The following is a 72,089-nucleotide window of genomic DNA, read 5'->3' on the forward strand; positions in this document are numbered from 1 at the left end:
AATAGAAACTTGGCGCAATTTATTTATTTATAACGGCAAAGAATGTATGGCCGTCTGTTCAGAGCCGCAAAAATAAAAAACGAGTGCCATGATCAGCTCTATTGCAGCCTCCAGTATCTTAGGCATCGAGTAGCACGTGTACTGCGTCCACATCTCAGAAGCAGCCCGAGGCGGTGTGGTGGGGGCTGCTCTTGTATCACCGGCATGTTTAATCCTTCGCTTGTCCACTCGCGAATGGGGTTTCAACTACTCTGTTTAGAACATCATGGTCATTTCGATAAAAGAAATTCCTCGCCCCCAAGGAGATATCTTAATTCTGATAGACACGCCAAATGACTTGGAATACAAGTGAAATGAATTGTTTGTGCCTTGAAAGGTGCGAGAACCCCCACTCTTACTAAATCTCCAGAAATGTTTCAATTTAGCCGTTGAGCCTGTGGGTGATAGTATAAGGGCGTACAGTATAACTGACCACGCTTTTCCACCCGAATTTTGGGATAATTAAGCCATTCCGTCCGCCATCTGATTTACTGAGCTGCCTTCCTACGTCTTAGGTTTAGATGCCCTCGTAGTGTTATGTGCCCTTGCACAGCCGTAGCAGCGCAGTCGGATTCTGAAAGTGCAGTACTACTATACATAGAGAAGGAAAGCTGCTACTCGCCACATAGCGGAGATGCTGAGTCGCGATAGGCACAACAAAAAGATTCACACAGTTGCAGCTTTCGGCCGTTAAGGTCTTTGTCATGGGTAGACACACATACACACACGCACACACAAAGGCCTTAACGGCCGAAATTGTGTGGCTCTTTTTGTTGTGCCTATGGCGACTCAGCATCTCCGCTATATGGTGAGTAGCAACTTTCCTTCGCTGGTATTGTTACATTCCAGCCAGGATTTTCCATTGTTTGATACTGCTATATATGTTTTAAGTAATAAAGCGAGAGGAAGATTTTTTTTTTGTACAAATAATTTTTATGTGGGATGCCATTATGGTGCTTCTATTTAAGAAATACCGTAAAATGAATTTGTTCACGTTGATTAAAAGCTATTAAAGATACGAAAGCATGGCCTACCGCATGACTACATCGAAAGGCATCCTACCGACGAAAGTCGATTATGGTGCACAGTCTGTAACTTGAGGGTACAACCGGTGTAGTTCGAATAAAACCGTACATCTACGGTTACACCAAAGTTATTCATTTACTTATTAATATCAACATTTCCTGCAATTGTGAAGTTAATGAAAGATAGTGATTATGACAGGTAGACTCCTCCTAATGACTTAGTGGCAAAAGGCATCTTTTGTTAGCAAATACTTATTAATAACAATTACATGATTCGCACCATAATGATTGTCTTTTCTTATCTGTCTCTTTGCAGATGTCATGATCGATTTCTGCATCTGCACCTCATCCCGCTGTCCCTGAAAGCGGCAGATGATCAACCGCCTCTGCTAGACAGCATAAAAACCTACCTCTCCCTTTTTATTCCGTAGGTTCTGCTTCACTGATACATTCACTTCACGTGTGTGAAATGGCAAAGCCGAAATTAAAGTAACATGCGCTCTTATCAGCAAGTAAGGAATACCTTACAAAGGTAGTTATTTAACAATCTTTATATCTAATTTTGAAACAAAATCTCCGCAAACCGCTGTATTTTGAATCAGTTTTTTTAAGCCATTACTGGTTCCGAGGCTTGCAGCCACATCATTAGGTGGATACAAACATTAAAACATCGTAAACATATGTGAAGAATATAGTATTACCAATCGTCTCAGTTAAGCCATAATGTGCGTAGGGCGGATAATCGGTTGCAACTGCGTGGTTATATTTGTGGTTCCACCTTCAGAAATGTCCACTCACCTGTCGGTGATCTTCTCGTCTTCCGCAGCTCGAACACACGCCCTTCCTGTTGAAAAACGCGTGATGTTTTTCCGCCACGGAAAGCTGTAACGGAAAATAGCCGCACTATATGCCTTTACAGGTTGCATCGAACATTTTGTGATATCATGTTAACTGAGAAATTAAAGGATACACAGCTCTTGAGCGAGAACTTCGATGTACTGTTACTTGCTTGATACAAAAACGCCACCAAGTCGGCGCTACTCTGGTTACGATTTCCATACTCACACACAATCACAGTCACTTACTGTAGCCAGCTTACGGCAACAAACGCAACCAGTAACAAAAAAAGATTACAAAACGTATGGTCTGTGACAGCATGCTCCACTAAGTACACCACAGCTCAATCCATTTGAACGTTCAGTTTTCCGTCCCGACCCGCACAATACGCCACGCGAATTTTAGTTAAGCCTGAAGCCACAGTTTTCACATAAAAATTGGAATTTCACGTCCTCGCCTTTCACACACGCTCGCGTTCACTTTACTGCACTCTACTGTCACGTTTAACTCATAATTCCGCAAAATCATCACGTCTGTTCATTCATAATAAACGCGTTCGAACATAGTAAAAGATGAGCTCTGAACTTAGCTTGTACTTGACAAAGCAAACCTTTAATCCACAAAATACGCGCGAACGTATCGTCTTTTGATTGTCTGATATACATCACAGCCAACACGACATTTGTATTAACAGCGCAAGCTCGCGTCTTTTACCTTTGACCTCTCGCAACCTAAAAGCTTTTATGAACAATTTATTAAACGAACAAATTTATCAAAACGGATTTCTCTTCGAATAACAGAATTACGGCAAAGTATTTCATGTTTTCCCAGTACTATGAACTGATTTGCTGCACTTCACAAATTCCCCCTGAGAGTATGATTCACATTCTCTGTACATCCACAGCCCTCAAGCCAACTTTTACACAGTTAACAGACATGATGAGATTCAGTTGTTGTACTACGTCGCATCCACACCTTCGTTCACATCATCATAGTTAATCAATAGTTAATAGAATACGTAATATTCACAGAAGTGTGGCTTCCAAAATATACTGTTTTATCATGCTAACAGAATCTTCCGTCGGTTCTTGGTAAAACAACATTATAATAAATCAAAAGCACCTGTTTGCTTTTGTTCTACAGTATTAATTTTTATTGTGTTAACCGGTTTTCGGCCTACAAGGCCATGTTCAGAAGTTTACTGAGTATTGTCACCAAATAAGTTACAATGTTTGCCAGCAACATTGGAAGAGAAGTAACACATCTAGCCTGAAGCAGAAAAATATACACTAAGTAACATCTTAGACAGTGTGGTGGTAATGCAATAAAAAACTAAAAAAAAATTGAACAGTAGGTAAATGAAAATGGAGTAGACAGGAAAAACTTTAACACGAAATATGAAGACCATGCCTACACAACAGTTTCTATAAATGAACAAAGTTAATAAAATAAAATAAAATTAGTACTTGACAAGGCTGCATCAGGAGGTATAAAACATGGAGAGTGATACACAAATCAACTAAAAGAAGAAAGAACTATCAGTGTAACTATACAATACATAAAGAACTTAAGCAATATCAATAAGATAAACATAAATAAATAAATGCAGGAAAATGGAGGAGTATGAGGGAACATACAGTAAATGCAATCTTTGAGAGTGTGGTGGCACTGCATTTTAAAAGAAAAAGCTAAACAGTCAACATAAAAATATTCAGTTCACAATGGAGTTTGGCAACAATCTTAGATCTCACCATTACATCAGTACACACACACATTATTTCAGAATTTATAGAAAAACTAGAACTACAGACACAGAAATACCTTCTTGCTCACAACATCCCATAGCTCACAAACAGGCAGCTTTCTACTCAATGGTACACCGTCTCATATCTATTCCCATGTCCAGAGATGATTTTAAAGCATAGTTAGATGCAATAAAATTTATTGCCAGATCCAATGGTTACAGTCTAGTTCTTATTGACCTCGTCTTGCACAGGAAACAAAAACGGAATATTATACCCTTCCTCTATGCCCCACCTGGTTCTCCATCCACAGTCTGAAATAAATGGTGTACACTACCATATCTAGGTGAGGTATCACAGTTTGTAGCCAAAGCACTGAAAGCCTCCAAGTATAGACTTTCCTACTATGTTAAGAACACGACAACTTAGTGTATTTTTAATAGCAAATATAAGATCCAGTTATTAGCCAATAGTAGGATATACAAAACCGCCTGTTCTGATTGTGACAAATTTTACATCGGTCAGTCAGGCAGACACATAGCAACTAGGCTGGCTGAGCGTGAACTCAGAAGGAGGTTGTAGAATTCAGAGTCTGCATTTACTGAGCATGTACTGAGAGAGTCACAACTACCAGCCAGTGTCCCATGTACTTCACTTAGCAGAAAAAGGCCATAAACTCAACCTGCTGGAAGCCCTGAAAATTAACAAACATCTACTCGTATCTCACAGCCCAGATCTAATCCTAAATGACCAGGGACAGCTAAACACTACCCCTCTCCTAAACTTCATATAATCATCTCTGTTGTTCACTACTTCCCACACTCTCTTCCTACATATTCCCATTTTCCTTTATTCATTAAGTTGTTTTCTTTTACTAAAGTTGTCTATGTATTCCATACACACTGTAGTTTCCATTGTTATGGCTTTCTTTGAATAGGTACTTGTGTTACTGTCCACGTTTAACACCTCTTGTAGTTGTCTCATCAGATATTGTTTACATTTTATTTGATTCATATATTTAATGCAAACTGTTATACAGCCACAGTTTTGAATATAATGTTAATATTAAAATGCAGTACCACCACACTCTCAAAGATTGCATTTTCTGTATGTTCCCTCAAACTTCTTCGTTTTCCTGTATTTTTTTATTTCTGTTTATCTTATTGATATCGCTTAAGTTTTTTATGTATTCTGTAGTTACACTGATAATTGCTTCTTCTTTTAATTGGTTTGTGCATCACTCTCCATGTCATATACCTCCTGATGCAGCCTTGTCAAGTACTAATTTTATTTTATTTTATTTTGTTCATTAGTAGAAACTGTGCATACTGTTCCTATTTTGTGTTTAAGTTTTTTCTGTCTACTCCATTTTTATTTATTTATTGTTCAATAACATTTTACTTTTTCATTGCATTACGACCCCACTGTCAAAGATGTTACTTACTGTATATTTTTCTGCTTCGGTCTAGATGTGTTACTTTTCTTGTGTTGTTTGCAAACAATGTAACTTCTTTGGTGACAATACTCAGTAAATGTCTGAAGATGGCCTTGTATGCAGAAAACCGTTCAACACAATAAAAATTAATACTGTAGAACAAAAGCAAACTGGTGTTTTTCATTTATTATATACTGTTTTGGCTACTAACAACTTTATAGCCAGTAAGGTGCTGACACCCTTAGATCACTGCCATAGCTACTTCCAGCTAGCTACTATATCGGATGGTACATCAGTTACGAGATAGCAACAACTCATCACTGCGGAAGCTGCTCCCTCGCATTAATTGCTGTAGGCGCAAGGTAAAGGCGCTACACCTCACAAAGGATAAAAAGTTGGACGAGCGAAAAAATCTGCAACTTCTCATTCATTGGCTATCTGTCATACACACAATATGGTTTAATTAAGAAGGCTGGACCTTGTATGTTCTTTACTATATTGTTTACCACATTTTAATGTCTATATGCGCCAGATGACGTGGCCTATATCTCCAAAGAGCGGTAGGACTTTAGTAAAGTTGCTTCAAAATACAACTGTTTGCGGATTTCTTGCTAGAAAATGTACCACCACAGCAGCATGTGCAACGACCACAGAGTCATTTGTGCTTCATGCCTAAAATCTCCGTTTCACAAATTCATTCAATTTTTGACAGGCACTTTTTGCTCACTGCTCTGGCCGAAATAGGTCAGAACTGTTATCACAGTCAGTTGCCTTCTATTCTGGTTGACATGTGGGTCCTACCCCGTGGGGGGGAGTAAATTAGCATCAGTTTTAAATTGAGCTTGTCGGCACTATTCCGTTTTTAAGAAGGGCTCCTAGTTGCGTCAAGTAGCAGGGCCACACCAGCCTGGCAGGACAGTTTCGTACAACAATGCGATTTCACGTATAAGACAAATCCCAAGTTCTAAGTATTATTATTCCTCCAGAAATAATATTCGGTTTTTGAAGAGTGAAACGCCATTGGATTCGTCTCTATTAGAACTGCGAGACTAGCAGCAGAAGCTACTATTGCTTGATAATGTTCTCTCTGTAATCACTACTGCTATGGAAATAGACAATACGCTACTTAGCGAGGACTTTTTTCCAATAGATTTATCTACAAATAAAATTAGGGTATCTTAAACGGCTTAGCTGAATCACCCTACAACATGAAGGTCAAGAAAAATAAAACAGGGATAATGGATTGACGTCTAACTGATTCAAATGATCCCGAGCGACTTCAGTTATATAACGACAGCTGCCGTTTTACTACAGCAGATGTCCCCTGCAGTCGTTGACGAAAACTCAGGGAATATTAGTAGTAGTAGTAGTAACTTTATTTATCCTTAGATCTCTTTTTACAAGGATATAGGACATGTCAAAGTATTTAGAAATTTAGATCAATTTAAAATAAGCTAATTCGTATACATATATATTTACAGACTTCTATTTAGAGACAATCATTTGATTTACCTCTGGTATATAATACTTTTTTTACAAATAACTTATTAAATAATGTAATGTCACACTGTTCACTCATATCTCGCTACCAGTCGCTCGACACACTATACACACTTTGTTTCACAACACTTTAATCACTACACGCACACACACACACACACACACACACACACACACACACACACACACACACTAGTGATCTCTGGCCATTTTCTGTACCGCAACTTCCCATTTGCATCCCTCCACAATGAGCGAGATGTTGAACTCAGAAAGAAGAGGTTTTAATATTGTGCTATGCATAGCTTGGGGGTAAATATTTGTAAAAAGGAAAAAGAAGGAAAAAACATAAAGTGAAGGCGTTATGTGGCATGTTGAATGTTTTATGATCATAATTATTATTATAATTTATTTGTATAACTTTTTTTATTAAACCCCTACTCTGTTTTATCAAAGTAATCCTTCAATGTATAAAGTGTATTGCACAGCAGGTACTTTTAGCTGCCTTTTTAAATATGTGTATTTTTGCAATTTCTTTAATCTCTTTTGGTAATTGATTGTACAGTTTTATTCCTTGGTAGAATAGTGTTTTACCTCGTCCATGGAAATCTGGAATGATCAACGGCCATAAAAGCTCACATTGGGTGATTTTAAGGAAAATGCATTGGGAAAGGAGACACTAAAATTAGATGTTGACTTTTGTCATTTGGGCAGTAAAACAACTGACGATGGCCGGAGTAGATAATATGCAGGTTGGTAAAACCAAAAAAAGTTTTTCTGAGGAGGAGAAATATATTAACAAATAACATATGTTTTTTAACTATAAAGAAATATTTTGTTAAAATATTGGCTGGAGTGAAGCCTAATATGGGATTGAAACGTACACGAAAGCGGTAATAAGTACACTTTAAGACAGATAAAAAACGACGCAACACGAAGGAAGTATCAGCATGGGACGGAAAGCGGTGGATGTGATCTACATGTACAGACAAGCAAATTATTACAATCTCAGAAAAACTAGATGAGTTACTCAAGAGAAAGACAACAACACATTGAGCAAATCAGCAACGAATTGGTCCATCTCTGGCCCGTAAGCAAGCAGTTCTTCGACTTGGCTCTGATTTACAGAGTTGTTGGACGTCCTCCTGAGGAACATCGCGCCAATTCCGTCAAAATCCCGAGTTGGTAGAAGGGCCCTTCTCATAATCCTCGAAACGTTCTCAAATGGGGAGAGGTCTGGCGACCTTGCTCGCCGAGGTAGGGTTTGGCAAGCACGAAGACAGGCAGTAGAAACAATCGCAGTGTGTATGCGGGCATTATCTTGCTGAAATATATAAACCCAAGATGGCTTGCCATGAAGGGCAACGAAACAGGGCATAAAATACCCTCGACGTACCGCTTTGATGCAAAGATGACGATCCATAGAGGTACTGTTATGAAATGATATGATACCCCAGACCGTCACTCTTGGTCATCAAGCCGTACGACAGTTGACAATCATCTTGGTATCCCACCGCTTTCAGGGGCCTCGTCTTCGCTGATTACTAGGGCTCCTTTCGACGCGGGACTCAGCACTGAAGACAATTTTGCTCCAGGCCGAATACGTGACAGGAGGTATCCCGAACAACGGTTGATTACCAACGTGACTGTCGCCCGTCATACGGCACGACAATCAAGAAGGATGGTCTGGGCTGTCATTTTCTTTCACAGTGGTAGACCTTAGGTTACCATCCGCGGCATATATACTGCACGGAGGTACGTCTATGATGTTCTGCGTCCCGTTTTGTTTACCTTCATTCCAAGCCATCCTGGGTTTTCATTTTAGCAAGATAATGCCGGCCCGCACACTGCGAGAGTTTTCATTGATTGTCTTCGTGATTACCAAACCCTACCTTGCCCATCGGAGACGCCGGATCTCTCCTTCATTGAGAAAATTCGTAGCATTATGGGCTGGCCTGCAACCAGCTCGGGATTCTGACGATCTAACGCGTCAGCTGGACGGAATCTGGCACGATATCTTTCAGTAGGACATCCAACAACTTCGTATCAATGCCAAGCACAAAAATTGCTTGTATACGAGGTATAAGAGACAGAGGTGGACCAACGCATTATTGCCTCGCCCAATTTGAGAAGCTCTTTCTTTTGAATAGATCATGTAATTTCATATGTTATCAGTTAAATTTTTCTTTTGTTAGAGCATGATTCTTTCTCTCAGGGATATTATCTTTTCTTATCACATTTACTTACGTGCATAAGTAAATACGAAACGGGTTCTTGAAGGTCCGCTGTTATTCGTGTACCAACTTTAGATTTTGAACGTGATGACTAAAATATAGTTGCCGTTTACTGAACTGGATGTAATTTTGTTAATTTCTATCTATTGATTGCAAAGCAAGGCACAAGAGAATTTCTATTGTTGCCGTGGCGCGGCCAAGATAAAACTTACTGAACTCAAGGAATCTGTATAATTTAAAAACATGAACTTTAACGTAAATTAATTGTATGTTGCAATTTAGAAAGGTTCTTACAACGAAATCTCTCGCATTTACAGTTACTGTTAACACTTTTAAACTAAATTAATACTTCGGCGCGTAATGGCTGACTGGAGGCTGCATCGGAAAATGAGCTTCCAGCAGCGCAAATTAGTGAAAAAATGCTTATCAAAAATAGTTTGCCACTGTGACCATTTGAGGTGACAACTATTACAAAGAAATTCGTTTTGTGATAACAATAATTAGTTTATTTTAGCAGAATACCGAATAACTTACATAAAATGTGTGTAGCCTCTCAATGGCTGCCTACCGTATCGCGAAACAAACCAGTGTGAGTGCGACAAAGTACGTCCTTCCTCCTCGGCCGTACAGTCGCGGCTCTTTACGATCCTTTTTAATTTTCATAGACATGTTTCAAATAGAGATGCTACTTTCAAATTATCGCTGCTGTCAATTGTTTCAAGAACATTAACTGTATCTTTTATACTAATTATGTTCATAAAATACAAATAATTTTTGGTTCACCTTTAACAATATTATTCACTGTTTACATCCGATAAAAATGTCAATATTTATGTGACGTACGGTCACAAAATCCAATTATTCTCAAAGTGTAATCATTTGCTTACCTGCACACTTACGTCACTGATTTCCGTCCCATTCGGATAATATCTTCGTGGTGCGTCCTTTTTTCTTATTAGGGTGTTGTACAGGCAATAAGAGAATACAATCTTCTGAAATGCCATGGTACAGAAAATTTCCTAAGATTAGATAGGTAACTACTGAAACAGATTGATGAGAAAAGAAGTATATGCCACATCTGAACTAAAGAAAGGGTTCGGTTTTGTACAGAACAGCTGGAGGCATATATTAATTTGGAAATGCGGGAAAGAGTGTCAGTGGGAAGAGTTTGTGGTAAACATATAACAACAGTACGCGGGTTCAAATGGATGTAGACTGCGGTAGTTATGCAGACACGATGATGCACGCACACGATAGACTTCAGGGACTGCAAATAAAATCATTATTGGGCTGAATGAAACAATAAAACAACAACTGACCACTACGCTTCGCATTTCACAGCCGTTTCGCTTCTTTGCTACTTTAATCAGTCACTGCTGGTAGATTATTCTAAAATATCACCGATCTCGGAGTCATTCGTAACTTTCTGGTAGGTTGATTTGGGGGAAGGAGACCAAATAGCGAGGTCATCGGTCACATCGGATTAGGGAAGGGTGGAGAAGGAAGTCGGCCGTGCCCTCTCAAAGGAACCATCCCGAAATTTGCATGAAACGGTTTAGGGAAATCGCTGGAGAATATAACAATATTGAAGATCAGTGGGAAGCGATGAAAACGACGGTGGAGACATCGGCAAGAGAGATACTTGCCATTGGGACAAGACAAGTAAGACCATCATGGTTTGATACTGAATGCGAAATAGTAAGTGAAGAAAACAACAAAGCATATAGAAGGACGCTGCGATCACACTGTAGTAGAAGAATACAGAGGAAAACGGAGGATTGAAAAGAGGACTCACCAAATCAAAAAGAGAGAATGGATGAAAGCAAGTGTCAAAGAAATGGAGCTCATGAGACACAAAAATGAAATGAGAAAATTCTATAGAGAGGTGAACGCGGCACGGAAGCCTTTTAGTAGTAAAACAAGCTTAATAAAAGATGAGACAGGGAATATAATAAGTGAAGGGAAGGGAATATGCGAACGATGGCGCAGGTATTTTGATAGTCTCCTCAACCCTAGAATAACTATACCAGAGAACCCAACAGACACGAATGGGGAAGAGGACCCAGACAACAACACCACCAAATATAGAAGAAGTGAAAACTGTCATGAAGAAATTGAAAAACAACAAGACGGCAGGGACAGATGGTATTCCAGCAGAACAGTTTAATCAAGGAGGCAGAGAGCTGGAACAAAGCCTTCTGAAAATGGTCACCAGAATATGGGAAGAGGAGAAAATGCCCCAACAATGGAAAGAGGGTATCATATGTCCCATACATAAGAAAGGAGATAAGATGAAGTGTGCCAATTAAAGAGGGATCACACTACTTAATTTGGGACATAAAATACTCTCTAATATACTATTCGACAGAATACTCCCAATGATACAGCGGGAGACGGGGCCTTACCAATGCGGATTCCTTCTTGGGAAGTCAACCATAGATCAAATATTAACCTTAAGACAAATCCTGGAAAAAACAAACGAATACGGAGTTGGGACGCATCACCTCTTCATAGATTTCAAAGCAGCTTATGATAGCGTAAATAGAGAGCAGTTATATCAAGCTCTAGATGAACTGGGTATGTCTAGAAAGTTGTTAAGGCTGGTGAGAATGACAATGAGCGAAACACAAGGTAGTGTAAGAATAGGAGGAATGATGTCCAACACATTGAGTATTAAAAATGGAGTGCGACAGGGGGATGCATTGGCATGTCTTCTCTTTAATGCCGCCCCGGAGAAGGTGATGAGAAACGCAAACCTTCTGAACAGAGGAGCGATCTTCTATAAATCGGTGCAGATACTGGCCTACGCAGATGACATAGATATAATAGCAAGAACCCAAAAGCAATGGAAGAGACATTTACAGCTCTTGAACAGTCCAGTAGGAATATGGGGTTAATTAGTACTGAACAAAAACCAAAATATATGGCAGCTGGAAAAGCACATAGAGAAAATACGCCAAATGTAATAACAATGGGCAATTATACATTTGAGAGAGTTGAATATTTCAAGTATCTGGTCTCGACAGTTACACATCTAAATGATACCTCCTTTGAAATTAAGTAGAGATTGATACTGGGCAACAGAGCCAATTTTACCCTAACAAGACTTCTATCCTCAAGGCTCCTGACTCGTACCACGAAATTAACTATGTACAAATCACTGGTACGACCAGTGCTTACATGTGCCTCTGAAGCCTGGACATTAACAACTAAAGATATTGAAACACTGGATGCATTGAAAGAAAGGTACTTAGACGAATCATCGGCCCAATCTGTGAAAGAGGAAGATGGAGGAGGAGATACAACCATGTGTTGTATACCATATACAATGACCAACCCATCAGAAGGATAGCGAAGTCATCTAGACTGAGGTGGGCGGGACATGTGGCTCCCATGAATGATACAGAAGTACGAAAAAGAATATTACAAGGAAAGCCAGGAGGGCAGAGAGGACGTGGTCGACCGAGAGCCAGATGGGAGATGGAGTAATCGAAGATCTTAGGAAGATGGGCTATAGAAACTGGACAGTATTGGCAAAGGACCGAGAGAGATGGAAGGAAACTGCAGAAGAGGCCAAGGCTCATCATGAGCTGTAGAGCCAAGAAAGAAGGTTTAGGGAAATCACAAAAAACCTAAATTAGGATGATAGGCCGAGGGTTTGAACCATCGTCCTCCCAAATGCGAGTCCAGTGTGTAACCACTGCGCCGCCTCGCTCGGTGTGCCATTCTGCCTGTATGTTGATATGTTTAAAAGCGTTATTGTAAATCTGAACAGGCGTAAAATGCTTGCATCCGGCTAGGAGTGACATTGTCATCACCGGCTGTGGGGAAGGGGTGTGAGCCGGCCGCACGCTGCAGCAGCCAGTGCCCTGCGTAAACACTGTGGGAATGGGACGAGTCCCGGGCAGCTGGCCGGGGTGCGGCGCGTGGTTGCAGTGCTGTCAGGATCAGCCGGCGACGGCTGCTGTGCTGCTGTGACGTCACGCGGGGCGGCCACGCTCTGCCGCAACAGACCGGCGTCCCTGTGATACAGCTTACAGCCACTGCCCAGGCACATCGCCACATACTGTGAACGACTATTCTTATCTCCACTACCATTCCTTCAATTTCTTCCAATTTTTTTCCATTTGTAATACTGGTTCCATACCATCACTGGCTACCTGGTACAACGACTGGTTATGATATTTTTTGAATAAAGGCAGTCTCGGTTGCAAAAACTGTTTTCATTAATAACAGTTAAGCGTCTCGCCCTTGTCAGGCATCATCAGATTATGCAAGACCATAACAGAGGAAACTAAGATCGTCAATTCCTTCAAATGGTTCATAAGGCTCTGAGCACTATGGGACTTAACTTCTGAGGTCATCAGTCCCATAGAACATAGAACTACTTAAACCTAACTAACTTAAGGACATCACACACATCCACGGCCGAGGCAGGATTCGAACCTGCGACCGTAGCGGTCCCACGGTTACAGACTGTAGCGGCTAGAACTACTCGGTCCCTCCGGCCAGCCGTTAATTTCTAGATACGAGTTAAAAAAGGAATAAAGATCATGTGGATAAACCATCTGCACAGCCGAAGTCTTAGCACATTCCGGTTCCGATAAGACTTTTGACCAGTGGATGCCTTATTCTTATTTTATCACCGAGCGAGGTGGCGCAGTGGTTAGCACACTGGACTCGCATTCGGGAGGACGACGGTTCAATCCCGCGTCTGGCCATCCTGATTTAGGTTTTCCATGATTTCCCTAAATCGCTCCAGGCAAATGCCGGGATGGTTCCTTTCCAAGGGCACGGCCGGCCTCCTTCCATATCCGCCCCTTATCCGATGAGACCGATGACCTCGCAGTTTGGTCTCTTCCCCCAAACGATCCAATCCAAATCTTATTTTATCCCCTGTTGTGACATGTGACGAATGTGTTAGATTAATGGATAAGTTAACAGCGTTTCTCAGTAATTTTAATAATCACAACACATTAGCATAACAAAAACCTCAAGTCATCAATAATGTATTCTTCTTCAATATTTAGAACAGTCTTTCAACGCTGCGGTAGCTTTTCGATTCCGCGACTGCAGAAATCACATGGAACCGAACCGATCATTGACTGGAAATGGTTATTTTCTGTTACTTGGCGACAATTGGCAGCCATTTGCAGGCATTTATGGACAACAATGGAATTTTTATGGATGACAATGAGCCATGTCAATGGGCCACAATTGTTCGCTATTGGTTTGGAGAACATTCTGGACAATTCGAGCCAATGATTTCGTCACCAATCGAACATTTAAAAAGTACGATCGTGAGGTCAGTTCGTGGAGAAAATCATGCACCGGAAACATTTTCGCAATTATGGGCGGCACAACGGGTCAATATTTCTGCAGGGGACTGCCAGCAACTTGCCAAATCGAGTTGCCCCACTACACCATGCAAAAGGATACTGGGAAGTATCCCACGACTTTCGTCACCTCAGTGTGTAGGTGGGCAGCTACTAAGGGAGTAATATCAGAAATAGAGAGGTAGAAAGCTGATATGACCGAATTACAGAAAATGAGAGGGAACGGTGAAGGCACCCTTAGAGTAAGTCGATGATATTCGATAATATTCCATGCAGGATGTGGAGAAAATGAGAAACTTGGCAATGGAACAGGCTTTGTAATGGCTGACCACCTGCTAACACAGACGAAGAGTTACGTGGCAGCTAATAAACGACTACTGACACGCCCTACTATTAAACATTACTGGGACATAACATTTGTGAGTGCACACGCTGCGACAGAAGTAAATAAGAAGAGGTAAAAGGCGATTCTTATGAGGAAATAGAAGATGGGATAACAGATATATGAAAGGATAGGAACATAGCAATCAGTCACATTCCCATTCGATTTTATTATTCTTGCGTATCCACCTTTCAGCTATAGACATATTCAGTGTATTTGAGTGAGTTATAATTCATAAACTTCCCGACATACATGTCACCACCATACGCCTTTACAGGTGTGTAGCCTATACACTTATGAAGTCACCTGATGAAATGTGCTGCATCAATTTTGTTGTTTATAATTCAGTCAAGAGCACTAAAGATAGCTGTTTATAGCTGAAATTGGGATGAGCAAGAAGAACAGTTAAAAAAAAACAATGTTAATACAACTGAGTGTTGTATTCCTATTCTTCCTCATAACAGTCTACATTCGCTGTGCGCAACCGTTTGTTATGGAATCAAAGTTGGTTCAGAAATACAAAAATTATGCTTGCCGATTTTGTAGCAAAGGTGGGACGGAGAAGAGAAACAGAGTGGACTTCAGGAATGAGAGCTTATATGAGAAATGATAATGGGTTAAGGCTTTTTCGACTGCTCAAGATCTAGTAATCAGCTTAACAAACTTATCCCATAACAAAATCAGATCACTAGATGAGAAAATTATAAGCTATTCATTAAATAAATGTGTATGAAAAATACATTAAAATATATGAGAAATGACACACTCTATTATATTATATCAAAGATTATCTCAACGACTGTTAAAATGAGGGAGTATAAGACAATAATTGCCCCAGTGCATAGAAACACTGATTACTACTGACAGTGATGGTGGTTGAAAGAAAGGTCATGGCAAAGAATTTTTGGCCAAAGAACAAACAAAAAAGCATGTTGGAGGAGACTATAAAATGAAGAAGTTTTCTAAGGCGCTGCAGTCATGGACTGTGCGGCTGGTCCTGGCGGAGGTTCGAGTCCTCCCTTGGGCATGGTTGTGTGTGTTTGTCCTTAGGATAACTTAGGTTAAGTAGTGTGTAAGCTTAGGGACTGATGACCTTAGCTGTTAAGTCCCATAAGATTTCACACACATTTCACACACATTTGAAGACGTTTGTTTTATAATGAGCCAGCCTAATATTACACAAAGAGCGAAGCCTAAGCGACTGCTATGGGTTGGATATGTTACAAGGATTACAGGTGATACCATTCCGAAAGCAGTATTGGTAGGAAGGCCATAAGGAAACAGCACCTTCCCCCCTCCCCCTCCCCGCCACTTTCCCCGCCCTTCTCGCCGAAGGGATCTGTTAGAGGCAGTTCGTAAGGTCTGCACATGATCTGCAAGGTTCCTGGTGGCCGGTTAACCAAGTAAGAACCTAAAGACAAAAACCACCGTAAATTTCTGACAAACTGAACAAAAACTATTCATTGGTACCCATTTATAATTACTTCGATCAACGGTTTGCATTCTATTGTCATTGCAAACTTGAATAAAAAATGCTAAATATAACGGTACGAGCTGTAATATGGACTGACTGCTGCAGCCATAAATTTAAGCGCATAATAATAAGTAAAATCACAACAACTTGGAGACATAAAACATGTAAAATTATCTCTAACTTCATGTACTGATGGACGATCTGCTTTTTCTAAAAAATTTAACTGTATTGGCCAGTAGATTGAGAGAGACATAAGTGTTTATTGCAAGAGATGCTTTGTGTGTGTGTGTGTGTGTGTGTGTGTGTGTGTGTGTGTGTGTGTGAGCGCGTGCGTGCGTGTGCGCGTATTCGTGAACAATGCAAACTCTGAATGTCGTTGTCGTTAGAATTCCACATTAAACCGGAAGTCGTCCAATAAAATTGGATGGAAGGATAAGTGAACACGTATACTGAAATATTATAGCTTCCCTGACACACACAAAACACGACTCTCCTAGAATTAAGAACACTTCAACATATCAACATATAACAGTTACAAAAACAACATTTGCTTACGAGATTCGTAAATTCCGTAATGTAATCACAAGATCAAAGTGTATGCATTTTGGGACTCTCTTATTAGACGGACCTCATCTTTTTACTTTGGGAAAGGGTTAAGAACGTAATTATTCTACTAACCATTATATACTTGTATATGCAGCTGAAAGTACAGTGAGAGAGAAAGAGGAAATAGTGAAGCAGCAGACGTACTTACTGATTTTTTCAGAGATAAAAGAGTTGCAACGTACTGTAATAAGTTTCGCAGCCATCTATGCCAATATATTGGTAGTTTGCAACGGGTGTTAAATAATGAATAAAATCTTGATATTCATAAATATGACTTTTTTCTAATGTTATACTACTGCTTCTGTACAGTATTATCAATTGAAATTTCCCGACGCAGAGGACTGTAACTATGCTATACATTTACCTACTCGCGAAAGTGGAATGTATGATTTTGATCATTAGACTTAAATACGTTAGGTTTGTAATGTACTCGCGAATTCCATAAAGCATCACTTCAATTATATCTGATTTCTACTTGCAGGATTGCCGCAATTATAGGAGAATTTCAACTAGCAGTTAGAAAACATTCATGTACAAGAGGTATGTCCTATTTTCAAAATCGTAACCCTCCCTGTTAACAGTTGCAAAACAATAAAAATGATATCCCTACCTGCTACTGCTCATTCGTAATTAATTGCGGAATCATTTAACGTTAGGCTTTACTCTACTATGGATTTCGACATGCGGAAAACACGCGCTTATAGCACATGACATGAGGGTCAGCCAATGGAAAATGACCTACATCAAATGTTGTCAAATGCACGAATAAAACATGAAAGAGAATACGAATGTATTCGTATGACATTATATAAATAGTAGCTTAGAATAACAGTTTGTTGATAATAATCATGTAATCTAAAAACATTTCAAATTAAAATCAGTGTAATGGGCTATATGGCATTCTATCACAGCCTGGTGGCACTAGTTCGTACTTTCAGGGACGCAGCTTCCATAGAGACGTCGTCATCAGTAGGGTTGCTGGTAGTCAAAGACGAACCGGAGGAGGCCGTGTGGTTATCGAAAAGCAAGGGCAAGGATGAAGCAGTAAGGCACCGCAGACTGTACTGGTAGCAGTGTGTTGATATGCTGTCATCCAGCACCAGGACGTTTGTTGAATGTTCATAAAAGAAGCCAGAATGTCAATCACTATAATGATGACACTGTACGGCACAAAATAAAATACAATAAATGTAATGCTCAAAACTGTAAAATTATGATGAAAAATTGTATTTATGGAGGCACTGAAGAATGTGGTTTCGGAAGCACGAGGGTGTATTACACAATCTTCTTTAGAGTTTAGGTCGCATTCGTGCTAATATAATAAAAACAGTAAGTAGAAATTTGCGAGTCATAAAAATTATAATAAAAATACAATAAAAACAAGTTAAAAACATTGTGGCATATAAAGTATTTGAAATTAAATAGGAACAGAAATATGAACAGTCTAAAATTTTTTAAGAGTTCATTAAAAACGTTGGAAGTTAAGACCATTGATTTTGGTGTAAATTTGCCTTCATATCTACGTCGTCATTTACAGGTTCATAAGAAATTTAACGGGTTTGGTATAGGAATGGGAGAGTAGAAATACTAATTTCAATTATGTTACATCATGGTAAGGCAGTGATTCCGAAATCCGATATTGGTTACCCAGGGGCAGATAGAGACTCACATCACAATTTAGTAATGATGATGAGTAAGCTGATACTTAAGAGACTAGTCAGGAAGAAATAGTGTACAAAGAAGTGGGATACGGAAATATTAACGAATGAGGAAACACACTTGAAGGCCTCTGAGGCTATAGATACTGCGATAACGAAAAGCTCCGTAATCAGTTCAGTTGAAGAGGAGTACACATCTCTAAAAAGGGCAATCACAGAAGATAAAGACAAACAAGGAAGACAGCTGCGAAGAAAGCATAGGCAACAGAAGAAATATGTACGTTGATCGACGAGAGAAGGAAGTACAAAAACGTTCAGGAATAGAGAAATACAGGTCACTTAAGAACGAAATAAATAGGAACTGCAGGGAAACTAAACTTCCTGCACGAAAAATGTGAAAAAATTCGAAAGTAAGTGATTGTCGGAAGGACTGGCTCATGAACCAGGAAAATCAAAATATTAAAGGAAAAGGTGGTAAAATTACTACTATAATGGGAATTGCTCTGTTAAGTGCAGAGTAGAGATCGAATAGCTGAAAAGAGTACATTGAAGGTCTCTACGGGGAGAGGCCTTGACTGATGACGTGGGAGAAGAAGAAACAGGAGTCTATAGGGGAACCAGTAATAAAATCAGTATTTAAAAGAACTTTGGAAGACTAAAGTTCAAATAAGCAGAAAGGATCGATAACATTTCTCCGGGATTTCTAAAATCTTCGGGAACTGCAACAAAATAACAATTCAGGTAGGTTAAATGTACAAATGTGTGTGAAATCTTATGGGACTTAACCGCTAAGGTCATCAGCCCCTAAGCTTACACACTACTTAACCTAAATTATCCTAAGGACAAACACACACACCCATGCCCGAGGGAGGACTCCAACCTCCGCCGGGACCAGCCGCACAGTCCACGTCTGCAGAGCCCTAGACCGTTCGGCTAATCCCGATCGGCTTCAGGTAGGTGTGTAGAATGTATGGCGATATACCATCAGACTTTCCGGAAAAATCTTCCATGCAGTCACGAAGATTCCAAGAGCCTCGAGTGCGAGAATTATCGCACAATCAGCTTACCAGCTCATGGATCCAAGCTGCTGAAGAGAATAATATACAGAAAAATAGAAAAGAAAATTGAGGATCTGTTAGATGAAGATTCCATTGTTTCTCGAAAGGACCACGAATATAAGATTAGAGAGATTAGGGCTCGTAAGAAAGGATATAGATAGTCGTATTTCCCTCCCTCTATTTCGAGTGTAACGGAAAAGGAAACGTTAGTAACATTACAGGGCACTCTCCCCGACGCATCATACTGTTGCTGGTGGAGTATGTACGTAGATGTAGATATAGATGTCGACTTTGGCTTTTTTTATTTTTTGGTCATCAGTCCTTTGACTGGTTTGATATGGCCCGCCACGAATTCCCGTCCTATACTACCTCGATATCTCAGAGTAGCACTTGCAACCTATGTCCATCTCAGAGTAGAACTTGCAAACTATGTCCTCAATTATTTACTGGATGTATTCCAATCTCTGTCTTCCTCTGCAGTTTTTGCCCTCTACAGCTCCCTCTAGTACCATGGAAGTCATTCCCTCATGTCTTAGCAGATGTCCTATCATCCTGTCCCTTCTCCTTATCAGTGTTTCCCACATATTCCTTTCCTCTCCGAGTCTGCGGAGAACCTCCACATTCCTTACCTTGTCAGTCCACTTAATTTTCAACATTCGTCTGTATCACCACATGTCAAATGCTTCCATTGGTTTCTGTTCCGGTTTTCCCACAGTCGATGTTTCACTACCATACAATGCTGTACTCCAGACGTACATTCTTAGAAATGTCTTCCTCAAATTAAGGTTGATATTTGATATTAGCAGACTTCTCTTGGCCACGAATGCCCTTTTCGCCATTGCTAGTTTGCTTTTGATGTACTCCTTGCTCCGTCCGACATTGGTTATTTTACTACCTAGGTAGCAGAATTCCTTAACTTCATCTACTTCATGACCATCGATCCTGATGTTAAGTGTCTCACCGTTCTCATTTCAGCTGCTTCTCATTACTTTCTTCTTTCTTCGATTTACTCTCAATCCATATTCTGTAGTCATTAGACAGTCCATTCCGTTCAGCAGATCATGCAGTTCTTCTTCACTTTCAGTCAGGATAGCAATGTCATCCGCGAATCATATCATTGATATCCTTTCACCTTGAATTTTGATTCCACTCCTGAACCTTCCTTTTAATTCCATCATTGCTTCCTCAATGTACAGATTGAACAGTAGGGGTGAAATGCTACAGCCCTGTCATAGACACTTTTTAATACGAGCACTTCGTTCTTGGTCGTTCACTCTTATTATTCACTCTTGGCTGTTGTACAGATTGTTTATGGCCCGTCTCTCCCTATAGCTTATCATTACCATTCTAGCCGGCCCAGTGGCCGAGCGGTTCTAGGCGCTAAAGTCTGGAACCGCGTGACTGCTACTGTCGCAGGTTCGAACCCTGCCTCGGGCATGGATGTGTGTAGTGTCCTTAGGTTAGTTAGGTTTAAGTAGTTCTAAGTTCTAGGGGACTGATGACCTTAGAAATTAAGTCCCATAGTGCTCAGAGCCATTACCATTCTAAGAATTTCGAACATCTTGCACCATTTTACATTGCCGAATGGTTTTTGTTTGGTTTTAGGAAAGATAAAGGCACATGAAAGCCCGTTCTTACGTTGCGATTGACAATGGAAGCAAGACTGAAGACAAATGATGACATGATTGTACGGTTTGTAGACCTTGAAAAGGCATCCGACAGTGTATTTTGGTTCCAGATGTTCGAAATTCTGAGAAAAATTTGGGTAACGTATAGAGAAAATGATTAAAATATAATATGTACAAGAACCAAGAGGAAACAATAAGAGCCGAAGTCCAAGAACGAAGTGCTCGGATTAAAAAGAGTGACAGTCAGGGATGTAGTTTTTCGTCCCTATTGTCCAATTTATACATCGAAGATTCAATGAAGGAAATAAAAAGAATGATTCCAGAATGGAATTAAAATTCAAGGTGAAAGGATATCAAAGATGAGATTCGCTGATGACATAGGTGACCTAAACGAAAGTGAAGAAGGATTACAGGGTATGTTGAGTGGAATGAAGAGTCTAATGACATAAAATGGAGTGAGATTAAATCTAAGAAAAAGGAAAATAATGAGAAGTAGCAAAAACGATAACGGCGTGGAACCTATCACGACTGAGCTTCTCGAAGCAGATAAAGTTAAGCTGTGAGGGAGCAAAATAACGAAGACGGACGGAGCAAGAAGGGCACCTAGAGCAGATTAGCATTGGCAAAAAGGGCATGCCTGCCCAAGATAAATCTGCTAGTATGAAACATAGCCCTTTATTTGAGGAAGAAATTTCTGAGAATGTACATTTGGAGTACAGGGTTGTATGAAACATAAACATGGATTGTGTGAGAACCAGAAAAAAGAGAATCAAAGCATTTGAGGTGTGGTTCTACAGAAGAACGTTAAAAAATATGTTGACTGATAAGGTAAGAATGAGTAGGATCTCCGCAGAATCGGCGAGGAAAGGAATATAAGGACAACAAGAAGGAAAAGAATGAAAGGATATCTGTTAACAAAGAATAACCCCCATATTACTACAGGGAGATGTAGAGGGTAAAAACTGTACAGGAAGAAAGAAATTGGAATTCAACCAATAAATAATTGGGTCATACGTTTCAAGTGCTGTTCTGAGATGAAGTGGTTGGCACAGGAGAGGAAATCACGTCGGGCCGCATCAACCAAGTCCGAAAACTGGACACAAAAAGATAAAATTAAAGATTTTCATGATGGTGTAAAAAAAGAAGTAAAGGTCAGTGAGTTGGTAGAAATTCGCTAGCAAAAAAGTGGTAAAATAGTTAATGTACGGAGAATTTCATGAAATTAGTTACAGTAGAGAAAAAAGGGATATGATAAAAAATTAGACGGAAAATCAGCCATCCTTCTTTTAGATAACACATTTAAAACGATCTAAAAAGCTTTTTCACGGATATCTAACTTTAAAGTTCATTAAGCCCTTTTTTTGTGTAACGCACCTTCCGCTTCCATAGCGTAGGGCAGGAACAGCGAACACATTTGGACTTACGACGCAATGTTTTGTAATTGTACCACAGACAGCTTGAAATCGGAGTATTTTACTTTCAATTTTCGAACCTGTGTTGGAAATGTATACACATCCCCTACTCCCTCTCCTCTCCCCATTCCCTCTATTCCCTGTCCCTCTGTCCCTCCCTCCGTCCGTCCGTCTCTCTCTTTTCTCTCTCTCTCTCTCTCTCTCTCTCTCTCTCTCTCTCTGTCTCTCTCTATGTCCATCTTCTAACTCATATCTGTGTCAATTTCATCTTTCCCCACTCTCTATCCATCTCCTCTTCTCCCCCCCCCCTCTCTCTGACCTTGATTCTTGTTTATTGTCCTTGTAAATGAATCCTTAATTGGTAAATGAAGTCGCATAAAATGAGGGGTAAATCGGTTGGAATCATTGGCACACAGGTTATGAGAGAGACCTCTACTGCTGTGTGCGGATAATAGCTTCAGTGACTTTGTTTTGCAAAATTTTACTAAGCGAACTGGTACTATTAAAAAATTTCGAACGATTTAGACTGCTTGTAGTATTCTAATAATATAGTCAATAAGCCGTAAATACCATTTTCCCGTTATCTGTTAAAACTAACTGCATAGAACAAAAAGAACAGCACACTTCTGTGTATACAATTTTAGCTTACAACTATGTATCAGGAGGAGAGCCGCGGACACGGAGCCCTCTATGGGCTGACCACGTCCATTTGTTCTGGCATGTGTTTGACTTCCACGGCGGGAGGTACTAGATCAGCAGAACTAAACTCCCACCCAACCCTGGAAATCTGCTCTGCCGCTGTATCCACAATGCCTCTGGTCCCACCTACCTCATGCGGATCTTCTCTGAGTCCGCACCCTCCATTGACCATCTCCTCACCCAAGGTGTCCTGATATACCACCATTGCCACCCTGTTGAATCCTCCAAATCCCCTCCCCAATCCTACTTCTGCCAACAGTGCCTGTACAATGACCACCTGACCCCCAACTGCAAACCACCCCCCCCCACCTGTCCCCATTGCAAGGCCTCCCACTTTCTTAAGAACTGCCCCAACCTCACTGTTCGTCCTTCCTGTAACACCTGCAATGGCCCCCATCCCACCTACTCCCACAACTGTAAAGCCAAACCCCCTCCAGCCACTCCTGAGCTTACAGTCCCTGTCTGTCCCATTGATCCCCCTCTCCACCCCAACAATTCCCTCCATCCACCCCCCCCCTCCCCCACAGCCGAGGACATCATCCGGTTCCTTACCGTTGTACTCCAAAACATTCAGCCTTTTCAGCACCCCCACACCTTCCAACAAATCTCCTTTGCCGCTCACTCCGTTTTCCACCTGAACACCTTTGCCACTTTACTCCCACAACCGAGCCCACTTCACCTTCACCTGCCTCAACACCCTAGTTTAAGCCACTTCCCTTCCCTCTCTTTCCCACTCTCTTCCCATCATGGCACAGCATGAGTATCACGTACTCTTGCAGAACATTCACTTCTTCCACTCCAACAAATACCTACTCATGCACACCCTCTCCCACCACCACGTCGACAACTTCCTCTTGAACGAAACCTTTCTCCAGCTCCACCATTCTATCCACACCTCTCCCTATATCCTCCACCGCACTGACGCTCCTGGTCCTTGTGTGCAGGGTGGAGTCGCAATTGGCCACCTTAAGCATATCTGCATCTGGCCACAACCGCTCCTCAATCACCCAACTGAACTCTTTATCCTCAGCGTCTTCTTCCCCTCCCTCACCATTATCTGTGCCACCATCTATGCTCCTCTTTCTTACGACTTCATCTCGCACATTGACCACACCTTCTCCACCTATGTGATTGCTGCCGACCTCAAAATCCATAGCCGCACTCCTGCCGCCCTTTGGCGGTGATATCAGTTCCTCTCCAGAATCCAAGGTGACCTTGTTCCCCTTCCCCAGCACACCCGACCCCAGGTGTTGCCATTGCCTCTGCCAACCTCCTTGGGCATATCACCATCGCCATCCTTGACCCCACAGGTAGCAATCACCTACCCGTCCTTCTCACCATAAAGTCCGCTCACCGCACCGCTCTGGCTCCCCACCCTGCACCACCTCCCAAGGTCGTCCATGACTATCGCCGTGCCAACTGGGATGCCTACCGGGAATCCATCGCCACCCAGGTCGAAAGCCACCCTCTTACCTATCGCCCCCTAATGACATCATCCACGCCTTGTCCTTCCTTCAGAAGGTAATTACTGACGCCATATAGGGTCATGTTCCTACTGAAACCATCCACCCCCACCGTCCCACTCTCCCTCCATGGGCTGTCCTCCTCCTCCATGAATCCCGCCGCCTCTATCACTCCTTCCTGCGCACTCGTGACAGGAATACACTCCAACGCCACCAGCAAATACAGCGAGACATGCGGAACCTTATTACAGCAACGAAACGCCGAGACTGGCGCCAGACCTGCACATGACTCAATGCCACTCTCCCTATCAGCTCCTCCAAGTACTGGTCCGCCTTCCATCGCCTTACTGGTTCCCTTTCTGCTCCCCACTACCCCCTTCTCCATAACGATCGCCCCCTTCCTGACAACCTCAGTAAAGCCAACCACTTCGCTTCCCACCTTTCCAAGGTCTTCTCCATCCCAGATGATCCCTACTTTGATTATTCTCTTTTTCCCCACCTTCATGGAATGTGCCGATACCTCAGTCACTCCACTTGCTCCTAGTACTTGGGGCAGTTGCCTCCCTCCGACATAAACATTCCCATCACAGCACAAGACATTAAACATATCCTCCGGTCCAAAGCAAGACAGCCATTGGTCACGACTGTGTCACCTACCATCACTTTCGAGAAAGCCCCTATTCCTTCCTGACTGTCCTCGCCCATCTCTATAACATCATCCTCTCTACCGGCTTCTACCCTGACCTGTGGAAGACCTCCTGTGTCCTCTTATTCCTCAAACCCAACAAACCCCCTTCTGCTGCTTCTTCCTATCGTCCCATCTGCCTCACCTCCATCTTCAGTAAGGTCTTCAAATTGATCCTCTCCCACCGTATACATCAGCACTTACTAAACACCACCTCCTCCCCCTTACCCAGTGTGGCTTCCAACCCTCCTTCTCCACTGAAGACCAACCCCTTAACCTCGTTCACCTTCTGTCCCTCCAGCTCAACTCCTCTCACTCCGCCATTTTTGTTTCCCTTGATCTCCAAAATGACTATGACCGTGTATGACATCCTGGTCTCCTCTTTAAACTCCAAAACTATGCCCTGTCTATCAATTGGCCCAGCTAGTCACTTCCTTCCTCTCACACCATCCTTCCTATGTCACCCTCCACAACACCAATCCACTGCTGGTGTCCCCCAGGGCTCTGTCCTCTCCCCTCTCCTTTATCTCTTGTTTAAGGCTGATATGCCTAAGCCACCCCCACCTGCCCACCTTCTCCAATATGCTGATGACACCGCCTTCCTGGCTCTCTACCATACCCTTCAACGGTGCCAATGTACCCTCCAAACCCACCTTACCCAGTTCACCACTTGGTGTAACCAGTGGTTCCTCCATCTCAACCCCTCCAAAACCCAGGCAATCATCATAGGTCGCACCACCCACTCCTTTTGTCTCCATGATTTCTACCTCACCCTTTATGGTCATCCCATCCAGCTCACCCCCACCCTGAAATACCATGGCCTCACCCTCGACTGTCACCTCACCTGGACCCCTCACCTACAGACCATCCAGCAGAAAGCCCACTCCCACCTCCACCTTATGAAACTCCTGTCTGGCCTGTCTGGCCTGACATCCTTCTACCATCCTCCACACCTACAAATCCCTTATTCATCATATCCTCTGTTATGTCAGTGTTGCCTGGATCTCCATACCCACCTACTTTTACAAGGCCCTCCAAATCCTCGAACGCCATGTGCTCCACCTTTCCTGCTGTATCTGCCTTCCATCCCCCACATGGGACTGTATGAACTCATCCCCTTCCCCCACCTCCTCCTGTTCCTCCAACATCTCCGCACGCTTTACATTGTCCGCAGGCTTGATCCCCCCCACCCTCTGGTTTCCTCCTTCCTCTCCACCCCCCACCCATTGCCGTGCCTCTATCGCTGTATCCCTCCCTCTCTCCACCTGCACACCCTCCATCTCCTTCATCAGGGCAATTTCCAGTGCCTCCCCCTCCCGGATGACGAACTTCACCGTGACGTCTACCCTTCCTTCCAACTATAACCTGGCCTTGTTTCCCCCCTCCCCAGGGCCTCTTTTTCCTCTTCCCTCCTCCCATAACGGATTTTCCTCCCTCCCCCCCCCTGAGACCCTGCATCCCATCCTTGCCTCTTTCCTTCCCACATCCCTCCCTACCTGGCCCTCTTTGGCGCTCCCCCCGCCCGTCTCCCCCCTCTCTTCCCCTCCCTCCCTCCCTTCTTCCGGTCTCTCATCTCCTTGCGCCTGGTAGATCCTCCATTTTGATCATCGTCAGTGTGCCACGGCAGTGTTGTGTTCAGTGGTGTTTCTCCTGTGTGTCGAGAGGTGTTATTTTAATTGTGTGCTGGCCTTGTACTTAGTGTCACTGTCAGTGTTTGTTATGTGCTACGCCATCCGTCAATACTTTTATGCTCTGGTCATACTGTGCCTTGTGCTCTTTTAACTGTCCCAGTGTGTGGTTTTTTGTGTGCACTACTTTTTTACGGTTTTTATCTCCATTTTACAGTCGCCCTTTTTTTTCTATTGTCTTCCATGATGTTCCCCCTCTTTTATATCTATGTTCACCATGTTTTCTCCTTTTGTATATTTTTAAATGTCTTCTACTGTTTGTTCTATATCTTTCGGCTGAAGAGCAGCGCATATGCTGCTGCCAGTCCGCCCCGATAGGGAATTGGAATACAATAAAGGGAAAAAAAATTTATTTCGATTGTTCCAATGTGATACATGTACCTTTGTGAACTTCTCATTTCTGAGAACGCATGCTGTTCCCTGTAAATGCCACATTAATGCAATAAATGCTCAAAATGATGTCCGCCAACTTCAACGCATTTGGAAATACGTGTAACGATATTCCTCTCAACAGCGAGTAGTTCGCCATTCCTAATGCTGGCACATGCTTTGACGATGCGCTCACGCATGTTGTCAGGCGTTGTCGGTGGACCACGACAGTAAATATCCTTCAACTTTCCCCACAGAAAGAAATCCGGGGACGTCAGATCCGGTCAACGTGCGGGCCATGGTATGGCGCTTCAACGACCAATCGACTTGTCATGAAATATGCTATTCATTACCGCTTCAATCGCACTCGAGCTATGTGCCGGACATCCATCATGTTGGAAGTCCATTGCCATTCTGTCATGAAGTGAGACATCTTGTAGTAACGTAGGAAATTAGCATGTTTTAGCATACATTAGCATACATTGCACCATTTAGATTGCCATCGATAAAATGGGGGCCAATTATCCTTCCTCCCATAATGCCTCACTATACGTTAACCCGCCAAAGTCACTGATTTTCCACTTGTCGCAGCCATCGTGGATTTTCCGTTGCCCAATAGTGCATATTATGCCGGAATACGTTACCGCTGTTGGTGAATGACGCTTCGTCGCTAAATAGAACGCGTACGAAAAATCTGTCATCGACCCGTAATTTCTCTTATGCCCAGTGGCAGAACTGTACACGACGTTCAAAGTCGTCGCCATGCAATTCCTGGTGCATAGAAATATGGTACGGGTGCAATCGATGTTGGTGTAGCATTCTCAACACCGACGTTTTTGAGATTCCCGATTCTCAGGCAATTTGTCAGCTACTGGTGTGCGGATTACCCGCGACAGCAGCTAAAAAACTTACTTGGACATCATCATTTGTTACAGGTCGCACAGGTCGTGGATGACGTTTCACATGTGGCTGAACACTTCCTGCTTCCGTAAATAACGTAACTATCCGGCGAACGGTCCGGACACTTGGATGCTGTCGCCCAGGATACCGAGCAGCATACATAGCACACGCCCATTGGGAATTTTGATCAAAATAGCCATATATCAACACGATATCGTCCCTTTCCGCAATTGGTAAACGGTCCATTTTAACACGGGTAATGTATCACGAAGCAAATACCGTCCGCACTGGCGGACTGTTACGTGATACGACGTACTTATACATTTGTGACTATTACAGCGCCATCTATCACAAAGCGAAAAAAGTGGTCCAACTACAACATTCATATTTATTTACGTACTACACGAATATGTAATGAGAAATGGGGGCTCCTATTTTAAAAAACGCAGTTGATATCCGTTTGACCTATGGCAGCTCTATCTAGCGGGCCAACCATAGCGCCGTCTGGTTTCCCCCTTCAAGCCAGACGAGTTTCGTTCTTTGTAGTTTTTTCGTTTGATGCCTATTTCGTAAGACATTTGGCCCGGTCACTATCGATGGACAACCCTGTATAGTCTACGTCCATCCGAGTGTTTATTAGAACATCGTGTACAAACTTGACACGTGGTGTGTGTACTGTAAGACCTTCGGTACACACACCATCAGATTATTTGACTTGTCGCTCTAACGAAGTAGGCGAGTGTCAGCAATATGTCTCGTGATCTTATCGTGGCGTGTTTATCTTGTGCCGTTAGGTCAAACGATAGAAATGCCACTTGCACGCTTAGAGTAGCAGTTTGACGGTCACCAACTTTAAACAGAACTTGATTAATTTTCACACACATTTATTAAAAGAATAACAAGCATAAAAATTACTTATCTTGGTTCTGGATGCTATTTACAATTGACAATCTGAAGTTACTTTGGTATTGGTACGTTAATCTTATTCTCACACATATCTCTGGTACTTGACAAGTGTCTATACATTTATCTTCATGGTTATGTACAGGAATATGGTAATCTTATTAGGCGCAGACTGAAACTTGACTATAGACTGGTACAGACAAATGTAGAACTCGTACAGACTGGTGCAGACAAATGCAGACTAATACAGACTGACTAATTGGAGGTCTGTACACTCGTTATAATACCTCGCGCGTTCATGTATCACTGCGCGAGTGTGATCCGCGAGGACGAAAGGTTCTACGTTAGCAGCAATCTCATTGGCTGCGTTACATATTAATACGCTGATCGGCGGAAGCAGAATTTGGTCCGTCTCTATGGCAGCGCCTGCGCTATTGTGCTTAGCGGGGCGCGCTCTAGTGGGATAGTTGTGTATGCGCTGACTACGCGGAACTATGTACACAACATGATATAAACTCGTTCACAACTTTTCGAGGTGAATCGTGTGAAAATTTAATGTACGTCGGTCAAGAACTTTTCAAGATCGTTGGTAACAATGTTAAACAACATCTTATCTCTCTGTAGTACTATAGAGTTAAAATCGAAACTTATACCACATCTTACGTAAGAAATTCGAGAGACTTGTTCTATAACGTAATCACTGATAACAATTTCTCGGTAGAATTGTGTGTCAACCAATCAAATGGTACGCGTAACGAATGGAAAATTGAGAAGTATCAAAAATGTCATCCTTATGAATAAAGTGGGAAAGACCTCAAGCTGAATCTTCGAGAAGCTTCTTCGGTGTCGAAAGGGCGTCATATCTGTGCGCCGTCGCGGAGCGACGAGGAGCGGCAGGCAACGCCCGCCGCCAGCGCACGGGGAGGCGGACAAGTTTGTTGGCCTCCGGAGGCGGACGCCGGCGCCGCGGATGGAAAGAAAACTAATCTGAGTGTCCCGAAGCCCCCTTGACATTTGTTCTGCAGAGAGGCAATTACATCGGCACTGGGTGCCTGCCAAGTCCTCTTCCGCTCACCGGCGGAGACGCGTAGCACGTTCGCTAGTGCCCGTCGCGACGAGGAAAGAGCGGAGCGGATCGCGGCGCCGCATTTGGATGTGCAGCTGCTGCCGAGGCGAACCGAGCCGAGCCGGGCCGGGTCGTTATTTGCTGCGCTTATGGGCAGGGGAGCTCTCCGGAGAGGGATTCTGCCGAATCTGGAATAAAGGAGGCGGCGCGCTGTCGATAGCGGCCAGACTCCAGCGACGGGGCAACAACGAGGCCGTTGAGAGCTCTGAGAAATTACGGGGCCTACCGGGACTCGGCAACGGGAACAGATACTGACCTAACAATCAAATGTGAACTCAAAGCAATGCTTTTCTTACGACCAATTTTCCTACTCCGTCACGAAAGATGGTATTTTCTGGCAGTATCGGCAACTCTGTGCACTCACCAACAACGTCTTTATCCGAGTAAAGAACGCTCGAGTAGATCTACGGAAAGAGCTTGAGATGTTCGTCTAGACTGTTGTTGAGGCGCTGATAATATCAGCTCACTGTGAAGAAACTACAAGATTAATTCAGTGTATACAACACGATTTTCACTTGGATATATCTTCCTTAAACATTGTACAGAAAGGAGTGCTATGTTGATGGAGTTAGGACAGCAACCAGCCAGAAATTTACTTTCAGTTCCTTTATTTAAAGGATACCGTTACCGGTTTCGAATCGTTGTGATTCATCCTCAGGCGGTTTACACGCTTTCTTTATGGCATGTGGTGTTTTTTTTTTTTTTTTGTTTTTGTTTTTTTTTTTTTTTTTTTTGCGTGTGAACCGTCTGAGGATGAATCACAACGATTGGAAACCGGTAACGGTATCCTTTAAATAAAGGAACTGAAAGTAAATTTGTGGCTGGTTGCTGTCCTAACACCATCAACATTTGTCTTCAGACAACAGCTACGGTCTCCATCATGTCGTCATATGACAAAATCGCTCAAAGAGTGCTATATTTAAGTGGTATCGCTTTCAATAGGCCTCTAGCAGAACTAAAAAATTAATGACATAACTTTGTCGCGAAATCCTACATTTTTTTAACAAGATAATAAATATTTCTTCTTTTAAACCAGATAGACTACAAGTAAAACAACCTTTAAGGAAAAAAAAATTCCTGAATGTTGTACATCTCAGACTTTCACTGACTCCAAAAGTGGTTCAAATGGCTCTGAGCACTATGGGACTTAACTTCTGAGGTCATCACTGCCCTAGAACTTAGAACTACTTAAACCTAACTAACCTAAGGACATCATACACACATCCATGCCCGAGGCAGGATTCGATCCTGCGACCGTAGCGGTCGCGCGGTTCCAGACTGTAGCGCCTAAAACCGCTCGGCCACCCCGGCCGACTCACTTACTCCACCGTACATGCATCGTATTTAATAAAGTCCAGGATGATCAGAGGCAGAGTGAAGATTTAAGTGATATTTTGTTACAGCAACTCTAAAGAAGCATGTTTCAATAACCAGCGCTCATAGAGTAAAATTTCAAAACAAATCTCTAATCACTACGTTAAACTCAATCAATTTATAAAAATGAAGAAATTTAACCCCTAATGACTTAAAATCTGACAGATTAGGTACATGTTGCACTACACCAAACTTTTGTATTTTGAATAACTTTTGAAAGTTAAACAAATAATCGAAACCAGTAACAGCCTCTACGGAATAGAGTGCAAAATCCTTCTCGCTAGTACTACATCAGTCGTCATGTCTCAAAGGCAACGGGTTTGACACTGATAAACTATGACTTCAACTTTTCTTGGTATTACAGAACACGGAAATTGCTACGAGAGCTATTCGGAAAGTGAGGAACGATCGGTGGCGAAATGGAATCCACTGTGAAAATCCGACGATGCTTTTCACAGGCGTTTTGGGCAGTGTCTCTGGTATGCCCATCGATCGCATCAAGACGCTCTTTTCAGTTGTGAGCGCACTGTGAGCGAGTAAAGGTGCCTGGAACAACAATGTCTCCCGCCAAGTAGGAGGGCCCACTGAGAGGCTTTGTCTTAGTGAATGCAGCCCACCTGCCACAACAGTCACGCACTTCTTTGGTTCAAATGGCTCTAAGCACTACGGTACTTAACATCTGAGGTCATCAGTCCCCTAGACTTAGCACTACTTAAACCTAATAAACCTAAGGACATCACATACATCCATCCCCGAGGCAGGATTCGAAGTCGCGACCGCCGCTAGAAGCAGTGCCGTTCCGGACAAAAGCACCTAGAACCGCTCGGCCACAGCGGCCGGCCCGCACTTCTTCCTTCATGGCAATTCTCAGCCGCACTCTGCAGGGGCAGTGAAGACGCTCCTGCAGCCTTTTCGATGGGAAGTGTTCGATCACCCACAACACAGACCTAGTTGGCTCGTCCTGAGTATCATCTCTGTTCACATGAAACGCTGAATACGAAGACAACACTTGGGTGCAGACTACGCGCTATAGACCAGCGCTGAGAATTATCAGAAAGCGCAGGCTGCTGAATTCTATGACGATGGTGTTGGAAATTTGGTATAACGCTACGAAAAATGTCTAAGTCGCAGCGGCGACTATGTAGAGAAGTAGCAGGAAGGTGTAGCTAACTCTTGCAAATAAAATGTTTCTGCTTTTCACTGTGGTTTCCAGTTCGCTACCGATCGTTCCTTACTTTCCGAACAACCCTCGTATTATACACAGACAGCGAACGGGTCTCTACAACATACCAACTGATTACAGTATGAATATTAGTAAAACCGATCAACAGCAGGATCGTATTCCTGAGTAGAAATGGAGGAAGAAGGGTCCTACGAACGCGTCTCCAGAAATGGACGCTGTGTGCGCAACGACAACAAATCGTCCCGAAACACAGTACAGAGGTGCAGCGCATTCATGTCGCAACATATGTTCAGAGTGTCCTCTATGGGACTTCAGATGATAGGGATAGCAGTGGTTGTCACTCAAAATACACGTAATCATACTTTGGTTTACACCATGTTGGCGGGTAGTTTGCCTGGAGCTTGTACTAGGATTTGTCTCAGTATCCCGTAGAACCCGGTCCTCCAAATCTGGTGTGCGCACAATCTGCAGCATTCCCGCACTTTAGTCAGTCTGAAAGGACCCTCGAGCACACAAACGCCCAAAAAAGGGCTTGAAATTCTGTGTGAGGGGGTTGGTGTCTGCCAGAGTACTTCTTTCGGTATAGCCGTGCTCTCAACCGTTTGCGTCTGCTTGGCCGTACACAGACACAATCTCGTCTTCTTCCCGACATGAATACAACACTATTCCACTGTTTATTGTACGTTGCGTCAATTACACAGCCTGCTACGCCCAGGGAACACACAACACGTGGTCAGAGGAACTGTCATTCGTCGGCGCCATCTACCGTGGCAACAATGCATTTTCGGACACATGTTCATAGGAGCTTCTTTCCTCCATTTCTAGTCAGGAATCTGTCCCTGCGGTCTGCCGTTTTTATTGATATCCACCCTGTATAAAAAGATAACTTCCAACAACACTTTATCTCGAACCTTCAGAACTAGTAAGTACAATCAAGCACAACTCTGTTAACGCAGAAAAAAATTTAAACTACTTCAAGGGATCGCAGCCAGTTGCCAAACAAATGTGAGTTTAGCGTCCGTAGACGCAACTCAAGTTTGCTTCGGGTTGACCGCTAATCCGAACGGCTCACAGACACAGGAAGCAGATCAGCAACGCTAACATCAGTGGATAAGTCACGACAATGCAAGCACGATGACGAGTTAGCTAGGAATGAACGGCCAACACCATTATGAGCTTTAAACAGAAGTCCTCAGCAGGGGTAATGACAATGGTACAGTTAAACTGGTGTTGTTCCAAACCTCTCTTTTGACAGCGTCCTTATACAAGCGAAATAATGGAATCCAAGAACCTCAGGGACTTTCTCAGCAGAAAATTTCCTTTGCAGAACTTGTAACCTCCGCCTCACTTATCGACCTTAATGACCGTGAAAAATTAAACCGCGTGTACCTAACGGAAATTTGGGAAAAGCAATCATCACCTAAGTTAATCTGTCGGTAAAGAGGGAGGAAAGGGTTACATCCAAATGAAAGGAAAAATGCAAATGAAACTGGTGGAAATTAATTTTGAAAAGGGGTAAAGTTAATAAAGAAAGTAAATGTGCGGCCGTTACGTTAACAATTAACTAGCGGCAATTAGATATTTGGGATTCGGGGAAAATTACGGTTGCCAGTCCTATGGACAATTACTATAGTAACGGAAAAAGAAAGGTTATTGCACATATATTTAGCACTAGAAGCATGGCAACTGAAGGTTGACAAGTGTAGTGTGAAAACTGAAAGTTTGTCAGAAGTAATATATTTCGCTACACTCTGACTTAATTTAGCAAAAGAATTAATAAAACCGGAAAATTGAAAGTTAATTTAGTGACTGAAATTAATAGTGAGCTTTGTTTCTGAAGCACATCGAAATTCAGTAAAATACTGTCAGTCTTGGGCTACCTCAACAATCATTTCAAAAGCTACTTGAATCTACGCAATTTAGAAATAAGAGATTTAACTTTGAACTTGGAATTAAATGATTCTGAACAATTAACAATAGAAAAATTTAGTATGTAACAAGCTGAGCTGCAGTCACAGGTAAGCTAAAATATGGTAACAAAACTCGCACTCATAATTTGTGCTTGTGTAATCTAAATATTGTAGCCAGCTATGAATACTTTAACTGAACTTTGAAATTAAAGCAGTGAAATGGAATGATATTACTTTAATGCTGGCGTACGAATTTCAACGACACTCGGGTTCATTCCAGAAAAGGAAGGGATCCTGCTTGGTAATGCAGTTGGGACAATGAGCAACAAAGGTTCATGCTAAGTTGCTGTGATTTTGTGATGCAACAATTTTAAAAGCTGAGGTCTGCCATACAGTTCTAAAACTTTACGTGTTTCCAGTCTTCCTTGTTGGTTGATTGAAGGTTTGAAGCCGTCGGTCGAGGAGGTGGCGACAGTCACTCATTGTCGGCCGTCGCTGTTGCAGAAGCTGGATGTTGGCGCGCCTTCTTCTCGACACGGTCACCAGACGAAACGGGCTCTTGATGTGCGCCAGCTAATGCTTCCCGTCCGCGGCACCGTGTCAGAAACTATCGTAGCAAGTCGAGCGCAATTACATGCTGCCAAACCCCGAAAGCGGGAGCGTCACACAACACACCTGCTCCACCGCCCTACTCCAGCCAGACTCCCTCTGCCCGAGCTCCATGCGGCAGAGTTAACACTACCAAAGATGCTAAACACTTTGGTTCTCCACACGACCTTTCGATGTATTCGTTCGATAGCATAGTATTCCCTAGGCAAGACCCAGCGTAAAAATACAAATAGTATTTACAAGACAAACCAATTATACATCGACAGTAAAACAATTACAATATACAAAGACACAGAAACGTCATGTCTTCAGGTAACAAAATAAGGAAAAAAATTTATAGTACAATAGATGGAAATAGGAGGATATGTATTTCCGGCGTTACAAACTCCCCAACCAAATTACTGCCCCACACTACGCGACCACTGCCCATCTATGCATTGTCGTGTCGGTCCATCACTCGCTTCCAGACTCACTGCATAATTCCTGACGGTCGTATTCTCTGCCTAGCGCTGTCGCGGTGGCGCTTTAGTACACCCGACCGCCTTAGTCCCCTCGCGCGTTGATCGTGGAACAGCGCGTCAAGTCCAAAGCTAAGGTCTTCGATCTTAAAAAATCGATTCGAGCCGACCGCCGCTGTGTTTCCTCGCGGTAGTTGAGAAATTTTCTCTGTAATGTTTCGCATATTCGTATACTCCCCCACAATTTTTTGGTGGTTCGTTAATTCTTTACTTTCTTTGCTCTGTAAATTTTCTGAATTACGTGCTGACTTAGTCTATCACCAGTCAGGTTTGGTCAGCATGGTACCACGGATAGACGGGTAATTGAACATGACACGCTTTGCTTTCTTTCCTGACTGTAATGTAGTGTCTGCCTTATCATCTTATTTCGTTCGTATTCTTTTTATATCTATTAAGGGGTCGCCTGAAGAACTGATATCTCCGCTGTTGATTTATTTTCTTTTGTCACCGACAGGAGGAAAACAAAATCTGTTGCCCGCATCTCGTGGTCGTGCGGTAGCGTTCTCGCTTCCCACGCCCGGGTTCCCGAGTTCGATTCCCGGCGGGGTCAGGGATTTTCTCTGCCTCGTGATGGCTAGGTGTTGTGTGCTGTCCTTAGGTTAGTTAGGTTTAAGTAGTTCTAAATTCTAGGGGACTGATGACCATAGATGTTAAGTCCCATAGTGCTCAGAGCCATTTGAACCAAAATCTGTTATTTCCCCTTCTTTTCTGGTAGCAGAGGATACAAGGCTCATCTATTGTTTCGTATGGTTGATCAACATAATGGTGCACCGACAAAAGAACCTAGGGTTGGCTACATGATTTCAAGATCAGTCCTTATTAACATTATCTGTGTTCAGCATTCCGGAAGTAGGACGAAATGTGGATATCATATTTAAGATTTGAGATTTCTGAAAACAACAGATTTCATTCTTTAGGTTAAAGACTGATTTCACTGGTTCCTCAGACTGCACTTCATGGACTTCATTATTTTATTTCACATTATTGAATATAGGATACCCTGTTCCATTACAAAATATAACTCAGAATTGAAGATATACAGTGCTAAGAATTGATCAATTTTCTTGTCATCTGATGATGGTACTGGATGTCCAGATATCGATAATGTAAAAGAAAATAATAAAATTAACTCTGAATAGTCAATTTGGCCACACAACGTAAATTTACGGTTGTGTTTCTCTCCAAACCACGACAAACATTGTGTAATTTGCATGCGCTCCTGCGAAGTTCACATCACCTTCCTCAATTTTCATGTGTGCCATGAAGATTTACGTAAACCAGTATGTTTCAGTTATACCTAGGTAAATAAAGCCATAGCCACCAACGTAGTCTAGTGCACTGGCTCTCAATTCGAAGGTACCGGTTCGAAACTTTTGCTGTAATAAAATTTTACTATCAGCATTTTTCCTGTCACGAAAGCCAGAATATGTGACAATAACCTGGCATAAACAGTAAGAGCCGGCCGCTGTGGCCTAGCGATTCTAGGCGCTTCAGTCTGGAACCATGTGGCTGCTGCGGCCGCAGGTTCGAATCCTGCCTGGGGCATGGATGTGTGTGATGTCCTTAGGTTACTTAGGTTTAAGTAGTTCTAAGTTCTAGGGGACAGATGACCTCAGAAGTTAAGTCCCATAGTGCTCGGAGCCTGTAACCTCCCAACAGATAAATTCTTTCCGTTACCTCGGAATAAAAATGTGACTAATCACTCAATAAAATTGTGACTCATAAATAAGCTTTCAATAATTAATTGATTGTGAATCTAAAGTGGTAAATCTGGACGTCAGCAATGCTGCGTCATGGCCCTGAAAAGTCATTCTTAATAAACTGAAAATTCTTACCTCAATTATGTCGCCGGATAACAGGTATACAGGGTGAGTCACCTAACGTTACCGCTGGATATATTTCGTAAACCACATCAAATACTGACGAATCCATTCCACAGACCGAACGTGAGGAGAGGGGCTAGTGTAATTGGTTAATACAAACCATAAAAAAATGCACGGAAGTATGTTTTTTAACAAAAGCCTACGTTTTTTTAAATGAAACCCCGTTAGTTTTGTTAGCACATCTGAACATATAAACAAATACTTAATCAGCGCCGTTTATTGCATTGTAAAATGTTAATTACATCTGGAGATATTGTAACCTAAAGTTGACGCTTGAGTACCAATCCTCCGCTGTTCGATCGTGTGTATCGGAGAGCACCGAATTACGTAGGGACCTTAGGTACCAGATGCACTTGGTGCATTCATGACAAAGAATCCATACATATTTAAAGAAAATCTTGACGATTTGTCAACAAGACTAAATTATCTGCAGTATAAAAAATTTACTGCTGATGGCATAGCCAGAATAGTAACTACAAATCCATATTGGCTTATGTTTAGCACCAAAAGAATTGATCGTCGACTTGGCCACTTCCAGAAGACGTATAATTTGAGTGGATCAGAACTACGCATGCTTGCTCAGAAACAGCCAAAATTAATCACGTACAACTTGCACAAAGTGAAGGAGAGTACATTTGCGATTAAGGAAGAAATGGGGTTCAGTGATGAGGAATTAAAGAAAATGTTGCTTTAAACACCCAGGCTCTGGATTATAAGTCAAAAATCTTTACTTTCAAGATTCCATTTTGTACATAACGTCATGAAGGTTCCGCATGAACAGATTGCTGCCTCTTCAAAAATACTGACATGTCGTGAATTTAGAGAACGGCAGAGGCACCTATTTTTAGCGGCTCTAAATCGGGCTCAGTACAACCCTAAAAAAGAAAGTTATGTTTCTTTGGAGAAACTGGTCTCAGGCACTGATACTGAATTCTGTGATACTGTAGCAAAGGCATCTATACAAACATATAATGAATTTTTGAAAACATTGTGTTAGCAGAATTTTTTGTACAGAATTTTAGGTACAGAAGAGACTGGAACAGCACATTACGTCCACATGCTAACACCTTTTTGTTGGTCTTTTTCACTGACGCACCTGTACATTACCATGAGTGGTGAGGTACACGTTCGACGGGCGTTCATAGGACGTGGAGGACGCATAAATTGGCCAGCCCGTTCTCCTGATCTTACACCTCTGGACTTCTTTCTGTGGGGTACGTTAAAGGAGAATGTGTACCGTGATGTGCCTACAACCCCAGAGGATATGAAACAACGAATTGTGGCAGCCTGCGGCGACATTACACCAGATGTACTGCGGCGTGTACGACATTCATTACGCCAGAGATTGCAGTTGTGTGCAGCAAATGATAGCCAACACATTGAACATCTATTGGCCTGACATGTCGGGACACACTCTATTCCACTTCGTAATTGAAAACGGAAACCACGTGTGTACGTGTACCTCACCCCTCATGGTAATGTACATGTGCGTCAGTGAAAAAGACCAATAAAAAGGTGTTAGAATGTGGACGTGCTGTTCCAGTCTCTTCTGTAACTAAGGTCCATCACCGTTCCCTTTGGATCCCTACGTAATTCGGTGCTCTCCGATACACACGATCGAACAGCGGTGGAGTGGTACTCAAGCGTTAATTTAGGTTACAATATCTCTGGATGTAATTAACATTTTACACTGCAACAAACGGCACTGATTAAGTATTTGTTTATATGTTCAGATGTGCTAGCAAAACTAACGGGGATCCATTTAAAAAAACGTAGGTTTGTGTTAAAAAACATACTTCCGTGCATTTTTTTATGGTTTGTATTAACCAATTACACTAGCCCCTCTCCTAACGTTCGGTCTCTGGAATCGATTCGTCAGTATTTGATGTGGTTTACGAAATATATTCAGCGGTAACGTTAGGTGACTGACCCTGTATATCTGCTCCTATAAGATATTTTTCTGGCACAGCCCAGTGCAATGCTGTCCGCTAGATTTGTCATGTATAAAAAGAAACAACTGGCTTCTCTTTACGATAATCGGGATGACTATGGATAGGAGAAATTAGTAAAATCTTTAAATTCAGATGAATGATTGTCAAAAGTTAATTTTATAAGAAACATTATTATTAAAAGATTTAAAAAAAACATTTACATGGGATTTGAAATAACAACAGTAAAAAATCAGTTGTTACAAATTACATATGCGCGCGGCTCACGCACCGCCATCGCTCTCCATGAGCGGCCCAATCGCCCGACTGCGAGCTACTACCACAACTGCAGCCGACAAAGTTCCTACTGCAGCCGATACTACTCTCTGTCCGCGTTTCTATTGTAGCTTACATATCGCAGGCGGCGCGTGAGCAATCCATCGAAATTACATCTGCTCGAGTGCGCTTGCAATAAATTCCTTAGTCACGGACCTCTTACATAACCCTCCACTGGGGGGGGGGGGGGGGGGGGGGGGGGTAAAAATTTGGCAGCGATGGTGAGACAGTTGGACTTGCTATAAGCAACAATTTTTTTCTATAACCTATTTAGTGTACTAAGTCTACAGTCACAGAGTGCATATATATATATATATATATATATATATATATATATATATATATAGACACACACACTCTTGGAAATGGAAAAAAGAACACATTGACACCGGTGTGTCAGACCCACCATACTTGCTCCGGACACGCACGGCACAGCGGACACACCAGGAACCGCGGTGTTGGCCGTCGAATGGCGCTAGCTGCGCAGCATTTGTGCACCGCCGCCGTCAGTCTCAGCCAGTTTGCCGTGGCATACGGAGCTCCATCGCAGTCTTTAACACTGGTAGCATGCCGCGACAGCGTGGACGTGAACCGTATGTGCAGTTGACGGACTTTGAGCGAGGGTGTATAGTGGGCATGCGGGAGGCCGGGTGGACGTACCGCCGAATTGCTCAACACGTGGGGCGTGAGGTCTCCACAGTACATCGATGTTGTCGCCAGTGGTCGGCGGAAGGTGCACGTGCCCGTCGACCTGGGACCGGACCGCAGCGACGCACGGATGCACGCCAAGACCGTAGGATCCTACGCAGTGCCGTAGGGGACCGCACCTCCACTTCCCAGCAAATTAGGGACACTGTTGCTCCTGGGGTATCGGCGAGGACCATTCGCAACCGTCTCCATGAAGCTGGGCTACGGTCCCGCACACCGTTAGGCCGTCTTCCGCTCACGCCCCAACATCGTGCAGCCCGCCTCCAGTGGTGTCGCGACAGGTGTGAATGGAGGGACAAATGGAGACGTGTTGTCTTCAGCGATGAGAGTCGCTTCTGCCTTGGTGCCAATGATGGTCGTATGCGTGTTTGGCGCCGTGCAGGTGAGCGCCACAATCAGGACTGCATACGACCGAGGCACACAGGGCCAACACCCGGCATCATGGTGTGGGGAGCGATCTCCTACACTGGCCGTACACCACTGGTGGTCGTCGAGGGAACACTGAATAGTGCACGGTACATCCAAACCGTCATCGAACCCATCGTTCTACCATTCCTAGACCGGCAAGGGAACTTGCTGTTCCAACAGGACAATGCACGTCCGCATGTATCCCGTGCCACCCAACGTGCTCTAGAAGGTGTAAGTCAACTACCCTGGCCAGCAAGATCTCCGGATCTGTCCCCCATTGAGCATGTTTGGGACTGGATGAAGCGTCGTCTCACGCGGCCTGCACGTCCAGCACGAACGCTGGTCCATCTGAGGCGCCAGGTGGAAATGGCATGGCAAGCCGTTCCACAGGACTACTTCCAGCATCTCTACGATCGTCTCCATGGGAGAATAGCGGCCTGCATTGCTGCGAAAGGTGGATATACACTGTATTAGTGCCGACATTGTGCATGCTCTGTTGCCTGTGTCTATGTGCCTGTGGTTCTGTCAGTGTGATCATGTGATGTATCTGACCCCAGGAATGTGTCAATAAAGTTTCCCCTTCCTGGGACAATGAATTCACGGTGTTCTTATTTCAATTTCCAGGAGTATATATATATATATATATATATATATATATATATATATATATATATATATATATATATATTCAATGAAATTTAAGCTGTCTCCGCTGCTGACAAAAAAGTGGCTCTGAGCACTATGCGACTTAACTTCTGAGGTCACCAGTCGCCTAGAACTTAGAATTACTTAAACCTAACTAACCTAAGGACATCACACACATTCATGCCGGAGGCAGGATTCGAACCTGCGACCGTAGCAGCAGCGCGGTTCGGGACTGAAGCGACTAGAACCGCACGGCCATAACCGCCGGCGCTGCTGACAGCCATTGTTTTGTTGTTCTTATTCACTGTGCCCAGCAGAGAGTATCTTGGTCTGGTGACCTGCTGATTTTCACTTTCTTTTTAATTCCTTGCTTGGTATTAGTGTTTCGGCTTTCGGTTGGCTTTGGTATTCTCAGCTAAAACTGATTATTATATGTTTTCTTGTTCTCCTTTTACTGTTGTTTTATTATTTTTGGTACAATGTTTCTTCTTCTTTTTCGGCTTTTTCCCCGTAAAAGTTAGCCGTTTTCGACCTCCTTATGTCTTCATTGCTTTCTGTGTGTATTTTTCTTATTTTAGCACAAACCTTTCTACCCATCTTGTTCTGCACGTCTCCCAGTTTAAAATTTTGCTTGACCATCAACAGTATTATTTCTTTCTCCCTTTATTGTAAAGTTGGTGAATTTCAGAGGGACAGGTTATTTAACCCTAGGATGCATGGTGCCGAAAACACCCATGAATGCATATGTAGGGCCTCCAAGGCCCTGCCCTAATTTAAAATTTTCCTCTTTTCATATAATCATTCTTTGGAGTTAAATTTATTTCTGTCAAATTTATTGTCATGTTGAAAGATTCCTAAGATACAGTAACTTTATATGGTGGGCCTTATTAATATTTTATTAATTTTTTTAAAAAACTCTAAGAGTGAATTTTTATTAGTTATATCCATTTACATACAACATATACAAATAATTTTATTATTTCACTTATAACTTGCAGTTTACATTTTATAACATTTCTTACAACTAATTTCATCAATTAAAACATACTCATTATTCACAATATTATGTATATATAGGCAATATTTTGACAAAAAGTTGTTATTCAGTGTTCACATAAAATTGCATTTTTCTTAGTTTTCAACATGTGACAAACAAGAAGCACAAAGAACGCCACTATGTTCCTTACAAATGTTGGTATTACACTTAATGCATTTCATAGCACTTTTCCTGTGTTTATTATATGGATTGCATCTTCTTCTTTTTCCTGAAACAGGTAGTTGGTTCGGCAATATGACATCTTTTTGAACACCACATCTTTGCATGGCAGCAACGATTTTCTTTGGAAGATTAGGGATCTGGATACGAAGTTCCGTCAGTGGTCTTACCATTTCCTCTGCTAAATCTCTTAGGAACAAACGCCTTTTATCACTTCTTCCACTATGGTCTGTCAGATGTTGGGCGGAAAATAAAATTTCACTGTTCATTGCTACGACGTCCATCATATTCACCCATAATGCAAATGGCCACCTTCTTGTTTGTTTCTTGTAAGTGTAATAACGAATTTTCTGGTCCATTTGATCTACTCCACCCTTCGTAGAGTTATAGAATTTTATTATATCTGGTTTCTTTTTTGCATTAGTTTCATCAATGTTTCTGTCGTGATGCATTGTACTAATGAGAACTACAGACTTTTTCTTTTTGGGAATGTAACTCAGCATTGTAATGTCACCTCTAAATTCAAAAAAAGAGGAATGAATCGCTCTTGAGGCAGATGGTTTCATCTCATTAGGAATTTCTGGTTTATTTTGTTTGATTGTTCCCACCACTGTAATCTGCTTCTGAAGCATCTCTTCTGCCAGCTGCACACCAGTAAACAAGTTGCCAACAGTAATATTTTTTGATGATCCTTCAATGCTTTTAGCAAGATCTTTCACCACATTCAATCCAAGATTTTTCGAATAGGTTCATGGGGCTTCCTTCCCGTGTAAACAATTCTGTCTAAAGCATATGCAGATGTAGCATCACATAACCAGAATATTTTATGCCATACTTGGCTGGTTTAGAGGGCATATACTGGGTGAAGCTGCATCTTCCACGGAATGGGTCTAGCTGTTCGTTAACTGTGAGCGAATCATTGGGAATCATTCTATTTCTACACTTGTCAAGAAATAGTTCCCATACATAGCGAACAGCTGCAATTTTGTCATCTGCAGATCGAGCTTCACAGGTACGCCTGTCATCAAATCTAATCATTCTCCTTATGTCCTCGCATCTATTTACTGACATGGTAGCCTTATATGTAGGATTTTGCCTTTTCATCCAAGAATAATTCTCTAATAGGGACATCCCAACTCTTCTCAACACAAGAAAGCAGTAAAAGACCGAGAAAACCCTCCATTTCAGCAAGCGAAACGTTTTTCCACGTTTTACCACGTAAAGCAGCCACTCTTCTGCCTTCAATATTTATGCAGTTGATGGTTTCCTCCAGTATTTCCTTGGAGGTGAAATAGTCCCAGGCATACTTAAGTTTACAGGTTTCCAAACCATGGGCTGGACCAGGTGCCTTCTTTACGATATTCTGGACAGGCCAACGAAAAGTTGCAGGAGGATCTAATTTCCAAATCGTTCCATTCCGACTAATGTATGTATGGTCTTCTATACCTTTTTGTTGTGGTTCTTTATTTTCAGACTCTGATGAAGTAATATTATCGGAAGGACTGTCATCTGCCTCAGTATTCACATCTGCAGGTTCATTGGATGATTCTTCACTACTTGTATCTTCAAAAATATTTCCTTCCTCCCAAGAATCATCTTCTTCAAACCACTGAGACACAACATTTTCAAATTTCGCTGCATGTGCACTCGAACAGGAGATTGTGCAGCACTAAACGAGTCATACTCGTAACAATATCGGCCTTGCAGCAACAAACAAACTACAGTAACAATGAGGCTGACAAGAGCAGCACAGGATAACAATACTATGCAATAATAAAACATTTGATAGCAAAAAGATCAATAATACACCGACATCGCCAATATGTGAAATTGGTGTGTATTATTTTTGAGTTATACTCTTACAACCACAGCTGTTGCTGCTGCTGCTGTTGGTACTCATGTTGCTGGAAATACCACTACAGTTATTGTTGAATTAATAACTGCTCCCAAACAACTGTTGAAGACAATACAGGCCAAAGAACATTTATAAATGTGTGAGGACTTCTGAAGCCCTGCTTATGCATTCACGGTGTATGGGTAAACGTAATGAATTATACAAAAAACTTAAAAAGGTATCTCGTTCAGACTTGATAGGAGGAATGTCACAGTGTTAGTGAAAGAGTACTGGAAAGCAGTTTGAAATCAAACAAAAAAAAACAGAAAATTTTAAAAAATGAACACATACAAGGGCTTCGGAGGCCCTGTATATGCATCCTAGGGTTAATCGTGTGTTCTACCTTGTTAGATATTAAATTCTGAATTGTGGTAAACTGAGTGCTAAATGTCTTACTTGTGTGTGTACCCGGAGTTGTTGAAATTCAGTACTAACAAAGAGGGTCACTCCAAGAGAAATGCACTCTATTTTTTTAAAATCCATCTTTTATTCTACATGTTTGAAAGTTTTACAGTGTGCAGATACATCCTTTAGGAACAATATTTTCATTTCTCCACATAATTTCCGTCCCTCTGAACTGCCTTACGCCATCTTGGAACCAGCACCTGTATACCCGCACGGTAAAATTCTGGACCAATCTGTTGGAGCCACTGTTTGGCAGCGTGCACAAGGGAGTCATCATCTTCAAACCTTGTTCCACGAAGAGTGTCTTTCAGTTTCCCAAAGAGATGATAGTCACATGGAGCCAGGTCAGGAGTGTAAGGCGGTTGTTCATCCGAGGTTTTTGATCGCTTCCATGGTTTTTTTACTGACATGTGGCCGTGCATTGTCGTGCAACAGCAAATCATCCCGCTTTTGCCGATGTGGTCGAACACGACTCAGTCGAGCTTGAAGTTTCTTCAGTGTCGTCACATATGCATCGGAGTTTATGGTGGTTCCACTTGGCATGATGTCCACAAGCAAGAGTCCTTCGGAATCGAGAAACACCGTAGCCATAACTTTTCCAGCAGAAAGTGTGGTTTTGAGTTTTTTTTCTTGGATGAATTTGCATGATGCCACTCCACTGATTGTCTCTTCGTCTCTGGTGAAAAATGATGGAGCCATGTTTCATCACCTGTCACAATTCTTCCAAGAAATTCATCTCCACCATTCTCGTACTGTTCCAAAAGTTCTCTGCATACAGTTTTCTTTGTGAGCCACTGTTAATATCCTGGGAACCCACCTGGCACAAACCATTTTTAACACCAACACATTCAGTATTCTGCAAAGACTTCCTTCCCCTATCCCAAAGTAGCGTGACAATTCGTTCACTGTGATGCGTCTCTCAGCAGTCACCAATTCGTTAACTCTCTGCACGTCTGGAGTGTGTGCAGTACGCGGCCTGCCGCTGCGAGGACAATCCTCAATATTGCCGTGCCCGTTTTCGTCACGTAACCTGCTTTCCCACCGACTAACTGTACTGCGATCGACAGCAGCATCTCCATACACCTTTTTTCTTCTGTATGTTTCCCACTGTCTCGTTTTCACTGCACAGAAATTCTATGACAGCACGTTGCTTCTGACGAACGTCAAGTATAGCAGGCATGTTGAAGACATGCTGTGACGGTGCCACTCACGGGAACAGGTTGAATTAAGTTTGAAAACAAGCGGGAAGGATGTATCTACACACTGTAAGACATTCACACATGCAGAATGAAAACTGTATTTTTACAAAAATAGTGTGCATTTCTTTTGGAGTGGCCCTCGTAGATTCAAATATCAATCTCTGTTGGTCCATTATGGCCAAGAGACATCGGCTGGTATGTACTTTTCAATTCAATAAACTTTACCAACAGCCGTACATTTTAAGATATTTTTTGTTATTCTGAAAGCGTATGGGGCCTGAAGGTGGCAAAATGAATTGCCGAAACTGGTTGCTTTCAGACTAAAATATAATATCTTAAAGTGGACAGCTGTTGGTAAAGTTTATTGAATTGATAAGTAGTCAAATATTGTGAAGGATATACGACCACACAACCGTCAGCCACTTTCTAATCCCACGTTTGCCTGTATCACAATGGTGAGTGACTCGTCAGGATAGGATGTATTCAAAGACCTTCATAAACAATGAGATGATGCTGGTAGGACGATAAGAGGAACAAGTGCCATTATGGGTAAGGGGTTGATTTGGTTCAATGAAAAGATAATATGGGAGGTTCTACGATGATGTTAGTAGGACGATAAGACGAAGTAGTACCGTTAGGGGTTAGGGGATGATTTGGTTCAATGAAAAGGTAATATGGGAGGTTCGACGATGATGTTAGTAGGACGAGAAGAGGAAGAAGTACTGTTAGGGGTTAGGGGATGATTTTGGTTCAATGAAATGATAATATGGGAGGTTCTACGATGATGATAGTAGGACGAGAAGAGGAAGAAGTACCATTAGGGGTTAGGGGATGATTTGGTTCAATGAAAAGATAATATGGGAGGTTCGATGATGATGTTAGTAGCATGATAAGAGGAAGAAGTACTGTTAGGGGTTAGGGGATGATTTGGTTCAATGAACAGATAATATGGGAGGTTCTGCGACGATGTTAGTAGGATGAGAAGAGGAAAGAAGTACCGTTAGGGGTTAGGGGATGATTTGGTTCAATGAAAAAATAATATGGGAGGTTCGACGATGATGTTAGTAGGACAAGAAGAGGAAGAAATACCGTTAGGGGTTAGGGGATGATTTGGTTCAATGAAAAGATAATATGGGAGGTTCTACGACGATGTTAGTAGGAGAAGAAGAGGAAGAAGTACCGTTAGGGGTTAGGGGATGATTTCGTTCAATGAAAAGATAATATGGGAGGTTCAACGATGATGTTAGTAGGACGAGAAGAAGAAGAAGTACCGTTAGGGGTTAGGGGATGATTTGGTTCAATGAAAAGATAATATGGGAGGTTCTACGACGATGTTAGTAGGACGAGAAGAGGAAGAAGTACTGTTAGGGGTTAGGGGATGATTTGGTTCAATGAAAAGGTAATATGGGAGGTTCTACGACGATGTTAGTAGGACGATAAGAGGAAAAAGTACCGTTACGGGTTATGGGATGATTTGGTTCAATGAAAAGGTAATATGGGAGGTTCGACGATGATGTTAGTAGGACGATAAGAGGAAGAAGTACCGTTATGGATTAGGGATTGATTTGGTTCAATGACAAGATAATATGGGAGTTTCTACGATGATGTTAGTAAGACGAGAAGAGGAAGAAGTACCGTTAGGGGTTAGGGGATGATTTGGTTCAATGAAAAGATAATATGGGAGGTTCTACAATGATGTTAGTAGGACGATAAGAGGAAGAAGTGCCATTAGGGGATGATTTGGTTCAATGAAAAGATAATATGGGAGGTTCTACGATGATGTTAGTAGGACGATAAGAGGAAGAAGTAATGTTAGGGGTTGATTTGGTTCAATGAAAAGATAATTTGGGAGGTTCGATGAACACAGTTCTTCAGCTTTAAGTCGTGATGATGGTTGATACGAAACCAGTGGTATCTTTACTAGCATCACTGCTTCGATCCTGAAAAAGTGTTGTTCGCCAGCGTTGGATGACAGTACTAGTCCGGATGATGAGAAAACAGAGATAGACCGATCGTGGCGATAAACCAGAGCGGCGACCGCATTCCACGCGCGCAGCGAGATAACCTCTGGGCGGCCACCTCTTTTTATCGGCCTGCGCTGCTCGCAGCCGAGGCGAACCGGGGCCAGCCCATTGCCCTCGCTACGCCCGCGCCGGGGCGAGGCCCGGTCCCACGTGTAATAAACGGCGCCAAAACAATGCAATTAACACGGCCGTCATTATATTGAGTGCGCCTGGTCATGGCGGCGGCGCTGATGAAGCAATTAAACAGACCGCACCGCACGGCGCGCCGCGAAGCTCCTCTGCCGCGCTTTTAAGCCCGCTGCATTCTCCGGCAAATTGCAGTAAACGTTGTCCGATCCGTGTTTCCAGCATTGGCCGGCCGTGTCGCTGGTGGCGTTACGCAAAGCCGCGGATCTATCTGCTACCGCTATACAGAGTGTTACAAAAAGGTGCGGCCAGACTCTCAGGAAACATTCCTCACACACAAATAAAGAAAAGATGTTATGTGGACATGTGTCCGGAAACGCTTACTTTCCATGTTAGATTGGTTGATGGCTCTGAGCACTATGGGACTCAACATCTTAGGTCATCAGTCCCCTAGAACTTAGAACTACTTAAACCTAACTAACCTAAGGACATCACACACATCCATGCCCGAGGCAGGATTCGAACCTGCGACCGTAGCAGTCCCGCGGTTCCGGACTGCAGCGCCTAGAACCGCATGGCCACTGCGGTTCGATGTTAGAGCTCATTTTAGTTTCGTCCGCCTACGCTCAATGGAGCACGTTATCATGATTTCATACGAGACACTCTGCCTGTGCTGCTAGAACACGTGTCTTTATAAGTACGACACAACATGTGGTTCATGAGCGATGGATGGTTCAAATGGCTCTGAGCACTATGGGACTCAACTGCTGAGGTCATTAGTCCCCTAGAACTTAGAAATAGTTAAACCTAACTAACCTAAGGACATCACAAACATCCATGCCCGGGGCAGGATTCGAACCTGCGACCGTAGCGGTCTTGCGGTTCCAGACTGCAGCGCCTGTAACCGCACGGCCACTTCGTGCGCGATGGAGCTCCTGTACATTTTAGTGGAAGTGTTCGTTCGCTTCTCAACAACAGATTCGGTTACCAATGGATTGGTAGAGGCGGACCAATTCCATGGCCTCCACGCTCTCCAGACCTCAACCCTCCTGACTTTCATTTATGGGGGCATTTGAAAGCTCTTGTCTACGCAAACCCCGGTACCGAATGTAGAGACTCTTCGTGCTCGTATTGTGGACGGCTGTGATACAATACGCCATTCTCCAGGACTGCATCAGCGCATCAGGGATTCCATGCGACGGACGGTGGATGTATGTATCCTCGCTAACGGAGGACATTTTGAACATTTCCTGTAACAATGTGTTTGAAGTCACGCCGGTACGTTTTGTTGCTGTGTGTTTCCATTCCATGATTAATGTGATTTGAAGAGAAGTAATAAAATGAGCTCTAACATGGAAAGAACGCGTTTCCGGACACATGTCCACATAACATATTTTCTTTCTTTGTGTGTGAGGATTGTTTCCTGAAAGTTTGGCCGTGCAGCAGCCTCGCCATCATTGCTTGGCGTGCAGTTAGACCTTCAGTTGCGACCAACTTCAGAAGCAACCAATGATGTAAAGCATCGAATTGTAATGAACAGCCGGCCGAAGTGGCCGTGCGGTTAAAGGCGCTGCAGTCTGGAACCGCAAGACCGCTACGGTCGCAGGTTCGAATCCTGCCTCGGGCATGGATGTTTGTGATGTCCTTAGGTTAGTTAGGTTTAACTAGTTCTAAGCTCTAGGGGACTAATAACCTCAGCAGTTGAGTCCCATAGTGCTCAGAGCCATTTGAACCATTTGTAATGAACACTCGAGCTTTCAGATCACATGAACGAAGAAAAGCTATACAAAGAGAAACGGTCAACGTGGAACACCTATTAAGAAAATGGTTCAAATGGTTCTAAACACTATGGGATCATCAGTCCCCTAGAACTTAGAACTACTTAAACCTAACTAACCTAAGGACAGCACACACATCCAACCCCGAGGCAGGATTCTAACCTGCGACCGTAGCTGCGCGGTTCCAGACTGAAGCACCTAGAACCGCTCGGCTACAATGACCGGCGCTGTTAAGAAACTAAGTAGTTGTAAATTGAGATTGAAAGAGGGGATGGGAAATGGTAAGCTGCCAGGGGATAACCTTAACCACGATATCATCCCAGAGTTTTTGTTAACTTATCCTTCTGCTAAACGACAAATATACACTAATGGCCATTTAAATTGCTACACCACGAAGATGACGTGCTACAAACGCGAATTTTAACCGACAGGAAGAAGATGCTGTGATATGCTTATCAGAGCATTCACACAAGTTTGGCGCCGGTGGCGACACCTACAACGTGCTTACACGAGGAAAGTTTCCAACCGATTTCTCATACACAAACAGCAGTTGACTGGCGTTGCCTGGTGAAACGTTGTTGTGATGCCTCGTGTAAGGAGGACAAATGCGTACCATCACTTTTCCGACTTTGATAAAGGTCGTATTGTAGCCAACCGCGATTGCGGTTCATCGTATCGCGATCCAATGACTGTTATCAGAATATGCAATCGGTGGGTTCAGGAGTTTAATACGGAACGCCGTGCTGGATCCCAACGGACTCGTATCACTAGCAGTTGAGATGACAGGCATCTTATCCGCATGGCTGTAACGGATCGTGCAGCCACGTCTCAATCCCTGAGTCAACAGATGGGGACGTTTGTAAGACAACAACCATCTGCACGAACAGTTCGGCGACGTTTGCAGTAGCATGGACTATTAGCTCGGAGACCTTGGCTGCGGTTACCGTTGACGCTGCATCACAGACAGGAGTTCCTGATATGGTGTACTCAACGACGAACCTGGGTGCACGAATGGCAAAACGTCTTTTTTTTTCGGATGAATCCAGGATCTGTTTACAGCGTCATGATGGTCGCATCCGTGTTTGGCGACATTGCGGTGAACACACATTGGAAGCGTGTTTTCGTCATCGGCATACTGGCGTATCACCCGGCGTGATGGTATGGGGTCCCACTGGTTACACGTCTCGGTCACCTCTTGTTCGCATTGACAGCATTTTGAATAATGGACGTTACATTTCAGATGTGTTACGACCCGTGGCTCTACCCTTCATTCGATCCCTGCGAAACCCTGCATTTCAGCAGGATAGTGCACGATTGCATGTTGCAGGTCCTGTACGGACCTTTCTGGATACAGAAAATGTTTGACTGTTGCCCTGGCCAGCACATTCTCCAGATCTCTCACCGATTGAAAACGTCTGGTTATGGTGGCCGAGCAACTGGCTCGTCACAGTACGCCAGTCAGTACTCTTGATGAACCGTGGTATCGTGTTGAAGCTGCATGGGCAGCTGTACCTGTACACGCCATCCAAGCTCTGTTTGACTCAATGCCCAGGCGTATCAAGGTCGTTATTACGGCCAGAGGTGGTTGTTCTGGGTACTGATTTCTCAAGATGTAGCACCTAACTTGCGTGATAATGTAATAACATGTCAGTTCTAGTATAATATATTTGTCCAATGAATACCCGTTTATCATCTGTATTTCTTCTTGGTGTAGCAATTTTAATGGCCAGTAGTGTAAAATATTTTCGAACAAATTTCCACATTTAATCGTGAAAGAGCACTACTCAATGCAGAAGTGGAAATAACCTTGAATTCAAGGAACAAGTACAACCTTTAGCCGGCTGAACCGATTAACAATCTTTATTTCAAATATCAGGCTGATTATTACAAAGTAAAATAATAAAAATCTTAAGCTAGCTGTGTTAGTTAATTACGCTTGGTTCAAAGCAATAGATGAAGTATACGGGATGATCCAAAGGTCCGTTAACGTTTGAAAACTAATTCACGGAATAATGTAGACAGAGAGGCAAAACTTGACACACGTGCCGGAAATGACGCAGGGTGTTATTGAAACCAGGCATGAGTGCAAGAGATGGACAACAGATTTCACTGGACAGCAGTGATTCCGCTGTAGAATAGTGTCGGACGTGACGTACGCTGATATGTTACAGAATCGCATCAGCCCTAGCCTGGCTAATAAACATCAACTGGAATGTAAAACTTTCACGCAGGATGGCGCTCCACTCAGCATTGTTACACGTGTGAAAGATCGCTTGAGAGGATGGCGTACTGAGCCGCCACCTCCGTCATACTTGGCTTCCCAGGTCCTCATACCTCAATCCGTGTGATTATTGATTGTGGGATTACCTGAGGTTGCCGGCCTACCGCGGTCGTCCTATACAATTAGAAATGGTAGAAGACAACATCGTAGTAAAATTCTCAGTACACCTGTTTATATGCTGTACGGTGCTGTTCATAACATTGTCCCTTGATTACAGGTATTGTTGAAGAAGGCCGATATGTTGAACATTCGTTATAACGGGCACCGTCTTTGCTAAAAGTCTACTGCTATGCTAATTATTGTTTTTGTCTCACATGAAGCGCCATCTGTTGGTCATTTTGCACTCGTTTTTGGTTTCGGTAAAACACGATGGATTTTCAGGCATGTGCGTCAATTTTTACTCCTCTACCTACATCGTTTCGTAAAGTACTGACATTTCGAATGTTAACGGACTGTTGGATCACCTTATAATTCTGGTTCCTGATCTTTGCATAACCAGTAGATTGCCGCCTTGATAATAACAAGTGGACAGGGCAACAAATAATGGATTACTGTAACAGACAGAAAGAAACTGAATTAATAACAGCATTTAGACCGTTAAACGTCAGTTGAAACACAGATAAAATCTGGCCACTAAAAGCGCCGGAGATGCACAAACACACTTTGTTAAATCTTTAAAATATTTTGAAGGCTATAGCAAAATATAAACAAAGAACTTATGCCTGAGTGCTGTTAAGTATATTCTGGTTTCGTGCCCCCGAAATCAACAAATAATAATTGAATTAAAACGATTCCGCAGCTGTGGTAACAACATAAAAGGAAAAAAAAAATTCGACTCTTATCATGCGACTCGGAGAAATAATAGTACGTGTTATCAAAAAACAAAATGGTTCAAATGGCTCTGAGTACAATGGGACTTAACATCTGAGGTCATCAGTCCCCTAGAACTTAGAACTACTTAAACCTAACTAATCTAAGGACATCACACACATCCATGCCCGAGGCAGGATTCGAACCTGCGACCGTATCAGTCCCGCGGTTTCGGAATCAAGCGCCTAGAACCGCTCGGCCACCGCAGCCGACAGTACGTGTTATCACTCAGGATAAATGACATTGGTGAAAAACACAAAATGACCACCATGGCTACCAACAGTAAGTTTAAGATCAATGTCAATCTCAAGTGAGATCCGGACGGACAATGTTTAACATGAAGTTCTCACCAAAATAACGATTGCATAGCCGTCGCTGTCACACGCTAATATTAACACACTCGGACACTCTTCCTTCTTTAGGCGCTACTGGAAGTCGACAGCCAGGTCTGGACTGGAGTAAACTCAACCAAACAGGAGCCTCCCGCTCAGCTACAACAGGGAACGTTATGGAAAAGCAGTACAACTAAACCATTTTTTCCTAATTTTTTTTTGTTTTTTTGTTACGGACAGAAATTTTGATGGAATCACGGTCACATGTTTGCTCCCATATATGCCTTAAATTGTAAAACAAACTGAAGTAGTAAATGAAGGCAAAATAAATAAGATTGCCACTTCCATCGGCGAGAGTTCCTTCTAGGAGATAACTCATAACACTCAAAAAGATGCCGGAAAAATCTATAAAAAATTTTCATTCGAAAATTCATTATGCACCGGATGCAGTGTGATGCCTGTAAAGAAGCTGCCGGCCGCGGTGGCCGAGCGGTTCTAGGCGCTTCAGTCTGGAACCGCGCGACCGCTACGGTCTCAGGTTCGAATCCTGCCTCGGGCATGGATGTGTGTGTTGTCCTTAGGTTAGTTAGGTTTAAGTAGTTCTAAGTCTAGGGGACTGATGACCTCAGCTGTTAAGTCCCATAGTGCTCAGAGCCATTTGAACCATTTTTTGTAAAGAAGCTATATTTCAACAATTGAAACAAAATTTGGCGCCGAAGGGATTTTGCCAAATTAGAACAGTTCTCATTATACAACCAACATTACAGTAATAATAGAAGAGAAAGAATAGGTATTCTGCTTCCAGTCAGAAAAACTGTCCCTCTCTTTGTAACCCACATAAAGCATTAGATATAAAGTTTTGAAACCAATGCTTATATTTATTGTTCTTCTGCAACTTAAAATGTTCTTCTGCAATATAAAACATGTGCTCTTCTAACTTCAAAGTTTTGTTTGTTAACATGTTAAACAGAAACTGTCCCATAAGCCCCGAGTATCTGTTATTCTTTACGGACGGGTAACATTTCCAGTCGGGTTGTAAAGCTTCAGTTATTGGTATATGACTTTCCGTGGTGCTGTTGATAAATGCTAATTTCTTCCTAGTCCAGTTCCAAATTCTGATTATATTTTGGTATATGAACCTGTGCGCTACTGTTTATAGAAGTTATCATTTGTCGCAGTAAGGAAATAATTTCAGTTTGATTTTGTATAATCGTTCCACTGTAAGTATGGTTTCATTTACGACGTCATACCATAAAGGACTGATTCTACTTCGTATTTATTGTTGATATTTTTTCAAATGTTCAGTTTTTTGCAGGATATTTTACCTGAATTGGGACTGAAGATGATTTCTGGTAAAATACTCGTAAACGGTTTTGGTGTTGGTTTGCGCCGGGGGAAATGTTATACATCTCCAATCGACATAGTACTTTCGGATGTAATCTAGGCTGGCATCTATATGTGCTGCATTAATGGGAGCTTTCCTATCCCCAGGATCTAAAGAGAGGAATAGAAGTTCCGTAACGCCTGCTTTAGTGGCATGTATATGATTAAAGGCACGAGTTAGAAACAGTGCGTCACATCTAGGTTTAACATCTTCAATTCAGTCTTCCGTCGTGCCTGTGCAAAGTCGCCCTGTGGAAGCATATTTTTAAGATATTTTGTTTCCACACATGCTAAAAAGCTGCAGCTAGTGTTTTTTTGTGCGATGCCGTGCGGTATCCATAAGACTGTTGGGACATTTGTCGGGATGTAATTGACGTATTGCGATGGAACCAACGCCATTATTTTTGTGATTTTTCGTGCTTTTGATTGCATACGAAATAATAGAGGGTGTCCATTTAAAAATACACAAGTTTGTGTTGAAAATAGTATTTGTTTATGTTTTAAAACTTCGCATAGAATTTGGTTTCCTAAGCCACTGCCGTACTTTCATGCTGGTGAAAACCGTTTTTGAATACCTGTTGTCATTCCAGAGACATTAGCGGTGGCAGAGTTAGGTGAGACACCCTGTGAACTTTCTGTGAACTATCTAAGAACCGCATGTTATGTTCTTTCAGCAAGGGCCTGATGACATTAAGTTTCCGCTTCTAACTGTTCGTAGCTACGCGCTTAGGATTCGCCCTTAAACACAATCAGAGATGTAGTCTCTCTTCAGTTACACCTAACAAGTGTGCACCTACTGCACTATTATATGAAATGAGATGCATTATTTTTGGTTTTTGAAGATTCAACTTTGCTCCAGAGGATCGTGAGTGCTGATGTACCAAACGTCGCACTTCATCGACCTCCCTATTTGAACTTACAATAACGCTTATGTCGTCAGCCTAATAATGACACACTGTCTCAGTACTGAAGACCTGTAATCGTCTAAATTTCTCGTGCACGTGCATTGTAGAAAGCAAAGCTTCCACTGCGATCGTCCGCAGCTCGTGGTCTCGCGGTCACTTTCTCGCTTCTCGAGCACGGGGTCCCGGGTTCGATTCTCGGCGGGGTCGGGGATTTTCACCTGCCTCGAGATGACTGGGTGTTTGTGTTGTCCACATCATTTCATCATCATTTATGAAAGTGACAAGACTGGACTGAGTAAAGGTTAGGAATTTGTACGGTCGCTGATAACCGCGCAGTTGAGTGCCCCACAAACCAATCATCATCATCATCCACCGAGATCGCATACAATGTCACAGACAGGGGCATCCTAGTCGTACCGAGTGTTGAAATGGAAATGTTTCAGTCAGTTTTCCATTGATTTTAATCCTTGGAAAAACACCTCTGATGCGTTTACGTATGACAGTTATGAAGTGCTCGTTGAATGCCATTTTCTGCAAGGAGCCTCGTCAGAAGCCATGATTGATCCTATCAAAGTCTTTATCAAAATCTAAAAACAATAAGGAATGACAATTTATGACGCACCTGTACTCACCTAAGGTATCTAGCATTGATGTTCCCTTTATTGCAAATCGTTTGGTAAGGATCTATCACATTTTATCACGAGTGGCGTTATACTTGTATTGAAAATACGTGTGAGAATTTTATAATCAGCTTTGAGAAAAGTAAGCGGCCTTAATCATGAATCCTATTGCTGCTAGTTTTTTTTTTTTTTTGAGGGGGGGGGGGGGGGAATGAGTACAGTCATTCTCTACGTAAATACAGGAAGAAATGCCTGGCTAGTTTATCAGTTATTGTACTTATACGTGGGTTGATTTTCTATTATGTCTACATCTACATCTACATGGATACTCAGCAAATCACATTTAAGTGCCTGGCAGAGGGTTCATCGAACCACCTTCACAATTCTCTATTATTCCAATCTCGTATAGCGTGCGGAAAGAATGAACACCTATATCTTTCCGTATGAGCTCTGATTTCCCTTATTTATATTGCCGATCGTTCCTCCCTAAGTAAGTCGGTGTCAACAAAATATTTTCGCATTCGGAGAAAGTTGGTGATTGGAATTTCGTGACCAGATTCCGTCGCAACGAAAAACGCCATTCTATTAATGATGTCCATCCCAAATCATCATTTCTGTGACACTCTCTCCCATATTTCGCGATAATGCAAAACGTACTGCCCTTCTTTGAACTTTTTCGATGTACTCTGTCAGTCCTGTCTGGTAAGGATACCACACCGCGCAACAGTATTCTAAAAGTGGACGGACAAGCGTAGTGTAGGCAGTCTCCTTAGACGGTCTGTTACATTTTCTAAGTGTTCCGCCAATTAAACGCAGTCTTTGGCTAGCCTCCGCCACAACATTTTCTCTGTGTTCCTTCCAATTTAAATTGTTCGTAATTGTAATACCTAGGTATTTAGTTGAATTTAAGGTTTTTAGATTAGACTGATTTATCGTGTAACCGAAGTTTAACAAGTTCCTTTTAGCACTCATGTGGATGACCTCACACTTTTCGTTATTTAAGGTCAACTGCAAATTTTCGCACCATTCCGTATTTCTTCTAAATCGTTTTGCAGTTAGTTTTGATCTTCTGAGGACTTTATTAGTCGATAAACAACAGCGTCATCTGCAAACAATCGAAGACGGATGCTCAGATTGTCTCCCAAATCGTTTATATAGATAAGAAACAGCAAAGGACCTATAACACTACCATGGGGAACGCCAGAAATCACTTCTGTTTTACTCGATGACTTTCCGTCAGTTACTACGAACTGTGACGTCTCTGACAAGAAATCACAGATCCAGTCACGTAACTGAGACGATATTCCATAAGCACGCCACTTCACTACGAGCCGCTTGTGTGGTACAGTGTCAAAAGCCTTCCGGAAATCCAGAAATACGGAATCGATCTGAATTTCCCTGTCAATAGCACTCAGCACTTCATGTGAAGAAAGAGCTAGTTGTGTTTCACAGGAATAATGTTTTCTAAATCCATGTTGACTGTGTGTCAATAGACCGTTTTCTTCGAGGTAATTTATTATGTTCGAACATAATATATATTCTAAAATCCTTCTGCATATCGACGTTAACGATATGGGCCTGTAATTTCGTGGATTACTCCTACTACCTTTCTTGAATATTGGTGTGATCTGTGCAACTTTCCAGTCTTTCGGTACGGATCTTTCGTCGAGCGAACTGTTGTATATGATTGTTAATTATGGAGCTAATGCATCAGCATATTCCGAAAGGAACCTACTTGGCATACAGTCTGGATCAGCAGACTTGCTTTTATTAAGTGATTTAAGTTGCTTCACTACTCAGAGGATATTTGCTTTTACGTTACTCATGTTGGCAGCTGTTCTCGTTGCGAATTCTGGAATATTTACTTCGTCTTCTTTTGTGAAGGCATTTCGGAATGCTGTGTTTAGTAATTATGCTTTGGCGGCACTGTCTTCGATAGTGTCTCCATTGCGATTGTGCAGAGAAGGCATTATATCCCACATACATGCATAAAATTCGACCGGGAACCCATCGGGACCATCTGATTTGTTCCTAGGAGAGACGTTTTTATTACGTACTGAATTATATGTTCGTTTGGACAGGCTTTTAGCAACGTAATGTTTGCTAAAAGTTCTACACCGCCCGGTCTATTTCCGTTCCAGCGTAGAGATCCCTGTACCACTTCGCCACATGTTGCTTTATGGTGGTCTGAGTAGAGTTCTCTCCTCCTTCATCGTCCGCCAGCGCGGTTATTACTCCCTGTTTTCCTCTAAGTGTCCCCCTTATTACGTGGAGTGACGACGTACGTTTCTGAATAAGAGTGTCATTGCCTCGGGCTCGCGAACACACGTCGCCCAAACGCTGCCTGGATAGGGCTTTTATTTTCAACTTAAAGCGTTTCAGTTTGATTATGTTAGCCAAAATTCTATCTGATTCTTGATAAAGGTCTCGCAAACAGGAGAAGTAATATTCGGCCGTTTATGTACTCGAATTTGCTTGGGCCTTAGAATACTGTATAACGCATTTACGAAGTAGGGCAGCGCTTGCATTGTGGAGAGTCATTCCGAGCTCGGTATGTTTCCACCTTGATTCGCGTATCTATATTGAATGGCGGAGGTCGTAGATCGAGTCCCTTGTTGGTACTGCAGGCAGGTAGACACTCTGGCGTGCAGTTCCTTTAACACTTCTTTGGCTGTAGTCTTGAAACGTCCCCTTAGAAAAATTAGTGAGTTACTGTGCTGGTAAACCCCTTACGTTACTTGATTTTCAAACAGCTGAGCAAAACTGAACGTACTCAGACATTTCTCTCTTTACTTATTCTGATCATCACTAAACTGACACACAATATTTTTAGCGCAACGCAATCTGATTTTTAATAATCCCTACAAAAGAATGACCATGACTAACAATAACCTATACCTTTCATGAATCACTTACCTCACAAAAATCTTCATTACTCGAACTACTGCAATACAGCGAGCGCCAATTCTGCCAGCTAAATAAAAGATTCTAACTACTGAAGTCAGTAACTACTGATAGGCATAGTTAGCAAATAAAAGATTTTGATAAAGAACAAACAATGTATTTACCTTAATAGTGTTCAAAAGTCATAATATATATATACATCTTAGTTCATGACATCCACTGTTACAAATTTACTGTCTCTGATGGACACACGTCCAGATCATCCGCTCTCAAAACTCCGCCATCTCTCTCCCCACATCCACCACTGCTGGCGACTCACCTCCAACTGCGCAACGCTACGAGCTGTTCATATCCAACTGCCCAACACTACAATAGCCAACAACAATGCAAACCAGCCACAGACTGCACACAGCACAGCCAGTGATTTTCATACAGAGCGCTATGTGTCGTTAACAATAAAAAAAAAACCTAAACAGCCAACTTACAGTTTCTGCTGGTAGATATTTGATCACTATGTTAGAGATTTTACTGTTGGTGGCTAGAGAGTCCAAAACGGGATTTATGTCTGCTGAAACAAGCGAAGTGCTTTACGGCGATCCTCTGTCGACCTATTTCCTTACCTCCGCATTTAGGGAAGGTATTTGGCCGTATATTGAATCGTGGTTGGTGCCATCTTTGCTGCTGACACTTTCGGCGGCTGTGGTTGGTGAGAGTGGGAGTCTGCGGCAGTTTCCTCTGCAGCCGGTTGTGTCGTCACTTCCACCCACTCTCCCGCTACTGGAAGCGTGTCGAACTGATTTGCTATAGGAGTCCGGTGTTGCCGCCTGTTGGAGTTTTGATGTTCTTGTGGATTTTTTCGCTCTCTTCCCGTGCGTTTGTTGCGAACCGTTTGGAATGGTTGTCCATTGGCTTCGTCGCTAGATGACTGTGCGGAGTCGGCTTCCGAGGCCGGGTGCAACGTCCCTCGCTTGTTGGTCGCGCCTCCTGCGGTCTTCTTCCGTGATCTGCAGATCGTCCGCTATCGGCAGAGGGTAAGTGTTGAACGCAAGTGGAGTGCAAGATTCTACAGTGGGAGTCCTGCGAGTGTTATGATCCCTGTTTCCCGATCTGGATGTCGGTCTAGGAGGAAGCGATCTGCCAGCCGCAGCCGGGGTCTAAGCCCTTCGATGTTTTCGTGTCGTATCAGCAGGTGCCGTGTTCTTGCCTGAGTCGTCGCCGTAGGATATCTCTCTTCCACGGCCAGGGGCTGCCGAGGGGGCCGCGATCGGGACATGCAACGCCGAACAGCGATCGGTGGACCTCTAGGCCGCTGAGACAGTTGCCTCGGACGGACACCCCATGCAATGCGTAACAGCCCACCAGACGTTGCGGTAGACGGAACCACCAGTACAAAAGGAGGCGCTGAGTTTTGTATCGTCAGTATAGAAGCAACCACAGCATTATACACTACTGGCCATTTAAATTTCTACACCAACAAGAAATGCAGATGATAAACGAATATTCATTGTACAAATGTAAAACACTAGAACTGACATGTGATTATATTTTCACGCAATTTGGATGCATAGATCCTGAGAAATTAGTACCCAGAACAACCACCTCTGGCCGTAATAACGGCCTTGATAAGCCTGGGCATTGAGTCAAACAGAGCTTGGATGGCGTTTACAGGTACAGCTGCCCATGCAGCCTCAACACGATACCACAGTTCAACAGGAGTAGTGACTGGCGTATTGTGACGAGCCAGTTGCTCGACCACCATTGACCAGACGTTTGCAATTGGTGAGAGATCTGGAGAATGTGCTGGACAGAGCAGCAGTCGAACATTTTCTGTATCCAGAAATGCCCTACAACACCTGCAACATTATTCTGCTGAAATGTAGGGTTTCGCAGGGATCGAATGAAAGGTAAGGCCACGGGTCTTAAGAAATCTGTAATGTAACGTGCACTGTTCAAAGTGCCGTCAATGCGAACAAGAGCTGACCGACACGTGTAACCAATGGCACCCCATACCGTCACGCCGGGTGATACGCCAGTATGCCGATGACGAATACACGCTTCCAATGTGCGTTCACCGCGATGTCGTCAAACGCGGATGCCACCATCATGATGCTGTAAACAGAACCTAGATTCATCCTATAAAATGACGTTTTGCCATTCGTGCACCCAGGTTCGTCGTTGAGTACACCATCGCAGGCGTCCCTGTCTGTGGTGCAGCGTCAAGGGTAACCGCAGCCATGGTCTCCAACTGATGGTCCATACTGCTGCAAACGTCGTCGAACTGTTCGTGTAGATGGTTGTTATCTTGCAAACGTCCCCATCTGTTGACTAGGGATCGAGATGTGACTCTACGATCCGTTACAGCCATGCGGATAAGATGCCTGTCATCTCTACTGCTAGTGATACGAGGCCGCTGGGATCCAGCACAATGTTCCGTATTACCCTCCTGAACCCACCGATTCCATATTCTGCCAACAGTCATCGGATCTCGACCAACGCGAGCAGTAGTGTCGCGATACGATAAACCGCAATTGCGATAGGCTACAATCTGACCTTTATCAAAGTCGGAAACGTGATGGTATGCATTTCTTCTCGTTACACGAGGCATAACAACAACGTTTCACAGGCAACGCCGGTCAACTGCTGTCTGTGCATGAGAAATCGGTTTGAAACTTCCCTCACGTCGAAGCGTTGCAGGTGTCACCACAGGCGCTAACCTTATGTGAATGTTCTGAAAAGCTAATCATTTGCATATCACAGCATCTTCTTTCTGTCGGTTAAATTTCGCGTCTGTAGCACGTCATCTTCGTGGTGTAGCAATTTTAATGGCCAGTAGTGTAGTAGGATATTAAAACACACCATCAGGCAGTAACTGTAATTTATTTATTACCTCTTATGTCAATTAATAGTTAAAGGTATGCCATTTACTAACGTGTAAGTCATTATCCATTGCGTGGATTAGTTTTTGAATATGATTCCTGTCAAATGATGCCCCCTCGGCACAACACATTCATCTAGGCGGACTTGGATTCTTTCCATAACTCGGCGTAACGTATTTCCTGGAACATTGCCGACGGCAGTTCTGATGTGATCCTTCAACTCAGGAATGGTGGCACAACGTGTTCGGAACACTTCTTGCCTCAGGTAGTCGCAAAGGAAAAAGTCTGCACATGAAAGGTCAGGTGAGCGAGGGGGCCAGGAACTGTCACCAAAACGGGAAATTACTCTACCGGGAAACGTCTGTCGCAAGAAATCCATGCAAATTCTGGCTGTATGCGACGTCACTCGGCTTGTTGAAACCATAATTGTTTCACATCCACATTGACCATACCTAATTGGGGAAGAATGAAGTCTTGCATTTGTTTTAGATAGCGTTCACTGGTGACAGTTACAGCCACACCACTATCATCCTCAAAGAAGTAAGGGCTAATAATCCCAAAGGAAGCAACTCCTCAGCGCACTGTGACACGAGAACTGTGCAAGGGCTTGATGTGCAGTTCATGTGGGTTTACATCACTCCAATAAGGCAATTCTGTTTATTCACTGAACCACATAACTCGAAATGAGCTTCACCTGACATCAGGATGGTGTGCAACATTTGTGGATTTTGGCGAAGGAGATCACGCATGGTTAAGCAGAATGTTTCGCCTGAAACACAATCTCGAGGCTTCATTTCCTGAACAATCTGCTGCTTATATAGGTGAGAATGGAGATCTTCGTGCAATATTTTCCTCAATAAGCGATCGGACATATGCACAGTTTGCGCATGACGACGAGCAGATCTTTTTGGGCTAAGCAGTAGTTCAGCACGAATATTTTCCACGCTTCTGGCGTCCGCACAGTTCTTTCTCTTCTTCCCGGGTTGCCATTGCAAACAGAACCTGTTTTTCCGCAGTGGTTAGACACCGGACTTGCATTCGGGAGGACGACAGTTCAATCCCGCGTCCGGCCATCTTGATTTAGGTTTTCCGTGATTTCCCTAAATCGCTCGAGGCAAATGCCGGGATGGTTCCTTTGAAAGGGCACGGCCGACTTCCTTCCCCGTCCTTCCCTAATCCGACGAGACCGATGACCTCGCTGTCTGGTCTCCTGCCCCAAAACGACCCAACTCAATCTGTTGTTCGAAATGCACGTACCCACCCCACAATGGTCCGTCCATCTGGAACTTTCCCATGACGTCCCAAGTTGAAATGTAGTCGAAATAGACGCTGGGTAGCAATAACAGAGTCGTTACTCTTGAAACAACTTTCAACAGCAAAGGCACGATACTGTGCACTCCACCGCTCCATATCCCTGTCGCACTCGAAATGGCAGCTCATTAGTACACGAATGCGGCACGAGCTGGCGCGCATTCCTGCAGTACGTCATTGTACTACGCAATTCAAATTACGCTATGAACTCTGCCGCACCCTGCGAATACTAGACAGACCTCATTTATTGAGAACAGGAAGCGTCGAATATAGCAGAGATTAGTTGTAAAAAATCGTATGAAAGCAGCAGAGGGAATCAGTCCCGAGTTCCGGAGGGCCAAGAGCAATCCAGCTAGCACAATTACTACGCATAGGGAATGAAAAAGCACAGGTGTACAAGTGTTCAGCAGTTACTCTTAAGCAACAAATTTCTATTGTCACTGCTAAGTAACACCTGAGGTGGTGTAATGAGAGATCCCAGTGGAGAATGAATGACTGAAAATGAGTGATGTGGGGTGATAGATCACGTTATCTTTGTAGCAATCCGATGGAAACTTTTTCGGTTGACGAACGCCTGGAGAAAGTTACCTGTGTAGTGCAAATAGCGAAATACCGAGGATATGGTTTCAGATATCGGGGTGTTTCCCGTGACTAGGTTGTGGTCTCCTTACTGCGCCTATGAAAACGGAGCATATGAACACATTTTACTGCGGACTGTGGACTGCGGATAATAGAGGAATATTTAGTTATTGTAGATTCATCTTAGACGCCCAGGGGGAACTGCGGCTGATCAATAGGTCATAGAAAAAGGGTAGTAACGGGTGTAATTATTCTTAATTTTTCTATTATTTAAGCAACCAATTTCGATACCTCATTAGAGTCATAGAGGCATAAAGGGTCGAAACTGGCTGCTTAAGTAACAAGAAAAGCTTAGAAAGGATTGTGGCTGTTATCATTCTTCTACGAGAAAAGATGAATAGTTCAGAAACGATTATTGTATAACCACCTCAAGGCACCCTGCCATAAAGCAGCGTATTTGAGGTAATTGCTTGTGGACTATAACATTTCTGAAATGGACTGGCCTGTCCAAAATTCCGCCCTGAACCACATGGAAGATCTTTGGGTTGAGTTAGAACTTCGAGTTCGCTCTTATCCCAGCGTCCAACGTAGCTATCTTCTCCTTATTATGCTCTTGGGGAAGAATGCGATGCCATTCCTTCACAGACATTCAGAATCCTTGTTGATAACGACTCTGGAGAGCTGAGGCCGTCATAAAGGCGTAGGATGAACACATTCCTTTTTGCAATAAATTTCTTTTACTTCGGTCAATGATCACAAAACTTTTGATTCTTCGACTACCGGTTGTCAGGAATAAACATCTTCAAATCAGTCATTGCTGACCGAAACCAGTATCCAAAGGACCAAAAGTCTTGCAATCATGGACGGAAATAGAAGAAATTTATTCGATATTACTCGGATCACTGTCCTAACCCGCGACTGTGTCGCCGCTTACGAAGCATCGCATTTTAATGTGCGATAACAGGTTTCCGAATACTTTTGATCAGATACTGCATTACTGTCGCCTTCAAATCAGTGAGCTACACTTTACAGTGTTGTTACAGAACACTTCTGACTTACAGTTGAAGGCCTTATTTCAATAGTGGCACAAGTCCATTTTTGTTCATTCTGAGATACAGAGTCCTAAAGTTAAAAGAGCGCTGAAAAATCTGCAGTTGAGATTCCAGAAATATTCAAGTATATATATACATATATATAGAGGGGTCCAAAAAATGTATCCACTGTTTAAAAGTCGATAACTTGCAAACTAAGTGACGGAGTTGTCTCATTTTTGGTGAAAGTGTAGCTTAAAGTCCAACTTGAAGATATCGCTGTAGGTGTTCGAAATGGTCACCATTAAAATTCGCATCTCGGTCGTCTTCGCTCATTGCGTGTAGCAATCGTGGGATGTAGCACTTCCACTTCGCTGTCTTCAAAATTCGCCGAACACTTGAGCGACTCACTCTAGTTTCAAGGGCACACTGTCTCACAGACTTCTGTGGTGAGCGAGTGAATTGTTGTAACACACGACGGAAGTTAGCTGGACTTGTTACTGTTACAGGTCGTCCAGATCGTCGTTTGTGTTCATCTTTAACACAGCCTTCGGCTTCGAATCGTTAAACGTGTCGGTGGCTCTGTTTGATACTCATTTCGCCATTGCCGTTGAACCTCATTAATGTTTTCGTACTTAAAATACCACTTCAGAACTGACTTCCTTTCAGCGAATTTAAGCCTTGCGCCAGCCATGTTTACTCGAGTAACTAGGTGCAACTAAGAACAAAACACTGGCTATCTGGCGACTGTCGCCTGACAAAAGAAAACAACGCTATACAACGCTTGTGTGGCGATTGCCGGAATTACAAACTATTACACTACCAAAGACAACTCCGTCAATTAGTTTGCCGGCTATGAACTTTTAAAAAATTGATACATTTTTTGGACCCCTCTGTATATATATTCAAGCATATGTACTTGAATATTTCTGGTATCTCAACTGCAGATTTTTCAGCGATCTTTTAACTTTAGGACTGTGTATCTCAGAATGAACAAAAATGGACTTGCACCACTATTGAAATAAGCCCTTCAGTTATCATGGTTACGTCTTGTACTGCACATACGTACCTACCAATATTAACTCTGTTCTGCGTTCGAACTAACGCTGAATCCCATATACTGTCACCTCTGCTCTTGACCGTCTTGCCTACACGCAGCCGATTTGATCATACAAAAAGACAGCTGTGCAGGGTGTCCGAAAAGTCTTTCCCTGATTACATAAAGTGATAATTCAGGCTAGAAGTAAGATACAAATATGAAACTTGTGTCGAATTGTTTACAACTATCAAAGTTTTTTTTATCTGTTTTAGGTTCGCAATACGTAAGTAGTGGATGAGGTGCAGTGCCCAAGAAGCCATGTTAACCAATTAGGAGAAGGCACAGTGTGTCCTGTGGTACCATGAGACACGATCACCAACCACACTGCAGAGGCACTTCCAGACAACATTTGGAAGAGCATTAAAGCCTGCTATGAGAGGTTCAAGAATACAGGATCGGTTGCTGACCTTCCGAGGTCTGGTCGACCAAGAACCTCAGCAGACATGGTGGAAGCTGTAAGGCTGTCTTTTCTGCGAAGTCCGAAGAAATCGGAGCGCAGGGCCTGACTTGAATTATAGATGCCAAGAAGCTCTCTCCATGACATTTTACACAAACATTTATTGTTTCGTACATAAAAAGTGCAAATCGTTCAGGCCTTGATGCCCAATGACAGTACACGTCGATATGACTTTGCGGTCGAAATGCTATCACGTATTGAGGACGATGATGGTTAACTGCCTTTTTCGACGAAGCGACCATTTTTGTCAGTGGAGTAGTGAATCGCCATAATGTGGTTCACAACCCCCTGGCGAGTTCATGGAGTGCACCAGAGGCAGTCCAAAGGTGAATGTTTGGTGCGCGCTATTGCACGATCTAATTATCGGGCCATTCTTCTTCGCTGAGGCTACCATCACATCCGCAATGTATCTGGACATGTTGCAACTGTATGCTGTTCCTCAGCTGCTTCAGCATCACCCCGATGTCTTGTTTCAGCAAGACGGTGCACCGCCTCATTGGGGTTTGGACGGACGTGCCTATCTCTATATGACCTTTCCTGGGCGATGGATTGGTCGTCATGGGCCAACGGTTTGGCCTCCACGCTCTCCTGACATAACCCCATTAGACCTCTTTTTATGGACGAGGTCTACCGAACACGTGTACCAGATCTTGAAACCCTGCGGCAACGGATAACCACAGTCGTTGAATCGATCCCTCCAGTGATGTTGGCTAATGTGTGGACGGAAACTGAATATCGCCTAGATGTGCTACGTGCTATCAAGGGTGCACCAGTTTCATATTTGTATCTTACTTCTAGCCTGAGTTATCAAATTATGTAATCAGGGAAAGACTTTTCGGACACCCTGTACTTCTGAGAGATGTAGGTGGCAGTGCGTACGCTTCTCCGATGCAGTGCGTCTGCCACTTGACCGTCGCCACCTCTCCCGCCTGCCGGAAAGAGCGCACGGCCCCTGGGGTGGGGGGGAGGGGGCGGGCGGAGACGCGTGCCCCCACTGTGCCCCAGAGAGGGGGCCACTGGGCGGCCGCCCCCGCGTGTCCCCAGGCGCCTCGGCCACCCGGCATTAATTAAATCGGCCGCCCCCGCGTGGGGGAGGAGCCGCTCGAGGACTTCCAATTTGAGGCAAGAATTGGCGGCCCGGCCGTTAACGACCTTTCGTTCGGCTATTCCCAGCTGTAGCCTTCCGGATTAGGGCGGCGCTAAGATTCGCCCCCGGACGCGCCACGATTGTCGGATGAACGGCGGCTCAGCCCGGGTGGTCCCGGTAGACTCCCGCTAACTTGTTCCCACTCTGCCCGTCCTAGCACACAGAAGGAGGTCACGTGAGAGCCAGCGAGGTATTTCCTTTCTCTTCATTGCTGGTCGATGCCGACTCTTCCATCATACTCGCAGACACACACATCCACGCAATCTCTGTCTCTCCTGGAAATTCTCCTCCGCCCCCTCTCCTCCCCCCCGCCCCCTCCTATCCCATGCACGTAAACACTGAGACATACAAGTCTATGAATGTTTAACATTACACAGCAAACTTCATCAAGGTTAATGTTTTTCAAACACTTATTAAGTGGTTAGTGGTCTCTGCCTCAATTTTGAGGAAACACGCTACATTTTGTTGTGTACAACAAATAGAATCCCACAAACATTTCATGTGCAAACAAATAAATGAACCTCCTAACGTAATTTGCATTTCTGCCAGTAAGTCATACTTGAAATAACATTCTATGGTCACTCATTTAGAAAGAAACTACTGATTGCACAGAAGCTAGCAGTAAGAATAATATGCGATATCAGCCAGAGTCACTCTTCAAACTAAACTGAACTCAGTCCGAACAGGTCTTGGAAGGCCCAACGGTACCGACCGGCCACCGTGTCATCATCTCGGCGCAGAGGCGTCACTGGATGCGGATACGGAGGGGCATCTAGTCAGCACATCACTCTCCTGACCGGAGCCGCTACTTCTCGGTCAAGTAACTCACAGTTTGCCTCACAAGGGCCTCGTGCGTCCCCCTTGCCAGAAGTTCTCGGCAGACCGGACGGTCACCCATCCAAGAGCTAGCCCAGCCCGACAGCGCATAACTTCGGTGATCTGACGGGAGTCAAGGCCGTTGGCCAGTCACGCTTCAGGGAGTTGAGCATTTTCACTGTGTATGGCTTAGATAGACTGTACATGTCTATGAAGTCATCCACTATGTTTTGTACGCACATTAACACATGCATCCTTACGCACACTTGCCACTCGTATTTTTTTCTTTGGTACGTATTTAACCTGAATTAACTCTGTTCCCATGCCTCTGTTGTGACTAAGCTATTTCCCAGTTATAAAGAAAATGTTGGAACTAGTAACCTCCTTTGAACTACGCACAATCTGGACTTTCTTTCACACACTACCAGCGTCCTATTGTTTGTCTGAACATTCACTGAGTCTCCAGTGGGTCATTACTCAAACAGCATATTGTACATGAACAAGTAATCAGAGTTGTAAAACTACCATAGGCTACTGTAGACTGTCATAAGTAACTGTAGGGTGTGGTAGTTTTCCTAGTGGCTTTGGTCAGTTAGGGTTGTATGCGCGTAACCTGTACGTTAGGTGCGATACGTACCCATCGGGCGTTATCTCACAAAGTTGCTTTTTGTACAGTGTCTTACTAGATTCCCCTAAGAACCAGAGGCAGTGAACGGTCTAGAAACTGAGTGAGGATATATAAAGGGCCATGTAACCCAAGGAACATTTTTGATATTACATAGTTATCATCCGGTCTGTTACTTATAAATAAACAGTGTTTATAATAAAATTCAAATTGGCAGTGTTTAATTCGGGTTTTATTCGAAAGTTGTTGATTTGCAACGTGAAACAGGCGAATGTTGTAGTAAAAATAAAGAGATAAATACAGATTTATCACATAGCGCTAGAAAACGCAATTTCCTCTAAAAAAATGTTAAAAAAAGACGCAATGTAAAAATATATCAAACATCGCTTCAATGCTTCATCGAAGTTATGTAAAACACGTTTCTGTTATTCATAAACAACTATCGCATTTACCAATAATAACAGGAAACTCTTCTTGCCCTTGATCGTGATGAAGAATTTTTGATGCACATACATTTTACTCTCCCAAACACACACACACACACACACACACACACACACACACACACACGTACACATACACATACACAGTGCATCAAAAGTAAATGCTTCGTTACATAAAAGCGCACTAGTTAAGAGATCAACTAATTTATATTACTTATGAAACGCACTTTCTATGGCATAAGAACCCAAAACACACAATCCACAAACACTGAATGACGTGCGGTTCTAATTATGAGCAAAACAAAAAAAGAGAAGAAGTAAGCTTCCACCTTTCCTCTTGCATATTCATTTATGTTTCTTTCTCTACCAATGCTACCAATATTACCGGCAATCCTACCATTTACCACGTCATATGTGTTGTTGTTGTTGTTCTTGTGGTCTTCAATCCTGAGACTGGTTTGATGCAGCTCTCCATGCTACTCTATCCTCTTCATCTCCCAGTACTTACTGCAACCTACGTCCTTCTGAATCTGCTTAGTGTATTCATCTCTTGGTCTCCCTCTATGATTTTTACCCTCCACACTGCCCTCCAATGCTAAATTTGTGATCCCTTGATGCCTCAGAACATGAACTACCAACCGGTCCCTTCTTCTTGTCAAGTTGTGCCTCAAACTCCTCTTCTACCCAATTCTATTCAATACCTCCTCATTAGTTATGTGATCTACCCATCTAATCTTCAGCATTCTTCTGTAGCACCACATTTCGAAAGCTTCTATTCTCTTCTTGTCCAGACTATTTATCGTCCATGTTTCACTTCCATACATGGCTACACTCCACACAAATACTTTCAGAAACGACTTCCTGACACTTGAATCTATACTCGATGTTAACAAATTTCTCTTCTTCAGAAACGCTTTTCTTGCCATTGCCAGTGTACATTTTATATCCTCTCTACTTCGACCACCATCAGTTATTTTGCTCCCCAAATAGCAAAACCCCTTTACTACTTTAAGTGTCTCATTTTCTAATCTAATTCCCTCAGCATCACCCGACTTGATTCGACTATATTCCATTATCCTCGTTTTGCTTTTGTTGATGTTCATCTTATATCCTCCTTTCAAGACACTGTCCATTCCATTCAACTGCTCTTCAAAGTCCTTTGCTGTCTCTGACAGAATTACAATGTCATCGGTGAACCTCAAACTTTTATTTTTCTTCTCCATGGATTTTAATACCTACTCCGAATTTTTGTTTTGTTTCCTTTGTGTAGTGTGCCTAAACTGTGGTTTTGTTAGAGCGCAAATCTGCAGTAATACATACACGGAGATTCAGTTGCCCTTACCGATGTCATTTTATGCAACCTACAATTCTTCAGTTGGCCTTCAAAAACCACAGGCGAGAATTAACATTCTCACACTCGCTACGCACAAACTATTAGCTGTGCAAAAAACATGAACAGCCCCACTTTGTAGGAAAAATAATATAGTTAAATTTTGTAGTGGGATACGTTTTCGCTAGAGGCCATAATTTTAGAGATATTCTTTAAAAGTGTACACAAGTGACCTTCAAACGCTCTCTACTCTGACATTCAGCCCTTACCGGCCGGGATTTCTAGTATGTTGTCCATGACACTCCCTCCTGCCAATGTACAAAAATTTAGGACTACACGAATTACTTCCAACATTAGACCTTCTTTAGTCTCTACTGACTCGGATTATTACGTCACCGGTTTAGTGCAGCGTTTACAAATTGTAAAATTGACGTCTGTGTAAATTTTACCTAACAATTTTGAGAATTTTAACAGCTAAGATAAAACATCACATAATTGTATTCGTCAAGTTTTCTGACTATGAAATTACTATGCTTAAAATGTTATGTTTGTATCGTATTTTACACATAATTAGTTTTAGCATAACGTTTGCAAAAACTGTTTGTCTTCCATTACCCTCAGGGTGTGTTGTAATTAATAACGTTAACGAAATAGTCGACTATGCTGGTGATACAATAGCCCATTCAATGGAGACGTAATAAGGTCGAATATCGGGAGTAGTTCGTGTAGTAGGAAATACA

General features: G+C 43.0%; 1 protein-coding gene across 1 annotated transcript; it reads left to right on the plus strand.

The window, feature by feature from the left end:
* Positions 1-17,501: 17,501 nt before the first annotated feature.
* LOC124589453 (transcription termination factor 3, mitochondrial-like) lies at positions 17,502-38,670 on the plus strand. The gene is given in 2 exon segments (XM_047131555.1): positions 17,502-17,651; positions 38,014-38,670. Coding segments are annotated over 2 exon segments (807 nt in total).
* Positions 38,671-72,089: the final 33,419 nt, after the last annotated feature.

Source organism: Schistocerca americana, chromosome 2 (genome assembly GCF_021461395.2).
Source record: "Schistocerca americana isolate TAMUIC-IGC-003095 chromosome 2, iqSchAmer2.1, whole genome shotgun sequence".
Lineage (NCBI taxonomy): Eukaryota > Metazoa > Arthropoda > Insecta > Orthoptera > Acrididae > Schistocerca > Schistocerca americana.